Genomic DNA, 64,679 nt, shown 5'->3' on the forward strand with positions numbered 1-64,679 from the left:
TGCCACCTTTATCATATACTTACTTAATTCTGTATTGGCTTAATCATTTCTGGACTCTGATCTATCCATACTTATGTTTGTATTTCACTATTTCTCAATGTTTTAATATAAAATTGTGAGAAACACTCTGTCTCGCCCTATTTACTCATCCTTAGAATATATACTGTTTGGGATGCCTGGGTGGTTCAGTGGTTGAGCATCTGCCTTTGGCTCAGGCTGTGATCCTGGGGTACTGGGGTCGAGTCCCACATCGGGCTTCCTGCATGGAGCCTGCCTCTCCCTCTGCTTGTGTCTCTGCCTCTCAATATGTATCTCTCATGAATAAATAAATGAAATCTTTAAATATATATATGTATACTATTTTAAATGTGTAGAATTACAAAAGGGTTTTGCCCCTGCAAGAAAGAGTGAGTCAATATCAAAAACAAGCTCTAGGTCAGGTAGCATAATTGTTAATAAATTCTCATGAACAACTCTGTGCAGATATTTATCTTTCTACTGCCAGTTTAGCCAGGACCTGGCACATGAAAATATTTGGTAAATGTGTGGTTCCCAAGCCTGATTGAGCTTTAAAGTATGCCAGACACACATTTTGACTCAATTCCAACTGAGTATTAAAAATCAGTCTTCAGGGACGCTTGGGTGGCTCAGTAGTTGAGCGTCTGTCTTTGGCTTAGGGCGTGATCCTGGGAGTCCCAGGATCAAGTCCCACATTGGGCTTCCCACAGGGAGCCTGCTTCTCCCCCTGCCTAATGTCTCTGCCACTTTCTCTCCATGTCTCTCATGAATAAATAAATAAAATCTTTTTAAAAAATCAGTCTTCATTAGAACTTATGATCAAGGCTGGGTTTGACTATATAAATTGATATAATAGCATGCACAAATAAATCTGAACATTTCATTAAAAATTATTACTCCGGGGGTGCCTGGGTGGCTCAGTCAGTTAAGAATCTGCCTTTGGCTCAGGTCATGATCTGAGTCCTGGGATAGAGTCCCACATGGATCTCTGCTCAGCAGGGAGTCTGCTTCTCCCTCTCTCTCTTTCTCAAATAAATAAATAAATAAATAAATAAATAAAGTCTTTAAAAAATAAATAACAAAAAAATTATTACTCCAGTTGAACAAGAAATACATCTATCTTGGAACCTTTTTGCAGATGGATGTTAGGCAAAATACATAATTATTTTATGGTAAGTTTGTATAGTAATTTGAAGAGGAGATATCAATAAAAGCCAATTCCTTAAAAATTATCATTCCAATTTTATTGAAAACTCTAGAGGTTGAATTTTTTTTAAGTGTTTTTTTTTGTTTTTTTTGTTTTTTAATTTTATGATAGTCACACAGAGAGAGAGAGGGGCAGAGACATAGGCAGAGGGAGAAGCAGGCTCCATGCACCGGAGGCCCGACGTGGGATTCGATCCCGGATCTCCAGGATCGCGCCCCGGGCCAAAGGCAGGCACTAAACCGCTGCGCCACCCAGGGATCCCTAGAGGTTGAATTTTTAAGTTAAATATTATAGAGCAGGAGCAATAATTTCTTAGCACTTTTACCTACTCGGTTACTCCTATGTCATTGTTATGCAAATTTGGCCAAGATACTTTTAAACTAGCTTTGCCTAGATAGGACACTTCTGTAATTTTGCCATCACATTTCCACCTTCCCTCCTTTTCCAATGATAATTGACTAGAACAGTGTCTCCAAAGATTCACAAATATGTGGAATCGACAGAGACTTCTTTTTAATTCTTGTTTTGTTATTTGGTTAGTGAGAAAATTGGTTGTTTCTCATTTTTCCTTTTTTTAAAAATTTCTTCGAAGTCTTTACTATGTCTGAATGAAGATAATACAGATATCTGTGTGTGTGGTTTTGAAGTTTTTCTTCTCCATGAAATATGGATATGGTAAATTGACATCTTGCCTTTAATTTTTCATCACACCATGAAAAGAATTCCCAAGTAAGAATTTTTTTCTTGGGATCCCTGGGTGGCGCAGTGGTTTAGCGCCTGCCTTTGGCCCAGGGTGCCATCCTGGAGACCCGGGATTGAGTCCCACGTCGAGCTCCTGGTGCATGGAGCCTGCTTCTCCCTCTGCCTGTGTCTCTGCCTCTCTCTCTCTCTCTCTGTGTGACTATCATAAAAATAAATAAAAATTTAAAAAAAAGAATTTTTTTCTTGAAAGATCGATTGTTTAATTGAAACTAAATAACTAAAAATTAAATCTGCTTCATAAATGTTATTTTCTTTAATGCAATGAATGCGAACATTCCCAGCACTTCTACAAAAAATGCAGTTAGAGGAAATAAAGTCTCTATTTTTCTTCCTTGTATTGTTATTTAAAACTTTATAAACATTTATGGCAGGATAAATGTTCTCAAACTCTTTCTCAATAATCTCAATATTTATTTATTCTTTATAGTTTATGCATTCATTTAGAGAGTGAGAGACGAGGTCAAGAGTGGGCAGAGGGAGAGAGAGAATCTGAAGCAGACTCCATGCCTCCACATGAGATTATGACCTGAGCTGGATGCTTAACCAACTGAGCCACGCAGGCACCTCAATATTTATTTTTATACCAATATAGTTCATTGCGTTTTCACCTTCTGGAAGCCACCTATACTTCTTGATTTATAGTTCCTTCATACCAATATAGTTCATTGCATTTTCAGCTTCTGGAAGCCACCTTCTTCATAGAAGAAGCCATACTTCTTGACTTATAGTTCCTTTATCTGTCCTCAAGGCCAGCAACTTTGCATCTCTCTAATCATTCTTCAGTCGTCATAGATTCCTCCAACTGACTCTTCTTCTGCCTCTTTTCTCCACTTTTAAGGATGCTTACAATCACATTGGGCAAATCTGAATAATCTAGGATACTCTCCCTATTTTAAAATCAGTTGATTTGTCACATTAATTCCATCTTAATTTTTTTGGACTATTTAATGTAGCATACTCACAGGTTCCAAGGATTAACATGTGAATATTTTGCAGGGCCATCGTTCTGCTTCCTACAGCTTATATACACTTATACACATTTTATAAACCAAGATTGAACTGCAGAGAATATAATCTACTCTAGCTAGTTTAAGCAGAAAAGAATCTATTTCAATGGCCTCAGAACTGATGGTTGAATAACTAACTGGATTTCGGCTAAGTTTCCAGGAGTCATTTCCAAAGAACACAGTGCAAAACTAGGTTACCAGAGAGCTGACGATACTGATATAATCAGGTACGGATGGAATCTGGAGGCTGTGGGTAAGGCTGTTGTCTATAAAAGCTACATCACCTCCACTACAATCAGAAAGCTGTCTCTGCTAAATTGGAAATCCAGTATTACACTGCTGGATTGTGCAGCCTCTGCTGTTATTCACACCAACAAAATGCATGCCTCTTGCTGTCTCTCCTCACTTAGTTCAGTTTCAAAATCAAGTGTTATGCTAGTGCATCAGATTAGAGGAACCTAAGTCACATCAGGAACTCTGGTTATAATGGAATCCGGGTGATGTTATTTTTAGTTTTATAGCTACTGCAACACAGGAAAACATAATAGCAAGAGGTTAAGAATGAATATTAAACAAATTAACCAAAATATCTGCTAGAAGCATACATAGTGTATTTCTGAAAGGAAATCTAATAAACCAGTACAGTGGATGCAGTTGGAAAGGGGAATTTGGTCAGAATCTGGGATGGGAGGGACAATTTATTTTTATTGTACATCCTTTGTAACTACTGAAATTAGTACTTTGCACATGTATTGTTTTTTCACAACTAAATAATTTTTAAATAGTATAGGGCAAAACAAAACCAAGTAAACTAAAATAAAAATAAGATCTCCAATGATCCTAATACAGCTAATCCACAGACCAGGGTAACCCCATCAATTAATACTTTCTGAAATTAATGTATTTTTTATTTGGTCTAGCTGAGGAAGAGCATAGTGAGCTGCAGATAATTGATAATTATTGGACTTTATTTTATATTTTATTATTTTGACATCATCTGTGGGTTAAAAAGATCTTTACTGCTACTTATTTTCTTTACCCTGCATTTTGCTTTTCTCTTTTAAAGATTGTATTTATTTATTTGAGAGAGAGCACAAGTGGGAAGAGCAGCAGAGGGAGAGGGAGAAACAGGCTCTCTGCTGAACAGGGGGCCTGATGTGGGGCTCCATCCCAGGACCGTGGGATCATGAGCCACCCAGGTGCCCCTGCATTTTGCTCTTATTGGTTACTTTCTCGTTTCTTAGCATGACTAGTTAACTAATATATACACAAAAGACTGCCTTGTAATTACCAATCACTTGGGTAAGGCTAACCATTTGGCCTGAACTCCATAACAAGGAACCACATTTCCACTGTTGCTACTTGTAAGGACTACAGGCATGATGCCAAAAAGGTAACAGTTCTGTGGGGTGATCTTACAACATTAAAACCTTTATTAAACCATGAAAATACTTTGAGGAGTAAGTAAAACATAATGCTGAGCCTGAGGGACTAGAAAAAGGCTTTATTTAAAGAAATGGGGACAGAAATGGGGAATCCAGAGGAAGTGGTAATTTGGCTGGGGAAGATAATGAGTTGATTTATGCAACATTGGGGTTGGTAGCTGGGGATAGTCTTTCAAATAGCAGAGTCTGAGCAGCCAGTTGAAATGAGGAACTGAAATTTAAGAGAGGGCAAATCTGCCAGACATATGCATTGAATAATCATCAAGCACATGTAAAACCTTTACTATAAAGGTCTTGATGAAATCTGCTTTACCACAGGCTCAAACCATGTTTCTAGTATATGCAGTGATATGAGTCTCACTCTTAGTGATATAAAATGAAACCTATCAGTGGGAATTGAGTAGAAATAGTAACAGGCTTTCTCTCTGGGAAATGTGGCATACAGGTCTAACTATAATCAAGTTGTCGATCCCTCTGGGCAGATGTCACTGAATTGGCCTGTGGACTCCCAGGGGCTAAAGAAGTAAATGGAAAACTGTCTAGTCCACTGTACACCACCCTGCAGCATCCGGGAGAAGCTATGCTGTTTTCCCTTCTCCAGCAATTGAGAGATTTCTGAGAAAATAGGACTTCATTCTTTTTCTTTCCAGCTTTATTGATACAGAAAAAGCTACACATAATAAATGTATACAACTTAGTTTGGACATATGTAAACATTCTTGTTATTGTCCCCACAATCCAGGTAATAGATATTTTCATTATCTCCAAAAGTTTCCTTATATTCTCCCCACCTTTTTAAATGCACAGTACAGGAATTGTGTTGTACAGCAGATCTCTGGAATCTATTTATATTAATACTGACTCAATGGTAGTCATAATCCTTTGGAATTGACATTAATTGATCAGGGAAAGGAGTATGTAATTCTATGCAGAAATACTTAAAAAGGGACACGCTCAGCTGTTGAGCGTCTGCCTTTGACTCTGGGCATGATCATGGAGTCCCACATTAGGCTCCCTACAGGGAGCCTGCTTCTCCCTCTGCCTATCTCTTGCATCTCAACCTGTGTCTCTCATGAATAAATAAATAAAATCGTTTTTTAAAAAGATAAATACTTAAAATAGGTCCTCTATGTCCTACACACACATGCACACAAACACTTAAACTGGCTGTAGAAGAGCTGCCTTCAAAAGTTAATCACTGGGGCACCTGGGTGGCTCAGTGGTTGAGCATCTACTTTCAGCTCAGGTCATGATCCCGGGGTCCTGGGATTGAGTCCTGCATCAGGCTCCCCAGGGAACCTGCTTCTCCTTCTGCCTATGTCTCTGCCTCTCTCTGTGTGTCTCTCATGAATAAATAAATAAAAATCTAAAAAAAAATTAATCACTGACTAGAACCAGAAAGATATTTCTCAGCTGCTCTCAATATCACAAGATTTGACTGCAGAAATCTACACGTACACTCATGATTCCCTGGAGAATTCGCTGAGTGTGAAGGAAGAAACCACTTCAAGCACTGACCTGACCCGTGACCAGAAATCCGACTCCACCGGAGAAGTTGTAGACACTCTCAGATGCAATCTCAGCCAGTGAACAGGAAGAGGAGCAGGGCTGCCTGCCTGAGGCTTAGGTGTCCAGGGCCCCAGATGACTCAGGCTTTTTCTAAGGTGGACAGGAGGAATGCTACTGTGAGACTATGCATAGAGGTGGCTGGTGACTTTCCTGTTCTGCCCAGTATTAAAAGTTTTCTTTGTCAATAATTGTTAAAGTCAGGATGTTGGGAAATGTGGCTGTTGGCACCAGGTATCAAATAGAATAATCCTGTTGCCAATATGTTCACCTCTGCGGTATGATTTCACTTTGCTGAGAGGCTGAAAGCATCTGCTCAAAATTACTTCCTTATCCTGAGGCAAGGCAAACAAAAGGAAAAATAAGCTATTGGGACTTCATCAAAATAAAAAGCTTCTGCACAGTGAGGGAAGGATCAACAAAACTAAAAGGCAACCTATGGAATGGGAGAAGGTATTTGCAAATGACATAGCTCATTAAGGGTTGATATCCAAAATATATGAAAAACTTATAAAACACCCCAAAACCAAGAAATCCAAATAATAAATGGGCAGAAGACACAAATAGACATTTTTCCAAAGAAGACATACAGGTGGCCAGCAGTCATATGAAAAGATGCTCAACATCACTGATCTGAGAAATGCAAATCAAAACTACAATGGAATATCACCTCCCACCTGTCAGAATGGCTAAACTCTACAACGTGAGGAACAACAGTTGTTGGCGAGGATGTGGAGAAAAAGGAACATTTATGCACTGTTGGTGGGAACGCAAACTTGTGCAGCCATTCTCAAAAACAGTGTGGAGATTCCTCAAAAAGTTAAAAATAGAACCCTTATGATCCAGCGATTGCACTAGTAGGTATTCACCCAAAGAATACAAATACTAATTCAAAGGGGTACATGCACCCCAATGTTTATAGCAGCATTATTTACAATAGCCAAGAGCCCAAGAGTCCATCGACTGATGAATGGATAAAGAAGATGTGGTATATGGTACACACACACACAAATACATAAATAGAGATTACTAAAAGATGTGAAGATAGTCTCTTACTTCTGAATCTTCACCTTTCTGAGCTTGCCATCCCCAGTTCTTTTGACCTTTTTCAGCTGATGTTCTCTATGTGTCTTTTTCCTCCTGGTTGGTTGTCTCCATTCCAGGTTTTTCAGCAAACTTTTAAAATGCATCAGATGTCCTGACTAGTACAGAAGGGAGAAAAATCTACCACCTACTAATTCTAGTCACTTTACTTCTATCGATGAAGCAATGAGCGCTCTGTGACTGAATCTTACTGTGGTGTAGTAGGACTTGAGGTTTCAAGTATAATTCATTTTGTCCCTGATAAAAGTTAAATTCAGCTTCTGGCAATCCTTTTCTTGTGGATTATAATTTACTGCCGTTCAGCCCACTCACTCTACCAGTTTTATACCACCTGTTAATATGACAAGTGGGTCTTCACTAATGTAAAAGTCTCTAGCAGAGTCAAAGACAAAGACAGCTCTGCACTACACTATGTTTCCATGCTGACATGGACACCATTGCTGTGCTTAATCATCTGAATATTGGAAGCATTTTGCAGCTAGACAGGATTTACAAATAGCCAAAGCAGGCAGGTGGTTTCAAAGGTAGCATCAAGTTTTCCCAACCTATCAGAGTGCATCTCCAATTCATTCTCAATACCTTGTGTTCTAATAGTGTCTGAGATTTTTCTTCTTATTAAAATGAGCTAGGAGGCATGCCTGGGTAGCTCAGTAGTTGAGCATCTGCCTTTGGCTCAGGTTGTGATCCCGGAGTCCTGGGATCGAGTCCCACATCAGGCTCCACAAAGGGAGCCTGCATCCCCCATTGCCTATGTCTCTGCCTCTCTCTGTATGTCTCTCATGAATAAATAAATAAAAATAAATTTAAAAATAAAAAAATAAAATGAGCTAGTACCTAACAGCACTAAATCCTTCAGTTTAATCTGGATGTAAATTTATCAGCAAATTCTGGGATAGCAGATTTTCACAGGGAGTAGAGTGGAGACAGCAGAAAGGCCCAGGGTATCTGAGAAGTAAGGGAATTTGACATCCCCAGTTCCTTCGACCTTTGGGGTTGAAAACACCCAGTAAATTTCACTCTCTTCAGCTTATTCAAAGTTTTTGGACCTCAAACTCTTTGCACAGTAATATATGATTATCTAACCTTTCATGTGAATATAAAAATCATCTCACCTTTTTCTATGATATAATACAGAACTTTATGGGTAGCAGATCTCAGATGAGTGATAAATGAAGTAACAAAGTAATAAGTGAATCTGGGTCCCATAACCACAGCTCTGTAGACTTTTTAAGAAACAAAACTCAAATACTAAGGAACAGATTTTAAATTTAAAATATTTTATTTTAGATCAGCATAATATTTAATATTATATTAGGAAACTCATTGTATATATTCCTTAATAATAATCATCATATGTGAAGATATCCAATAATTTCCTATTTAACAAATGGGAATTATCTGATTATCTAATAATTATTAGATCATTTTCATTTTATAAAGAATACTTACCAACAAATAAATTTAAAAGACATATTTACTTTGGGGAAACAATTTTAACAATAATATAGGAGATCAGGTTGTTGTAGGCAGTGATGGGATCTACTTTTGCTCCTATTTCTTAAAGTTTATAGGATTTTGGTTAGTGGTATTGAGATGCAGATTCATTACTCTGTCACTCAGTTTATCACAACTGGGACCTGCCACTCATTATGAAGTTTTTGGCGGATATACAACATTACATCATTCTGTTGTTTTTGTATTCTTATATGTAAATTGCACTATTAGGTAATAACTCAGAAACAAAAGAAATACTAATGACAAAGTACACGGTTATCACTGAGGACCATAAGTATGATACTAATTCTCCAAGTCTCAGATTGATCCCTCTCCAGGTTCATCAGATACAATCATCAAATCAAATTTTTAAATAGTATATCCAAATGTATTGATTTTTAAAAAATCAAATTTAAATACCAAACTGTTGCAAGGATTACAGCCACTAGGGCTTTTCAATTATTGGACACAACTACTCATACATATGTGTCATTTGCAGGGAGGTGCTTACAACTTCTGTTACCACATCATTGGTAAGCACAAAAGAAAAGAGAGCAGTTGATTTCCTCTTATATGGAAAGTGCGAAAATTCAAAACACCAATTTACAAAAGCATTTATCAATTTTTGATGCCATAACAGTGAAATTTTCCCCCAAAGTAGGGACGCCTGGGTGGCTCAGCTGAGATTCTGGATTTCTAACAAGTTTCCAGGTGCTGCTGCTGGTCCAGCCACAGGGGACTCCAGGTCCCTCTCCAGAGCTGGCAAGAGAATGCTAAATGATGACGTTAACCTTATTCAATGAGGTAAAGTATACGGGGAAAACCATAAAGCGCAAACACAAGCTATTTATTCTATTAGGTACAATCCATGTGTTCCTTTGTTTCAGTCCCTGGACTGTACATCTCCCTGGTAGGCACGAAACACCATCACCATCACCAGCAACAAAGCCTCACGCTTACTCTAAATCCATCTGTCTGCTATGGAAAGACACACCACCCACGGAACCATTATTTGAGTCTTGTCAAGCTGTGAAAGCTGTGGTTATATATAAACAAAAGGCAGTAAAGAAAGATAGATATACAAATGGCAGGTGATCAGGAAAAGCTGGCAGAAAAGGATCCGAGAATATTTGCTAACTAGAAAAAAATGTCATATATTAACTCCTCTTTTCTTGTGGGTTCAGATGAGGATACTTGTTGAGGAAATGTTCATACATTATCTACATTTGTAAATGAAAAAGCCATATATTTGCATGAAAAAAATGATATGAATAAATGAATGCAATAAACCTTAAACTGTCTTTTACTGTTGGGGGTGGGTATGGGGGTTTGTAAGGGGGAATAATGGCTACAAACCATTATTGAACACCTACTATATAAAAACTGCTTTATGTGGATCATATTGAATTTCCACTCAACTCTTAAAAACAAGTACAATATTGAAATATCCATTTCACTGTTTAAGAATCTGAGACTCTGAGAGGTTATAGAAATTACTAATTTGTATATTAGCAGACCCAGACTCTCAAATCCTTTTATCATAAATGTTTATAACGCCAGTCTCATACATTTAAAACTACATATAGATATCTGTTTTGTTTTGTTTTGAATACTTTATTTATTCATGAGAAACACAGCGGGGGTGGGGGGCAGAGACACAGGCAGAGGGAGAAGCAGGCTCCATGCAGGGAGCTGGATATGGGACTCGATCCCGGAACTCCAGGATCACGCCCTAGGTCGAAAGCCGGCGCAAAACTGCTGAGCCACCCAGGGATTCCCCAGATATCTGTTCTGATATTGGTTTGCTATTTTGACTACCTAGAAAAACTACAACCACTAGCAAGTGGGAAGTGGCTAGGGAAGGCCACATTCATGACAAATGCTTTTCAAATTTTTTTTAAAAAATTAAAAAATAGGGGCACCAGGCTGGCTCAGTCGGTTAAGCATCTGCCTTCAGCTTGGGTCATGATTTTAGGGTCCTGGGATATAGTCCTGCATGGGGCTCCCTGCTCAGCGAGGGGTCAGATTCTCCCTCTCCCTCTGCTGCTCCTCCTGCTTGTGCTTGCACGCTCTCTCTATCAAATAAATAAAATCTTTTAAAAAATTAAAAATATATATATACAAATGGAAAAATTCAAACTGGATATAAAGTTACAAAATGAAAAGAGAAGTCTCATCTGCCTCCTTTCTAGAAATGGAATTGGTGGGTCAAAATTCAGAATCTCTGGGATGGACCCCCAGCATCAGTGTGCTGTAGGAACGCTCGAGGTAACTTTTAAGGCACAAAGAGGGTGAAAACTGACCTAGATCTTAGCTAGATCACCCCTAAAAGTGAATCTTTTATACTGAGCCTGCTGTCACACACACAACACACTTGATTTGAAAGTTCATTTTCTTTCCTTTTTCAAAGTTACCCGGATTCTATAAGCATTTGTTGAAAGTTTCCAATGGCATCATTTTCCACCCACCACCGGGTGATGTATTTGAGATCCCAGAACAAAGCTGGTGAACAGATCAAATCAGTGTCCACCTGTCTGTGCTCCCAACAGAAGCATCATGTGCCTGTGAGTCATGAGACCTGGCTGGTTGCTTCAGACATGTTCATGGGATCAAATCTGCAGCCAGGAAGGAGGCTACAAGTGAAGGGTTTTTTTGGTTGGTTATTGCTATTTATTTTTGTCTGTTGATTTTTGTTGTTTTTTTAATGATCTTGGACCAAAATTTCATTTGATGTACTATTTCCTAGACTCTGTAAGAAAGTTTATGTGCACTTTTAGGGATTTCTAATGGCTTCTTCTTGAGTGCCAAAATGCCATTGACAGTCTTCTAGTCTCATTTAACTGCTTAGAGCTCAGTGATTGGAAATGATAATGGTGGTTTGAGCAGAAAACCATTGCCCTGGGGAAACAAATGGAAATATAAAGTACTTTGTCAAAATCTTCTTGATAGGCTAAAACTGAAGAGAATTTGCTTACCATGTAATTTAATATGGAAACTATTCAATGATATAGTTCTTAGATCAGTAAAGATCAGAAAGAACTTTCTTCCCCCAGAGTTGCAGTTAGTAAAAGTTGGCTAGAAGATTCACCTTGTTATGTCAACACCAAGCATGAAAGAAAAAAAAAAGATTATAAGATTATAGCTAATTGGCTGCCAACTGGCACCGTTTTTAATTCTCACTAGCTACATTCAAGAAACAGGACACATTCTTTTTAATCAGCCTTGTCTTCAAATATCTGTGCAGAAGGAGCACTAGATACACAAAATTAAAGCTGAACTAAGGACAGTGAAGCATGGACATTGCTGCATGAAACTTAAATGCATTTTTCTTTTCATTCTTTGATCAAGTAGTTAATATTTTCTTAAAGAAACTTTTTGTTGTTGTTTCAGACATGAAGAAAGAAGACATAGAGTATATTAAAATGCAAAATCAACCAGCACATCAGTGACTGTTTTTGGCTAATTTCAAAGGTTGGTGTTCTGAATATTTAGTATTTTTGGTCACAACTGCAGAAATTCTAGACTGCAGTCTCTAGACTCTTCACATGCAGTTTCTAGACTACAGTTTCCAGAAAAATATGAATGGCCAAGTAAATTGACACTAGCAAAATGATAATTTTCCCATGTCACATTCCTGACTAGAATAAGGGGTTAGACATATATTTAGATGTAATGCCAATTGTAAAGATGATAAGCAACTTAAACCCTGAACAATTCAAATTTTGAAATCATTAAAAGAAAAACAACAACAGAAAAGAACTAACCATGAGAATATAAGCTATCAAAACAAAAACAGAAGCAGGATTTTGGCTATGCCTAATTTATTAAAAAACAAAAGTTCTTAGATTTTTCTAGCACAGAATCATACCGGTCTGTCAACTTTTGTTTTGCTTAAATACTCGATAGTGTGGCCCTACAGCAAACTTGGAAACCTTTAGAAGACAAGGGTGTGATACTCCATCCATGCCAACTATAAAAACCCAGATGGGTTTTGTTGATTTGAGCCACAGCATCCAGAGGGTGATGCTGTGAGAAAGTGACCGCACTATGTAAAAGAGGACAATTTTGCAATTTAGAACTGAACTCTAATTACTCCTCCCACTCCTGGGAGAAAAGGATACCTTCTATGGGTTTCTTGCATAATGGTATTGAAGAATTCAAGGTTTTGTGTGATATGTATCTAATTCTATCACTGATTGTCATGTTTAGAGAATAATCCCATGTACAGCCCACCAACTTCATAGCACTCTGTGTTTTCTTGTTACACATATTGATTTGACTTTTTGAAAATTTGATATTATACTGACCTGAGAGGTAATTTTTTTTACATAAAATTATTCATCAACTTGCAGTGCACAAATACATCAAAAAATTGTGTCAGAAATCATTCATTCACGGATCCCTGGGTGGCACAGCGGTTTGGCGCCTGCCTTTGGCCCAGGGCGCGATCCTGGAGACCCGGGATCGAATCCCACATCGGGCTCCCGGTGCATAGAGCCTGCTTCTCCCTCTGCCTGTGTCTCTGCCTCTCTCTCTCTCTCTGTATCTGTCATAAATAAATAAAATATTAAAAAAAAAAAAGAAATCATTCATTCAGGTAAAGGGAATACAAATCCTAAACAAAAACAAAAATTTATTTGTTTGTTTATTTATTTTATTTATTTATTTTTTTATGATAGTCACAGAGAGAGAGAGAGAGAGGCAGAGACACAGGCAGAGGGAGAAGCAGGCTCCATGCACCGGGAGCCTGATGTGGGATTCGATCCCGGGTCTCCAGGATCGCGCCCTGGGCCAAAGGCAGGCGCCAAACCGCTGCGCCACCCAGGGATCCCGTTTGTTTATTTATTTATTTATTGTGTACTATATGCCACAATTCTAAGCTTTAAGGAGGTTTCTTGCTCTCATTATACTTGTATAATGCTTTTCAAAGATAAAATTTAAATTTGCTTGATAATCCCTATTCATAATTTAGCTTGCCAAGATTCCGAAGAAAGAATTCATTCACAAGATCATGGCCTAGAAGGTATAAACTGAGACTATCTCAGTGTGACACTTTTTTACATTCTGGAACAAAAACATTGATATAAATGAGCTAGAGTGGCTTGAAGCTGTCAAGAAGTTCAAAGCAACCAAATATGGTAAAATTCCCACTTCCTCAGATGGTTAATATGATTTTCCTATATAAGGGCTCACTGTGGTCTACTATCTCATAAAACACTTAAAAATATGAAAGTATATGAAAATGTAATTATGCTTTCCAGATCATGGCAGAGACCATAAATATAGGAGTTCAGGTGTTCAAAACTGGGCAGAGATTCAAGTGGGCTACCCCCAGGTGTAAGAATGTTTGGAGCAGCACAGGAATCTTGAGACCCATAAGCAGGAGGGCAATAAAAGAATGAGAGGGGCTACATGTTGGGTAAGGCACAGTCCCTACCAAAGACACTAACAGTGAGGCCAAAGGGAGGGACTTAAGAGTTGACTTGCTGACCCAAAAAGTTACTTTTCAGATTACTTTTCTCCTTTTCCAATACTTCCAATTCTATCTTTAGCCTTTCTGGATTGATCACATAAGGTGAATATTTTCTTTGTCCTTTTTATGAAACCCTTTACTTATACTCTTCTTAATGTTCGTACCACTTAGGTATGTACCCACTATCTTTAACCTGGCTGTGTTAAGGAGGATAGATTAAATAACTCAAAATAAGAAGCTTCTGATACATCAGACAAGTCACTTAGATTTAAAGAGGCCTCAGGCTCTCTCTGTAAAATGAAGGGGTAGGTAACTTATCAAATACAACAGAGACAAAAAAAAAAAAAATACAACAGAGACTATAGCAGAAAACTTGGTTTTAGCTTGTTTAAACAACTGAGAAGATTTATTGGCTCACATAACTGGAATTTAAGAGATTGAGCAGGCTTTGAGGTTGGCTTAATTAAGTAACTCCAGCAACTGTTTTCACAATTTTCCTGGCTATGCGCATCTCTGAGTATTGGCTCATTTTCAGGGTAGCATCCCTCTTGATGACAAATTTGGCTGGAGAATTTACAAGTTTCACAACCCTACCTCACAACATGGAGACGAAGAGTGTCTTTTCTGGTATTTTCCTTTAAACAAGAAATATTCAGAACCTAGAGGTTTCCAAAAACTTCCCTCCACTGTTGTCTCATATTGAGTCCCATTCCAATTCCAATGCCTAATCCATTGGATTAGTCCCTTAGGACTGCCATAACAAAATGCCACAGACTGGGTGGCTTAAATAACAAAATTTATTTTCTCACAGTTCTGGAGGTTAAAAGTCCAAGATCAAGGTTTCAGCAGGGTTGGTTTCTTCTGTGGCCTCTCTCCATGGCTTGTAGATAACCGTCTTCTCCCTGTGTCTTCTACTTGTCTTTCCTCTGTACATGACTGTGTTCAAATTTTCTCTTATAAGGACATCAGTCATATTGGATGGGGGCCCACCTTAATGACCTGCTTTTAACTTAATTACCTCTTTAAAGGACCTATCTCCAAATACAGTCACATTCTGAAGTACTGGGGATTGGTGTTTCAAAATATAAATTTTGGAGGGACACAATTCAGCCCATAATGCTCACCCTAATAACAAGGACCTAGCCAAACAGGTTGGCTTAGACTGGGATTCTGAACCAATGAGATCATCCTCACTGCTAAGGGAAGCCCATTGCCAAAACACACTGGCGCATAAGGGAGGGTAGAAGACCAGGTGAAAATTGGGCTGACAGAGGGAACCAGCAACCATCAATATTCATTATAGGAAAATCAGGCTAAGTATTGCTAAGATTTCTCCTCACTCTAAAACTCAATAATTCAAAACCCAAGTATTTTTCTGCATAATGTACTAAAGGTTAATTCAATACAAAGCCAGAGGTGGAGCTTTGATGACAGTGAACCAGAAATAGGGGATTAAAAAGTTACATTACCAGAGAAGCCATCAGGGCAGGATGACATTCTCTTAGAGGTGTGGCTCCATTTTTTTTTTTTTAGATAGTGGGAGTGAAAAACAAGACCGTGAGCTCTAGTCGACAGTGGATGAAGGAAATAAAGAATCACTCAGCTGTGTGTGGGGACAGAAAAAAAGTGTCTCAGCATAGCCCACATTTTATTATGTTGAATATGGTAAGAGTTCTGCAGATGTCACAGGATGCTGATAAAGACTGTTGACATGGGTAGCCTGGGTGGCTCAGAGGTTTAGCGCCGCCTTCAGCCCAGGGCCTGATCCTGGAGACCTGGAATCGAGTCCCACGTCGGGCTCCCTGCATGGAGCCTGCTTCTCCCACTGCCTGTGTCTCTCTGCCTCTCTCTCTCTCTGTGTCTCTCAAGAATAAATAAATAAAATCTCTAAAAAAAAAAAAAAAAGAAAAGACTGTTGACAGAAAACCTCTTCAGCTTTTGACTTGACCTTTTATTATGTTAGGTTAAGCCAGGGGAAATTGATACTTAATAGATTAAAGATGATTAACATATTGGCAATTTCAAGGTTCAACCTAATAAAGGCCTTTCCCAATAGGCCTTAAAGATATGTGGTCTAAAGCATAGCAGCAAATATAAAGGATTTATGAAAGAAATGTATCTTAGAACATAAGTTCACTTTCAGCCTGATGGCCTCCACAAACTCCATTTATGATACAATATAAAATAATGATAATCTTGACTTAGAGACAGAAAGCTAAATTATACTTTGCACTGTCTATTTTCTGTATCTGGGGAATATATAAATCTGAAAGTATTCAAACAAAGAAAAACTGTGGCATTTAAAAAATCTCAGATAACTTTTCCTACTTACACTAAGTAACTGAATCACCAGCTATAGATGGGGAAAATTAAATTTCTGAGTTTTATAAAAATAGCAAAATGATTTCACTCCTTACCCTTACCACTCACCTTCCCTATCTTCTAACTTAATTGGCACTGAAACCCCTGAATTTATCTAATGGTTCATTTGCTTTGTTTGGATCTCACGTTAGATTTTTTTTTTAATATTTTAAGGTATGTATCAAATGTCCCAGATAGGCTTTAATGGAAAAGAAAAATTGGCCATAGACAAATGAATCCCCAAAACTTTTGGTTTAGACTTCAGTTTCGTTTTCTTTGCCCCCCAAGTATGGGCAGAGTTTTAAACATTTTTTTAATCATAATTTTTTTCTTTATTCTACTAAAGTTATTTCACATTTGTAGAAATTTTATGTTGAAGAAGTTTCTCTTTATTATTCAATATCCCTCCCTTTAAAAGTGTATTTGATATATGTAGGATTTACACTGATAAGGAAAATTGGAAGGCTCCCAAGAATATTTCCTATAAATTTCTTTTTTTTTAAAGATTTTATTTATTTATTCATAAGAGACACACAGAGAGAGGCAGAGACACAGGCCGCCCAGAAATATAATTTTATTTGCACACTATCTGAGAAATGAAAATCTCTTAGATTTTTATAATACAACAAGAATATTACTTGCTAATAAAACTTTTGGGGCAGTGCTGCTGGTGGAACAATGTGTGTAATTAAAACACGAAATAAGGGCAGCCCTGGTGGCTCAGCGGTTTAGCGCCACCTTTGGCTCAGGGTGTGATCCTGGAGACCAGGGATTGAGTCCCATGTCAGGCTCCCTGCATAGAGCCTGCTTCTCCCTCTGCCTGTGTCTCTGCCTCTCTCTCTCTTTTTCTCTTTCTGTCTCTCTCATGAATAAATAAAATCTTTACAAAAAAATAAAACACAAAATAATTCTGGGGCACCTGGGTAGCTCACTGGTTGAGCATCTGCCTTTGGCTGGAGTCATGATCCCCCGGCCCTGGGATTGGGTCCTGTATTGTGCACCCTGCTCTGTAGGGAGTTTGCTTCTCCCTCTGCTCCTCGCCCTGCTTATGCTCTCTCCCCCCTCCTCTCAAATAAATAAATAAAATCTTAAAAAAAAAAAGGAATTCCATCTTTTCATTTTTCTTAAAGTGATCTCTAAAAAATATATTCCTATTCTTTTTTTTTGACGTGTAATTACTTATGTGGCTACGTCTGGCAGAGGCAAAGTACAAAACCCATTTTTTTTCCCTTCACAAGGACACAAGTGCTGCCCTGCATTACAGATCGCTGTGGGAGGTGTTTATTTTGCAATTAAATAAGAGTAAGGAGAATGTTCTGAAGTTATTGCTTAGTGTCCCTTTCCCTCTCCTCCCCCAACACCTTTTGTAAAGATTATTAAAACCAAGGCTGAAAGTGGTTTTGGTAAAGTAAAATTCTGGTCTAAAATAAATTAGTTGACATGTACAAAGATAAGTGTAACCATTTGCATTTTACTTCTCCTACCATACCTTAGGCCACCATCACCTGCTTTAGGTTCTACAGAGAATTATGTGGCAGGAGTTGCTTCATTTGATTCTGTGTTCAACGCTGTTTGGGGCACCTCTAATATATAAGGCACAGTGCCAAGAATTTGGATCAAGGTGACCTTACAACTTAGAGGAAATAAAAATATGTGCCTATATAACTAAATAACTATAATGCAAGAAGGAAAGCAAAAAGTACCATGAAAAATACAGTCAGGGTTAGGCTCCAGGGGAAGAAATGTTGCAGCTAAAGAAATGTCGCATTTGGACTGCTTTGAAAGACAAGGGGATTTGGAAGTGCTGAGAAGTGACAGGGAGGACTCCCAGGCAGAAAGAACAGCATGCATGTGGCAAAATGAAATGCATGTCTAGGAAACACCACACAGTTAAGGTGTGGCTCTAGTATAGAATATGAGAGGATTAACGAGGAATAAACTGGAGAAATGGGTTGACCTAGATATGAGAGGGTCAGAAATGCCAGGCTAATGAGTTTGATGATGTTCTGTGCCTACAGACCCAGGACCGAGGGAGCTGGATCAATGGAGAGCTACAATTGATTTTGTTTTAAGTAGGGCAGTGACAATGGCCAAGTGATTATTCGTGTAAACAAATTGCTGGAGGCAGAAAACAAGGTGGGAGAAGGTTAGAAGGCTTTTCTATATCCAGGTGCAAGCTAATGAAAGCCTGAGTTGTAGGGACACCTAGGGAGCTCAGGGCATGATCCCAAGGTCCTGGGATCAAGTCCCTCATCAGGCTCCCAGCAGGAAACCTGCCTATATCTCTGTGTCTCTCATGAATAAATAAATAAAATCTTAAAAAAAAAAAAAAAAAGAAGTCTGAGTTATAGTATCGGCTAGCCTCTTATTCCCTTTCAAGCTCCCTACACAGATACCACGCAACTGCAGGCCTATCAAATGGAGTCTTGACCTACCTTTCCTTGTCTTTTCTCAATCTCCTTTGGTTTGTTCTCTTTCCACTGATCAAGATTCTTGGCTCCCTGACTTCTTCCTTCAGCTCTGAGCCCCACTCATTTGACCTTTATCCTTACCTTTCTAGCATTTGGACACTAGTTTTTTCCTGTGTAATCTGGTCAGATTCATTTTCCATCCTTGGATTATTATTTCTCTTAGATGGGTTCATGATGCCTCAGCCCAAGCCTTAGCCTGGTAGAGCACAGTCTCACGTGACTCAGTCAGGATTTGCAGTTGCAAAGAAACTACTCTCACTAGTGTAGACAGAAAAAAAATTAAATTTATTTTTAAAAATATTTTTCAAGATTTTATTTTTAAGTAATCGCTACGCTCAGTGTGGGGCCTGAACTCACAACCCTGAGATCAAGAGCCTGAAGAGTAATTTAAATTTAATAAAGTATATTTGGTACCTCATGGAATCTCCAAGAGGTCTGGAAAGTCAGGTCTAGAGGCTCTGCAGCCAAGATCTACACCCATATCATATAATGAGGCTGCTAGGGGAAAATTGCTGCTGGGCACAGATACCACAGCTCAGGCTAGTCACTCTGGGGACCCAACACATAAAAGAAACGCCCAAAGTTCACCAAGCAGATTCTGGAAGAGCAATGACTCTGTTTTCATCCCTGTGAAATGGTAGATTGCAAAGGCTCCTGCTTCCTGCATTTGTTGGATTCTGGGGCAAAATCTTTATGATGATAGCTGATTGGTGAAGCCTACCTACATGGAGAGATGGCATGAACATGGTGCTAACAGAGCCGGAGCTTTAGGAGCTTTCACTAGCACAGAGCCCTTCCAAGTCCCTGGGAGAGTCCTAGACAGGTCATAGGTTTGGGACAATTTGTGAAGAAAGATACCATAACTCCAACTCTGTCTTCCCCAATACACTTAGTAAATGTGCACAATATGATCAACCAGTGTTGTGAAGCTTTAAATAAACTTCCTCAATTATCAATAAAAATTGTTTTTGACCAACTTTATTAAAGGAAAGATTAAAGTATCTATTTTTTAAAAAGATCTTATTTTATTTTATTTGTATTTATTTGAGAGACAGAGACAGAGCCTGGGCAATGGGGAGGAGGCAGAGGGAGAGGGAGAAACAGGCTCCCCACTGAGCAGGGAGCCCAATGTGGGGCTTGATCCCAGGACCCTGACATCATGACCTGAGCTGAAGCAGATGCTTAACCGACTGAGCCACCCTAAAAAGATTTTATTTTTAAGTTATCTCCACACCCAACATGGAGCTCAAACTTGCAACCTTATGATCAAGACTCACATGCTCTACCGACTAAACCAGCCAGGCGCCCCTCTTTTATTCATTTGTAGAAAAAAATATTAAAAATCATTGTTATGTGGAGAGGCAATCAAAAAGTATTATTTTTCCAGATTTGTTATGGTTGTGGTACTGGCCAGCTTTTGAAAATTTGTAATTTATGGGACGCCTGGGTGGCTCAGTGGTTGACCATCTGCCTTTGGCTCAGGGTGTGACCCTGGAGTCCCGGGATCGAGTCCCACGTCAGGCTCCCTGCATGGAGCCTGCTCTCTCTGCCTATGTCTCTGCCTCTCTCTCTCTCTGTCTCTTGTGAATAAATAAACAAAATCTTTAAAAAAATAAAATTTGTAATTTGTTTTCATTTCTTTTCTAATTTGAAATGAGCACCTAATTTTTGTAATTTATTTATTTATGATAGTCACAGAGAGAGAGAGAGAGGCAGAGACACAGGCAGAGGGAAAAGCAGGCTCCATGCACCGGGAGCCCGACGTGGGATTCGATCCCGGGTCTCCAGGATCGCACCCTGGGCCAAAGGCAGGCGCCAAACTGCTGCACCACCCAGGGATCCCGAGCACCTAATTTTTAGACCTAACTTTATTTTTTTATTTTTATTTTTTTTTAAGATTTTATTTATCGGGAATCCCTGGGTGGCTCAGTGGTTTGGTGCTTGCCTTTGGCCCAGGGCGTGATCCTGGGGTCCCGGGATCAAGTCCCACATCGGGCTCCCTGTATGGAGCCTGCTTCTCTCTCTGCCTCTCTCTCTCTCTCCCTGTGTCTCTCATGAATAAATAAATAAATAAATAATCTTTTAAAAAAAAAGATTTTATGTATTTATTCATAGAGACACACAAAGAGAGAGAGAGAGAGAGAGGCAGAGACACACAGGCAGAGGGAGAAGCAGCCTCCATGCAGGGAACCTGACATGGGACTCCATCCCGGATCTCCAGGATCACACTCCGGGCTGCAGGCAGCGCTAAACCACTGCGCCACTGGGGCTGCCCTAGACCCAACTTTAAATTCATGATTCAGGTTGCTGTTTCTTAAAGGAGGCCCCATAAATTGTGTTAGCTCCAAACCCCACAAAACCAGGATCTGGCCCTGGCTGAATTCCTGATTCCTAACTAAACAGAGTAAGAGAGCTAAGGGTAGGAAGGGTGTTTAAACATGCCTGGTGGCCCCAAACACAATGAATGTCTATTCCATTGTGCTTGAGCATAAGTCTGGCATATGGAAATGACACCCCTCCTGAGGAAATAACACTTGGATAGGTTTTGGAAAAGGAGAGGTGGGAACAAACACCAGAAACATTGCATAGGCACAGTGAGAAATTGGATTGTGCACAAGAAGAGATAACCCTTAGGATCAGCATAGATGATTATCAGGTTGGTGATGTTAATATGCCAGATAGGGATCTCAGAGTTGATAGAACTTCAGGGAGGGATTGGGAAGGCAGAGGGTTTGCTTTTGAACGTCCAAGGATTCAAATTGTGAAAGCCTCTTCAAGGACTAAAGTTAGCAGATCTACTAGTATTTAATTCACCATCTCATAGTGCTAAAAAAAGGTAGTAAAAGTTGCAGTTATAAAGTGTAATTTAGGAGCACCTGGGTGGCTCAGTGGATGAGCGTCTGCCTTTGGCTCAGGTTGTAATCCTGGGATCCTGGGATATAGTCCTGCATCAGGCTTCCTGCAAGGAGCCTGCTTCTTTCTCCCTCTGCTTGTGTCTCTGCCCCTCTCTCTCTGTATCTTTCATGAATAAATAAATAAAATCTTTAAAAAAAAAAAAAACAACAAAGTGTAATTTAGCAGCCAAGGGTGGAAAATAAAATAAAAGATTAGTTAATTTTTATTTTTAAGAGTTTTTTTTATTTTTAAGTAATCTCTATACCCAACTTGGGGCTCGAACTCACACCCCCAAGATGAAATGTTGCATGCCCCACCGACTGAGCCAGCCAGGAGCTTCAGTAACAGATTAATTTAGAAAAGCAAGTATTAACAAATGGAGCCGAAGGGAGGGTGTGCCTAAGACATATTAGACAAAATGGCATCATGCTTATGATCCCGCTTTGACTTTGACCAAATTTCAGCCCTTTGAGTCTAAAAAATAGCAAAATTAGGAAAGATTACCAAAACAAACATGGTTGGTTTACAGGAATAGTTATAATAACAGCAGCTATTTATAGAGGGCTAAGTGTTATAGCCCTCTAAGTGTTATACTAAATAATTTACCTGTATTACTTTCATTACTCCTTATAACAACTCAGTATGATGATGTCATATTCTTATTTTACATAGGATAAACTGCGTCTGAGGGTAGTTGCATTACCCGCCAATTTACAAACAGTGATCTGGACTCTAAAACCCATACCAGGCCATATAACCAGAGCATTATACTGCTTTTCAACATTCAGCGATCCTGCCTTTATTATTTTTCTGGAGCACACCTACGCAGAGAGAGCATTATGCAATTATAGATGCTTTGTTCCCGCACAATCACGGCAAGCTAAAATGCTCTTTGATAGTCTCACACCCTTACTAAGAACAGTGGCCTACTCAGTTGCACAGAAATAAATGACCAAGACTATCGGATTCCTCAAATGACTGCCTTTGATGACTCTGCTGTTTGGGGTGTAACTCTGCTTGGTGAAGAGAAGCAGCACGACTTTCATGTGAGTTTGTTTGAAAAACAGGAAGAGAGAAATTATGTATCACAGGTTACATTCTGTCTATCTTTCAAGTTTCGGATGGAGAATTTAAGCAAATGGGTGCCTGGGCTGCCTTCCCCGGGGCTTGCCTGCAGGGGTGGATTTGCATAAGGCAATTAAACAGTCCAGTATTCCCAGCCGAGTGAGGGAGAGAAGAGAAATAAGATAAGGAAAGCCTGCAGATGAAGTGCTTCCAGTCTCCCCTTGACACAGTGCAAGCAACCGGACATTTCTATTGAAAGCAACCACACCTGTCCTGAAACCAATCTTGCAGTGTACATGAACTAATTAGAATTTATTTATTTATTTATTTATTTATTTATTTATTTATTATTTTATTTTACTTATTAATGATAGGCACACAGTGAGAGAGAGAGAGAGGCAGAGACACAGGCAGAGGGAGAAGCAGGCTCCATGCACCGGGAGCCCGACGTGGGATTCGATCCCGGGTCTCCAGGATCGCTCCCTGGGCCAAAGGCAGGCGCTAAACCGCTGTGCCACCCAAGGATCCCAGTAATTAGAATTTAAATACAATTTTTTAAAAAGTAACCATACCTGAATGTTTAGCCCCTTGTATTTCCTCCATCTTTATCACAATTACTTTTCTTCTTTATTTACTTATTGTCCGTCTTTGCCCTAGAGCATGCATTTTTCACAAGGATAAAATCACCCCAAAGGTAAAAATTGGATCTTGGAGGGGAAAAATAAAATAAAATAAAAATAAAATCTTTCTATGTATAAAGCACAGATGGTAGGCACAATATAAAGCAGATACATAGTATCTCTGTGCTGTAAAATTTCATGATGGAGCAGTTAGGGAAAAAAAAAAAAAACTTCAAATGTTTCCTTGGAGGGGCATTAATGAGAAAATGTAGAAGACTATTCTAGGGGGTAAGTTTCAGAAGGGCGGGGTGTGCAGATACTTTGTCTATCATAGTCCCAGTGCCTGGCAATGCTCTGCCCAGAGTAAGGGTGTAATAAGTATCTTGCAGAATCAACTCTTTGTCTTTCTCACAACATATCACGTCTCACATATGTTGTCATTATTCTAAAGTGGAAAAGAGAGGGGTGCCCGGGTGTCTCAGTCGGTTAAGCATCCGACTCTTGATTTTGGTTCAGGTCATAAAATCAGGGGCCTTGGGTTCTGTGTTCAGTGGGGGATCTGCTTGAGATGCTCTCTCTCGTACTCCCCCTCCGTTCCTCTCTCTATTCCTTGTACTCTGGTGTGTGTTCTCTCTGAATAAAAAACTAAAACCTTTATTTTTTTTAAAGATTTTATTTATTTATTCATGAGACAGAGAGAGAGAGAGAGAGAGAGAGAGGCAGAGACACAGGCAGAGAAAGAAGCAGGCTCCATGCAGGGAGCCCAATGTAGGACCCGATCCGGGGTCCCCAGGATCATGCCCTGAGCCGAAGGCAGACAGACATTCAACCCCCGAGACACCCAGGCATCCCAAAACTAAAATTTTTAAAGTGGAAAGGAGAGTTGGGAAAGGAAATTATATAAAGGAAATCTTGTTTTTTTTTTTTTTTTTTTCCAGAAAGGAGTCTAGGTGGGTGGGGCAAGAGGTCACACAGAAAGTTTCAACTTGAAAGTAAAGTCGTTTTTTCAGAAAGCTACTCTATCACAATCAGCCAGTGTTTACTTTTAGATATCTCCATACTAAATACTTCATTTAAAAATAGGCACCCAGCATTTAAGTCAGAACTTTCTCATTATTCTTATGTTCTGCCCAATGTTCTTGCTAGGTATTGTTATTTCTTCCACGAGGCCAGACTTTGGTCTCATGAGCTCAAAGCCATGACTGCCAAGAAGTACTTGTGAGTGGGTGTAAAGTATTGGAGAACAGAGGCCTCAAGGCTTTCAGCCACTTCATAGTACCATTCCTGGTCAGATAGACCCCATGCTCTGCTTCCTAATCTAACATGGGGTTCCTTTTAGGTCAGGATTGGGACAGCTGAAGATAGTTGAGACAGTGGGCATTTCTTGTGGTCTCTTCTTGTTTCCCCAGCTGACGATGTCTTCCTAAAGCTTTCTCATGAAGGAAAAGGGTTCTGCAGAAACAGAAAAAATGCCACCGTCATGATCTGAGGCTGACAGATTTCTCTACAACCCTATGCTTCACATGCCCATGGCCATGTGGGAAAGCTTTGAATATGAGGATCTTCAAGACATTCTGTTTGTCAGTGTTGCTTCTATATACCTCAGTCTCCTGTTCTCTATACCTCAGATGGCTTGAAATTTCCACCTGTGGGGCTTAGGTAGACAGAAATATGCTTAATAGCATATCATCCCTACTGGAATCTACATACTGATAGAAAGTTTCTGAGTAAAGCAACAGTGATAGTAAAGGAATAGGAAATAATTCTCTTTAGAAAAGATAAATTATCTGTTTATGCTGAAAGAAACAGCTGGAGAGTGATTTAACAAGTGTCTATAAAAGAGGTATGAAAATATGTCCTCTTACCTTTCCATTCATTCTTAAATATCTAAATGGTCACAGAAATGAGTACACAAGATTAAATGGTTTTGGAGCATAGAAAACTGTGCTCCATCATACAAATGCAGAGATTTTGACTGCAGGAACTTTGTAGAATTCAGAACATGGAAGGAGTGTTAGCCTTTGAGAAGATCCACACTTCTGAGACTTTTGGAGAAGGAAAAGATGATGGATCAGGGAAATAGGAAGGTGGAAAGTTAGCTAAAGTTTCCATGATAGGTGTCTCTTGATCTATGTTCCCAGAAGGAACATTCTCAAAATCTGACCTCCATAGAGCTCATATTCAAAATTATTTTTGAGGTGCAAGTAAAAGCTCCCTTGGAGTTACTATTCCATTCTGTCACCTGTCATGCATTTTGTGAAATCAGTGAAGCTCTATAAGAGTGACAGTCAGAGTTGACAGGTAGCTGCTTCTGGTCAACGAAGATCTTAGCCAGACTAGTGCTACCTTGGCCATCCTCCCAGAGGAGGGTAACAAGGGTCATCTAGTTTAGTGAAGGCAGTAAGGAGGAACTGAGGACTTTGAACTGGGAATGAATCTGAAACAGCCCATTTGCAAAGTAATGTCTGGGAGTTTGTGTGCACTGAAAAAGTGTTCCTGATTTTCAGTAATCGAAAGATGAGGGAGGGGTGCCAGGGTGACTCAGATGGTTAAACATCTGTCTTTGGCTCAGGTCATGATCCCAGAATCCTGGGATTGAGCCCCATGTTGGGCTCCCTGCTCAATGGGGAGCCTGTTTCTTCCTCTCCCTCTCCTCCTCCCCCTGCTGTGCTCTGTCTCTTTCTCTCAAATAAATGAATACAATTTAAAAAAAAAAAAAAAGGATGAAGTACATTTCTACAGTTTTTTTTAATCTAGAGAATTCAAATGATCAAAGTATTATTTTGTTGTTTTAGAGTGAAAAGGCGTGCCTTGGTGGCTCAGTTGGTTAAACATCTATCTGGCTCTTGATTTAGGCTTAGGTCGTGATCTCAGGGTGTCAGATTAAACCCCACATGGGCTCAGCACACAGTGGGGAGTCTGCTTCTCTCTCTCCCTCTGCCCCTCCCCCCATCTGATGCACGCACTCTCTAAAATAAATGAATAAATCTTAAAAAAAGACAAAGAGTGAAATTATAGAAGTATGGCAGAGGCTCTCCTGACATACCTTCATTTAAACAAATGTCCAAATTAGCCAATCTTCTCCATTCTCTCTGTACCATTCTGGCAGACACCCATGGCCAGTTCACTACTTTCTAGGTCTCTTCTATTCCCATCAGTTGAATTGTTTGTGCAACAAGTACTTGCTCTTACAATTATATATTTCCTCATTTTAAATTATGATATATTAAGATGTCCTTTTTGGTGCACAGTTGTTTGAACGTTGACGTGTTGTGATATATGTATGACATATTGTACAGATTAGTATAACCACCGTCACAATCAAGATATGGAAGAGTTCCATCAGTATCCCAAAGTTTCTTAGGCTATAGTCACATTATCTCTCTATTCCTACAATGGCAATCACTGATCTGTTCTTCAACCCTATAGTTCTGTCCTCTTGAGAATGATAGAAATGCATTTATAAAGTACATAAGCTTTTGAGACTAGTTTCTTTCATTCAGCATAATGCTTTTGAGATTCATCCAAATTGCTGCATATTTCAGTCATTTATTTCTTTATATTGCTGGGTAGTGTTTTATTGGATGAATGCAACACTGCTTGTTTATTCACTCTTTGAAGGACATTTGGGTTGTTTCAATTTGTGGCTATTGTGAATAGAACTACTAAAAACATTCATGTACACATCTGTGTGTGAACATAGCTTCCATTTTTCTAGGGTGACTACAACAGAAGTGGATTGATGGGTCATATGGTAGGGGTGTGTTTAACTTTATAAGTAACTGCCAAATGGCTTTCCAGAATGGCTGTCCCATTTTGTTTTCCCCTCAGCTGTGTGAGAGAATTCCAACTGCAATGCATCCTTATTAGCACTTGGTACTGTCAGTATTTTTTAAAGTCACTTTTGGGATCCCTGGGTGGCGCAGCGGTTTAGCGCCTGCCTTTGACCCAGGGCGCGATCCTGGAGACCCGGGATCGAATCCCACGTCAGGCTCCCAGTGCATGGAGCCTGCTTCTCCCTCTGCCTGTGTCTCTGCCTCTCTCTCTCTCTCTCTGTGTGACTATCATAAATAAATTTAAAAAAAAATAAAAAATAAATAAATAAAATCACTTTCATAGATTTGAGGTGGTATTCCATTATGGTTTTAATTTTCATGTCACTAATGGTTGAAGAGATTGAGTATCTTTTCATGTATTCTTTTGCCACCTATGTATCTTTTTAAGTGTTAACCACTATTTCTTCAAACATATTTTTATTACTTTTAAAAAGTTCTACTCTCAATGTGGGGGTTGAATTCATGACCCCAAGGTCAAAAGTCACATATATATATATATATATGATTTTATTTATTTATTTGACAGAGAGAGAGTGTGCAAGAGAGTGCACAAACAGAGGGAGTGGCAGAGGGAGAGCAAGAAGCAGGCTCCCCACCAAGCAGGCTCCCCACCAAGTAGACTCCCCACCAAGCAGGGAGCCAGAAACGAGACTCCACCCCAGGACCCTGGGATCACAACTTGAGCCAAAGGCAGACATTTAACTTACTGAGCCATCCAGGTGCCCTTCAAACATATTTTTAACACCACGCTCTTACTTGTTTCTTTTTGGGACTTCGAGTGGCTATAAGGAAGGATGCGATGGAGAAATTTCAATGTGATTCTGAACTTTGGGGTTAAGTGATTGAAGAGTGCCAGTAACAAAAATAAGGAAGCCAGATAAGGGAAGCATTTGTGGGGGCAAAGAAGTAGTTATAGAATGGAAGAGTAAGTTAAAGATGTAAACTTTGCACCTGTTGACTTTGATGGGATGATTATCTACCCAAAAGTAAATATCAAGCATAGGAGAATGATTTTCTTTCCAATCTCTTTCTCCTTTTATAGAGTCTGCCATCCACTGAGAACAAGAGAATAGAAAGTGGCTTTTTCTCAATGTAGCTTCAGGCTGGAAAGGCATTAGACATATTTTTAGCGTAACAATAAATCAATTTTAGCAAAAAAAAAATGCCAGGAGGAGGTAAATCTTTGCAGGGACAGATTTGAGTTTTTGGGGTTTTGTTTTTGTTTTTTTTAGATTTTATTTATTATTCATGAAAAATGGAGAGAGAGTCTGAGACATAGGCAGAGGGAGAAAGCAGGCTCCATACAGGGAGCCTGATGTGGGACTCGATTCTGGGACTTCAGGATCACGCTCTGGGCTGAAGGCAGACGCTTAACTGCTGAGCCACCCAGGCATCGCAGATTTGAGTATTTTTAGATGTTCTGTCTGAAGCCAGGTGGCATGGAGGGTTGTGCTTTTCAATTCTTCGACTGGGAGCAGCCCTCACTCCCAAACTGGTCTACTCAACCCATCCAAATGTAGTTGCAGATGTTTAAAAATAACTACAATTCATACAGAGGAATGGGAAAGGGGAAGTAGGACCTTGGAGCTGGACTCTGTGGCAGGGGTACACTCAACATCCATCCCAGCCTTCCTCTACCTACCCTTTCTCCAACCAAAGATCTTCCCTTCCTGCACATCCTTCTAGTTGAGGTTGGCCATGTGACTCAGTTCAGCAGACAAGTTATAGATAAAGAAAATCTTAGCTTCCTGTCTTTATACCTAGAATGAATGTAGTGTTTCTAACTGTAGGAGTAAGTACTGAGGAACGGGGAAGCGGAAGAATGAAGGATGCTTACTTTTTTAGAGCAAGCCTTGGATTCTCATCGTTTTAGCTAAACAACTCCCTATATGAATAAACCACTGTGGGTTTTGGTTTTTATGTTTGAGCACATCCCCTAATTTACATAGGAGCGAGAAGGTTAAAAATAATGGTGATACTGTGTGAAAGGACAGAAATGGCACGAGGGAGACAGAAAGAACAGAAGTGTAGGGAATACTGTCTCCATTGAAACAGGGGATTGTGTTGAGGTGGGCCTGAGATTCTGGGATTCAAGTCTCATATTTATGGACAGGACAGGGGAGAATGGTTAGAAAAATAAGCTAAAGAAGCCAATCTCAAGTCTCTAGGGTTGGAATAGAAAGCCTGAACCTGATGTGCTAAATACCCATTCTCTGGGATTGTGTGAGGTGGCCTGACCAGCTAACAGTTACATTGATTTACAGTGGACTGAAATTAAGGGAGACTTCCTTCTGTGATAAAGTGGTATGGTGCTTAGGTTACACCAATGTTTGGTCAGAGATGGCAGAAAGAGTTAAAAAGGGAGGCTATTTTTTTTGGAATTCATCATCATAGTAATGATATTTATAGCTAGTTACATGACATGAAATCCAGTAAATGTTACATAGTAGGTACTTAGTATTTACTGTATGACCAAATGAATGAGAGTTAATAAGATATCAAACACTGAAAGGTAACTTTAGTATCCCTTCCAAATCGAATCACTTATAATTCTTCACGTACTCCCGCCTATCTCAGAGTCATACCATATACCATTCCTCCGCCCCAGAATGCTCATCCTTCTCCCACCTACATATGTCCCTCCCTCACTGTAAAACTCACACTGCTCAAAAAGATTTTTTTTCCTTCATTCAACTAGTCTCAGTTACTCCAATAACTACGTCTGGTCACACAGTATTAATTTTGTATAATGTGACTACCTATACTGCATAGTTGTGAATTTCTACAGTTTAGATAAAGCAAAAATATCTACCTCTGTTTTTTCTATGAGATTGAAAGCTGCTAAGAAGGGATATGTATCTTTTATGTCCATTCTATTTTCTTATACTCTTATCTTTGAAAGCTGTAACTATTTTTCGCTCAGTAAACATTACAAACGGACTCATGCTGGGACACAATTCTTGCATTACAGTAACAAGAAATGTAAATAACAAGTCAGATCTAGTTCTCTAGTCACTAAACAAAGGAAGGAGAATGATCATCTGAGCAGTGTATGTCCAACATTATATAAAAATATAATATTTAAAATTGAACTTGGAAACTTATTGCAAATTTAGACTTCATTCTAACTTTCTCAGAAACTCAAAGAAAGACACTTAAGTTCTGGGTCTGGGTTCTTGTCTTATCTCATAAGAAATGAACTGTTCCGTGGATTATTTGATATATATAAAGCCATTTCTAACTATCCTGAATGAGGAGTTTGGGGTAGGGAAAATAGGAAGCTTTTCTGAAAGGGACAAATCTCATTAGAAGCAAATATGCAAAATAAATCTCTAAAGATACATCCCATTTCTGTGGTTGTGTGGTCTGAAAATATTACAGAAAGTAAAAATCAGCATTCATGGAGCTCAGATGATCTTAATGTCATTTAACCTAGTTTCTTTATGTGACAGATAAGGGAACTTAAACCTTGACAAGTTTTGCTTCCCTTTCCATGATAAGATTAGATGAGGTTTGGGGAAGGTCATATTCAATTCTCAAAATGAGTTCATCAGTAGTTCTGGGAACTTCTCTTTAATATTGTCTTTGGGCACATGCTAGAGAAAATGTTATTGGCGAAACCAAGTCAGATATAGTGAGGTTTTCTAGCAAGGAGAACTTTGTATGGAACACAGGTGGACAGACTTACATCAGACTCTAACCTGTCTTGTAGTAAGTTCTGGTGAAGTTTAATAGCAATAATAATAAGGATGTTTGCCAAGATGCAGTTGCATAGACCTGAAAACAAACCAATAAACAAACAAAAACAAAGTCCATGTGTAAGACCTGGCTATCAAATGCAAGAAAATGATATGTTATGCACAGAAGATGATGTTGAATTCTGGGGGGAAAAATCAGCAATGCCCTAAGGGCGCCTGGGTGGCATAATTAGTTGAGTCCAGTTCTTAGTTTTGGCTCAGGTCATGATCTCATAGTCATAGGATTGAGCCCTACTTGGTGCTCGTAGCTCAGTATGGAGTCTGCCAGGGATTCCTTCTCCCTCTCCTTCTGCCCCACCCCCTGCTTGTGTGTATGCTCTCTCTCTCAAATAATTAAGTAAATAAATCTTAAAAAAAAAAAAAATCAGGGATGCCTGGGTGGATCAGCAGTTGAGCATCTGCCTTTGGCTCAGGGCGTGATCCCAGATCTGGGGATCGAATCCCACATCAGGCTCCCTGTGAGGAGCCTGCTTCTCCCTCTATCTGTATCTCTGTCTCTCTCTCTCTGAGTCTCTCATGAATAAATAAGTAAAATCTTTAAAAAAATAAAAATGAAAATAAAAATTAAAAAAAATCAGCAGTGGAGAATAGTAAATGCCTCTTGAATGGAGTGTTTGGTTTTATTTTACTTTGGGTAATGGATTACCTTGATCAGTGAGTGTAGGTTAAGAAGCAAACTGAAGGAAGAAAATATACTCTAGTCCTTGTTCGACTATTGATTATCTATATAATTTCATTGATTTGTTCAACACCTTCTCCCCACACTTTTTTCCCCCTCTTTGAATACCTTTTAGGGCTGAGTTTGGATGCCAAAGTAAGGGTAATAACCAATAAGAGTGGTTGCTAAGTAGGAGAACTTGGGTGGCTCAGTTGGTTAAGCATTCTGACTCTTGATTTTGGCTCAGGTCATGAGCTCAGGGTGGTATTGAACTCTGTGTTTAAAATTCCTCCCTCTGCCTGCCCCTCCCCTTTACTGAGCATGTGCCCTCTCTCTCTCTCTCTCTTTCAAAATAAAAAAAAATAAACAAATAAAAAAAAAGGAGTGGTGGAGTGGTTGCTAAATATATATGCTAAATATATATATCTGTACACACACACTTAAACTATATATAAATATTTATCAGGCAATAAACTCAATGGAGAAAATAATTTTAAAATAATGATAAATACAAATACTTTACTTTCAATATAATTTTTACTATTTGTTATTTTACCTACTTATATTAAATTATAATGCATTTTTTTTTTTTTTTACTTGAGCCCAAGTTAAATTATGCCACAGGGAGACAATCCAGAAATAAAATGGTAGAGGCATGACATCACAAAGGTAAAATGGCAACGGTAATTCAGAGTAGGTTCATGCACATAAATAAAGGAGGATTAGCTATCAGTCCCAACTGCCAGTATTTCAGCCCATTACTAAAAAATATACCTTACGTTTTACAATATAGCTGGATAGGTTGAAGACGACTCTAAGAGTTTAGCTATAGCTTTTGTATGATGGAATAAGTGGGCTGCCCAAGGATAGGCCTTTCTTTTTTAAGATTCTATTTATTTATTCACGAGAAACACAGAGAGAGAGAGAGAGAGAGAGAGGCAGAGACACCGGCAGGGGGAGGAGCAGGCTCCATGCAGGGAACCGGAGGACGTGGGACTCGATTCCGGGTCTCTAGGATCCTGCCCTGGACTGAAGGTGGCACTAAACTGCTGAGTCACCGGGGCTGCTCCAGGATAAGCCTTTCTTTAAACTTCCTGATGGTTCAGAGTTTTTAGCAAATATGCCTGAGTCTTCCCGCAGAGAAAAGTTTATTTTCAGGAAGGAAAACCAAAGGGCCAATGCAGTGCAATACAAGCTTTGTTCAAGATAACTTTCAACAGTCAAGATAGATTGGGTGGGTGTGAACATATTAACACTGTGTATTCCATTCCAGAGAGATGACTCAAAATTCAGAAGGCTGGTGCTTTAGCCACCCACAACTATTTTCTGGACAATTATAAATATTTTAATCCTGATGCCATGATTAATTGAGCATCTGATACAACATCTGGAAGCCATACTGCATCCTAAGTGCCCACCAGCTTCGGTGCCTGTGGAGGGGACGGTAGGGTGTGCCAAGAATCTCACCTGCTTGCTCTTGAACAGGACAGAGAATTAACATCAAAATACAGAGGAGAAAGATGAAGGCTGGAGGCTGGGGGGGTGGAGGGGTTGCTGTTTGTTTTCTTAGTATGTTGATAAAATATTTGCCAAGCAGGAGATATTGAACTCTACTGTAAGAAACTTCAAGCCAAACTCGGCTAACAAAACATAAAATTTGGCATCATTGCTAAGCATAAAAATAAGTATTTCATCTAATAAATATATGTTGGCTTACTGCTGCCTTTTAATTTTGTCCTCCTGCCTTTCATCAATTTGTTATTCATTTGGGGCATAGGCTCCCTAAGGGAACCTTATAATCATTCATAAATAATATGATGCTTAATTGTACAATCATGTGGGCTATTTCTTGGGGAAAAAAGAAAGAAAGAAAGCCAAAGTTATCCAGTTCTAGAAAGTCAGAAGAAATGAAGCTTGCTTTTAAATTGCCTCCTTCCTTTTTCACTCTTGCTGTACTTCTGGAAGGGTGAGTCACGGTGATCTAATTGTAAAGTGATTGGGATTTGATATGCTGGTTAATGATCATCCAAGGGGAAGAATGGTTTGCCAGGCTCATCCAGACCCAGAGCCTTTCTGGACAAGAGGCAGTAACTGCCAATCCAAGGAACCTGATTACTGAGGGAAACTCCTCTATCTTTAGTTGGATGCAAGGCATAATAACAGTGTAGGAAGACATTTAAAATGTGGATTGCCCCCTATGCACCTGTCCCTTTGTTTATTTCTTTCTCAGGAAATATTATTGTTTTCAGACGTTACAGTGGAGAAAAAAGCCAATGTGGTTAAAGAGGAAATGTGTGGTTCTGAAATGTTTACTTCTGACCTTCTACTTATTATTGTTACTTTAAAAATTATTATTTCTCTCCTAGTGACTCATTGTAATACTAATTTGTCATTAGGTGCCTTCAAGCTTAAAAAAATACTTTCCAGTATTTTCTATTAAAGCAGAAATACAAGGCTTTCTAAGCTCTTTTTTGTTTCTTCTTCATGATTTTTTAAAACCAAACTAATTTTCTAATTTTAAACCAAATTAATCTTCTAACTCTTCCCTAAAGACCTAAAATATCAAATGTAATTGACAGATTTTTCACAAAACCTAGGAATGACTTGAGGCTTAAAAATAAAATGGTTGGAGGTTTATTTCTTAAGGCCTCAGAACAAGACACGCTCCAACATCATTTTTTTGTTTTTTAATTTTTTCCGCCTAATTTGCTTCCTTTTTTTTTTTAAAGTAAGTTCTATTCTATGCCCAACATGGGGTTTAAACTCATAACCCCAAGATCAAGAGTCCTGTACATTATGGAGTCAGCCAGATGCTCCTTATTTGCTTACATTTTTGAACAGCATTTTGCTCCTTCATATCCTTTATGAAGAATATCCTAATCTCTTAAATATTATAATTTGCCCCTCAAAGTCAGAAAGGAGATCCTGAAGTTAGAACCATTCATTTGTGTACTAGGCAGATCTCATTATTCAGTCCCCATAGATTTTAGAATTATCTCTCTCTACCTGTCTTTGAATTAGCTCTTTTATAATGGCATGGGTAGGGGCACCTGGGTGGCTCAGCTAGTTAAGCATCTGCCTTTGGCACAGGTCAACATCTCAGGGTCCTGGGACCCAGCTCTGCGTGGGACTCTGCTCAGCAGGGAGCCTGCTTCTCCCTCACCCTCTGCCCCTCTCCCCTGCTCAGACTCTCTCTCTCTCTCATAAATAAATAAAATCTTAAAAGAAAAAATAATGGCATGGGTAATTGACCAGAAATCCACCATGTAAATAAGAAAGAATGTAGGAGGACTACTGAAGATAATGGATTATTTCCCCTTGTCTTTAGCAGAACTAGTCATGTTATTTCATAATCAGTGAGGCTTTACTTATTTTAAAAATTAATTTTATTGACCACATTTAAAAAAAAGATTTTGTTTATTTATTCATGAGAGACACACACACACACACACAGAGGCAGAGACGCGGGTAGAGGGAGAAGCAAGCTCCATGCAGGGAGCCGGATGTGGGACTCGATCCCAGGACCCCAGGATCATGCCCTGAGCTGAAGGTAGATGCTCAACCACTGAGCCACCCACGCCTCCCTTGACCACATTATTTATCAAAAGAATGAAGTTGGAAAAAAAAAAAGAATGAAGTTGGATTTTTACTTTACACCAACAAAAATTAACTCAAAATGGATCAAATAACTATAAGACCTACAACTATAAAACTCTTAAAAGAAAACATCAAGGAAAAGCTTCATGGCATGGGATTTGACAGCGATTTCTTGGATATGACACCAGAAGCGCAGGCAACAACATAAAATAGGTAAGTTGGGCTTTATAAAAATTAAAGACTTCTGTGCATCAAAGGGCGTTATCAAGAGTGAAAAGGCAACCCACAGAATGGGAAAGTATTTACAAGCTATATACCTTATAGAGGGGGCTAATAGGTAGAATAAAGAACTCACTCCTACAACTCAACAATAAGACAAATTACCTGATTAAACTGACATTTTCCCAAAGATATACAAATGGCCAATAAGTACCTGAAAAAAAATGCCCCAAATAACTAATCATTAGGGAAATGCAAATCAAAACCATAATGAAATACCACCTCACACCCATTAGAATAGCTATTATGAGCTATTCAATAGAAAATAACAATATAAAGCATTCAATATAAAGCATTCAGTAGAAAATAACAATTCTTGACAAAGGTGGAAACATTGGAGCCTTATGCATAGCTGGTGGGAATGCAAAATGGTGCAATCACTATGGAAAACACTATGGAGATTCTCCAAAGGATTAAATGTACCATTAGCATATGATCCAGCAATTCTGATTCTGGGTATATACCCAAGTAATTGATAGCAAGGACCTGAACAGCTACTTTTTTTGTTTGTTTTTTGGGGTTTTTAAAAAGATTGTATTTATTCATGAGAGACACAGAGAGAGAAGCAGGCTCCCTACAGGGAGCCTGATGTGGGACTCGATCGCAGGACCCCGGGATCACGACCTGAGCCAAGGCCGACACTCAACCTGAGCCACCCGGGTGCCCTGGACAGCTTCTTGTATACTAAAATTCATGACAGCATTATTCATGATAGCCAAAAGGTGGAAACAAATATCAATCCATGGATGAATTGATAAACAAAATATGGTACTACATACAATGAAATATTTTCAATTTTAAAAATGGATACATGCTACAACATATGAACCTTGAAGACTTATGAAAAGTGAAATAGGCCAGATACAAAAGGACACATTGTATGAATCCAGTTGTATAAGTACCTGGAATAGTCAAATTCATGCAGAAGAAAGTTGAACAGTAGTTACTGGGGCTGAGATGGAGGGGTCGTGAAGTGGCTCGGGGGGTGATAACAGGGAGTTATTATTTACTGGGTAGAGAGTTTCAATTTGGGATAATAAAAAAGTTCTGGAGCTAGATTGCAGTGATGGTGGCACAACGATGTGAATGTACCTAATGTCACGAGCTATACACTCAAAAATGATTGAAATGGTAAATTTTGTGTCATAAATATTTACCATAACAAAACCTCCCCCACACACATTTATCTATATATTCTTTTTCTTTTTTCTTTTTTTTTTTTTTTATCTATATATTCTTAATTTGGACTTCCCTAACAGCAGACTCTGGGAAACAAGGATTTGAGAGTGAGTAGTTTATTTGGGATTCCCACTGTCGGCAAGTGGGGAAGGAAGGTGAGAGAAGGCAGGCAAGACGGTTTATGTTATCAAGCCATGTACACTGGAAACGTAATTCAGCTGGAAACGCTGGGATCCAGTAGAACACAAACCTGAGAGCTAAGTCCCCCCGTTCCCACAGCATTCTTAAAGGGCTACTCCGTAGACGGCTGCTCATTCCCTTGAGCCAGTGCAGCAGAGTGGACGCCTGTGACTCCCATAAAATGCTTGGGCAAGGGGTCCTCCTCTGGCAACTGGACATAGTAAAGGCTGAGGCATTAGCAAAATCTGCCTCAATATATTTAATTCAGATTTAAAACAAAATAAACAGACCTGAAACGCCTGGAGGGCTCTGCGGTTGAGGGTCTGCCTTCAGCCTAGGTGGTGATCCCAGGGTCCTGGGATCGAGTCCTGCATCCGGCTCCCCGCAGGGAGCCTGCTTCTCCCTCTGCCTCTGTCTCTGCCTCTCTCCCTGTGTCTCTCATGAATAAATAAACAAAATCTTCAAAACAAAACAAAACCTAATTCAAGTAGATGGTATTAATTAAATAGGAAGAGATTTCTCAATTAGGCAGACCCTCAGTACTATAGGATGGGGCTTACAGGCCATGCAGCAGATATGAAGCACCACATCACCCCCATCCTGTGACTGTCAGACTTTGAACCGTCTCCCCCGTAGAATCTTGTAGCTTTAGCCCAAGTTTTTCACTCCCGAGTCTGCACCTCATCCCCTGCTCCCCTAAGGAAAAGCACCTGGTGGCCTGCCTTTCAGAAGAAGGAAAACTTGGGCCAAAATTCTGTTTTCTTCTGAATGTAATTAAAGCTCATTTAGGGGGAGGTTTTTTGTTGTTGTTGTTTCTTCTTCTTTAATCTTGAAACCTCTACATGTGTCTACAGCTTTTCCTGTAAGTATTAAATACAAGTATTAAAAGTATTAAATACAAGAAGGAGGCGAGGTCGAACGGGAGGCAAAGATGGAGAAACCTCTGGGAGGATAAGGCCTGGGGAGGGTGCCCGAGAACAAGGCTCAACCCGGGCTGTAAAGTGTGGAGAAAGATCACAGCTGAAGTCATTGACATTTCAGTGTGAGACTATTTACTGTAGCATTGTTTGAAACTTTGCAACTTTCCTTATGCTTTGTGTTTTTTACCCCTTTCCTGTTTCCTGTTACGATCAACAACCAAACCTAACCTAACCCAACAAAAAGCCCTTGGAGAACCTTGCAAAAAGGTTATGCGATCTTAAGGCAGTCGTGGGGTCACCTCCATTTTTTCGATGCAGAGGGTGCTGGGAGGACTAAAATCCTGTTGGAAACACCACTGACAATGGAAGCTGATGGTTCCACCCTGATGAGATGGGAAGGGAAAAAGGAGCTCAGCACACCTTTTATCCTTGGCGCACACTACAAGTTGCCACTCTGGCTCAGAGTTGAAGGAATCCCCGTGACCTGCTGGAGTGGGGAGAAGAGAAGATAGTTTCTTGGCAAGTCTCTTTGACACTTAGTTGTATCAAAACCTTCCCCAGGGAAACACTGAAAAATGTGATGGTTAGTTTCTTAAGTGCTGACAGCAAAATTACAGTCTAAATAGGTTTTGTCTTGAAGACGAAATGACTTAACCATTTCTCACTTTGGGGACCAAACCCATTTTCATGTCAGGAAATTCCTCAACTGGAAGATTTAGTGGGAGGAAAAGTTCATGTTAACCACGGAAGAGATTTTGCTTTTCATTTACCTGTCTGGCTTGTATTCTTAGATTTATACAAGCTCATTGTCCGAGCTTGTAAGCTATAACAAGACCTGGAGAAACTTTAAATGCATGTTACTGAGTGAAAAAGGACAATCCGAAAGGCTACATGCTGCATGATTCCAACTATCTAACATTTTGGAAAAGGCAAAATTATGGAGATGGTAAAAATATCAGGGATTGCCAAAGTTAGGGAAGGGAGGGATGAATAGAGCATGGGATTTTTAGGGCAATGAAACTATTCAGCATGACACCCTAATGGCACATGCATGTCATTATACATTTGTCCAAACCCATAGAATGTACAACACCAAGAGTGAACCCTAATGTAAAAGGATGACTTTGGGTAATAATGATGTGTTAAGACAGTTTCACTAATTATAACAAAAGCAATGCTCTGGTGGGTGATGTTAATAGTGGGCAAGGTAAGTGTGTTTGGGGGCACAGGGTGTATGGGAAATCTATGTACCTTCTGCTCAACATTGCTTTGAACCTAAAAACTGCCCTAAAATAAAGTGTGTGTGTGTTTGTTTTTTTTTTTTAAAGTGTGCTGTATATTCAACTATTGTGTACTTCCATCCCTACAGCCTCTTTCCTGGGTCTCAGAAGACTGTCTTAGGTGGATGTCGCCACCTCGTGACCAGTGTGGGGAACTGTCCCACGCAAGTCGGCCTGCTTTCTTCTTCAGAGACATGGTGAACTTGTAATGTACCAGGTTTTCTTTTTGACAGTCACGGTTCCAGCTCAGCAAATCCCACTAAAGATAATTACACACACACACACACAGACCAGACTCCTCTTACAACCTTCCCTCCCCACTATTGCTTATTGTTTCTTTCTGCTCTCCTGCAAGGCAATTTTGTAATTTCCCTCTCTGTCCTTCTTTTTCTTAATTCGTGACTCCCTCACTCACATTAATGGAAAGCATATGTTTCACAAATAATGAGGCATGTTGAAATCAATGTTATACATCTTAAAACTTTTGCATTCCCCAGAATCCTCAGAAAGTTTACAGGGTTGGGAGTTCTCCTTGTCTCTCAATTAGATCCACTTTTTCTCAATCACTGGTATTTAAGGCAATGTCTAAAAAAAATTATTTATTTGAGCTCATGCATAAGTGCATGAGGAGGGGTAGAGGGGGAGTGAGAGGGAGAAAAGCAGACTCTCCGATGGGCAGAACTCGATCTCAAGACCCTGAGGTCATGATCCTGGCCAAAATCAAGAGTTGGCCACCCAACCCACTGAGCCACTCAGGCATGAGGCAACATTTAAAAATTACTTAAAATATTACTTAACACATGGGTGCTTTTATTTGTCAAAGGAAAACTGGTTGGATAAATTAAGAACTAATAAACATAATTTCCTGTAGGGGGTGGGAGAGACCAGGGTTGAAGGCAGGAATATAAGACACTTCTCTGAATGCAGTTTTTAATTGTTTAAGAAAGCAACTTATTTGAAGTATAATATACCAACATAAAATTCACTCATTATAAGTGTGCAATTTAATGACTTTTAGTAGATTTATGAAGTTATGCAAACATCACAATAGTCTAATTTTTTTGGAGTAATCTCTATGCCAAACATGGGGCTCGAACTCATGACCCCGAGATCAACTCACATGCTCTACTGACTGAACCAGCCAGGCGTCTCAACAACAATCTAATTTTAGAACATTTCCAGCAGCTTCCAAAGAAATTTTGCCCTTACTTTAAGTAATTTCTCATTTTCAATCCTAGCTCCAAAGTCTCACAAAGCCCATCATTAGCCCAGTCATTTTACCTAGGACCCTACCCAGGATGACCTTACGGCACAGCTCTGGGAATAACATTCACCTGTAACCCATGTGGATGGTGCTTTGTGGAATTGAGCTGTACCCCAGGGCTGCAGCTTAATCTCTGTTTCATGAAATACAGGTTGTAAAATTAGTCAATAGCAGAATATCATGACATATTTATAGTTTCTTTTCTTTCTTTTTTTTAAGTAGGCTGCATGCCCAGTGTGGGGCTTGAACTCATGATCCTGAAATCAAGCATCACATGCTCTACCGACCCATCCAGCCAGGCGTCCCAGAATGATCATGACATTTGTAGAGCAGAGACTCATTATAGCAAAAAGTTTCTACTGCTCAAAGCTGTATTCATGTGATAAAGCAACACTATCTGCAACAGGAGCTGAAGATTATTAATCTCCATTGTTAGTGAAAAAAAACAATTAAAATATGATTTGTTGTAGTTTTTAAAATAGACTTTAGGAACGCTTGGGTGACTCAGTGGTTGAGCACCTCCCTTAGGCCCAGGGCATGATCCTGGAGTCCTGGAATCGAGTCCCACATCAGGCTCCCTGCATGGAGCCTGCTTCTCCCTCTGCCTGTGTCTCTGCCTCTCTGTGTGTCTCTCATGAATAAATAAATAAAATCTAAAAAAAAGTAAAATAGACTTTATTTTTTTATAAGATTTTATTTTAAGAGAGAGAGAGATTGAGCATGAGCAGGGGGAGGGGTAGAAGCAGACTCCCTGCTGAGCAGGGAGCCAGATGAGGGGCTCAATCCCAGGACCCTGGGATCATGACCTGAACCAAAGGCAGATGCTCAACTGACTGAGCCACCCAGGTGTCTCCAATAGGCTTTATTTTTTATTTATTTATTTTTATTTATTTATTTTTTTAGGCTTTAGTTTTTAGAGCAATTTCAGGTTCACAGCAAAATTGAGTATAGTGATTTCTCATACATGTATAGCCTCCTTTGTAATCAGCGTTCCCCTATTTATAGTTTTTTTAAAAAAGATTTTATTTATTTATTCATGGGAGACATAGAGAGAGAGAGGCAGAGACACAGGCAGAGGGAGAAGCAGGCTCCATGCAAGGAGCCCAACGTGGGACTCGATCCCAGGACCTCAGGATCACACCCTGAGCCGAAGGCAGATGCTCAACCGCTGAGCCATCCAGGCATCCCCCCCTATTTGTAGTTTTAAGTATTTGTCCTTAGTATCTGCTTCTAGCAGGAGTAAGTTATCAGGTCATTCATTCATTCATCTAGCAAATAGCTGCTAAGTATTTACTATATGTCAGGCACTACTTCAGATGATAAGAATAAACAGTGAACAAAAGCTCACAGAGCTTCTATCTGGAGAGCTCAAACATTTATCAAATACTCCCTCACAAATATAATTGTAGAATGAGCTAGGAGACAGGGGCTCACAGTTTATAGAAAGATATAATCAGAGAGGTTGTACATGAAGCTGTGCCCAGATGACATGTCACCTACTTCTAGTTTTTTCCACATCGTTACCCAAGCTTTTCATGCATAAAGCTCCTTTCCTCTTTTAGCAGTCCTGACTCTTGCCTTCCCAGAAATCCAGGCAAAACAGATGAGACAGGTAGTCTCCAGCCCCTCCCCCAATCCTATCACCTGCTACAATCTGAGTACAACTCTATGAAGTGAGAACACTTAGAATGCTGGACTTTACACCATCTTCTTCTGAGCAATCTTGATAAAACGCCATAATTTTGGACCAAGCAGGAATTCTTCTCATCAGTGACTGGAAAAGTGAAATTAATTCAATAAATATAAATTATACATCATAGTTGAAAGAACTATATCACCCTGATTGAGTACAGAACAATACAAGCGTATGAATATCTTAAGGTTTACCAGATACTAACAATGTAATACTAGCAAGAAAAATGTCAGGGCAAGAATTTTAAACTTGATGTATTTAGTGATTAAAGTGTTTCCTTGAATTTCTAGGAAGGCCAAAATTACTCATTAAATGTTAGAGAGATATAATCAAAGAGCTTTTAAAAAAGTCTTCACCAGGGGCACCTGGATGGCTCAGTCAGCGTCTGCCTTTGGCTCAGGTTATGATCTCACAGTCCTGGGATCAAGCTCCACATTGGGCTCCCTGCCAGTGAGGAACCTGCTTCTCCCTCTCCCCTTGATCATGCATGTGCATTCTCTTTCTCTCGCTCTCTCTCTCTCTACCCCCCTCAAATAAATAAATAAAATCTTAAAAAAGTCATCAGATTAAAAAATTTAACCAATAAAATGTGAGTAGCTCAGAGCAGATTTTAGTCTGTAGAAGGCCTCTGCTAATTTATATACTTATATATTTCTGCTCTCTACTTGAACAAACAAACAAAAACCAACAGAAAATTACAGCCTTATAAACAAGAAATAAGAAGGAATGAATTTTGGGCAGGCAAAACAATTTATTATCTTCCACAACAATTGTATGATTCAAGATCAGAAAACTATAAGAGTCACATTGAAATGTTAGAAATAAAAAATATGATGTCAGAGATAAGGAATTCCTTTGACAGGCATATCAGTGGACATGGCCAAGTTAAAGAAATAATCAGCAAATTTGAAAATAGCTCAATAGAAATGACCCAAATGGAAATACAAAGAGAAAAAAAAAAAGAAAAAGAAAAAAGAAAAGAAAGAAAGCTGGAAAGAGGTCTCAAGACATTTGGGTCAATATTAAATGGTCTAAAATGTATAATTAGAATCCCAGAAGGAGAAAGAGGAGAGGAGATGAAAGAGGAGTTGAGAGAGAGGGAGAAAGGCAGAAGAAATATTTAAGAAGATAATGCCAAAATCTTTAGCATAAGAACAATAAAAGAAGGTGCCTGGGTGGCTCAGTGGTTGAGGTCTGCCTTTGGCTCAGGTCGTGATCCCAGGGTCCTGGGATCGAGTTCCGCATTGCTATAGGGAGCCTGCTTCTCCCTCTGCCTGCATCTTTCATGAATAAATAAATAAAATCTTAAAAATCTTAAAAAAAAAGAACAATAGGGATCCCTGGGTGGCGCAGCGGTTTGGTGCCTGCCTTTGGCCCAGGGCGCGATCCTGGAGACCCGGGATGGAATCCCACATTGGGCTCCCAGTGCATGCAGCCTGCTTCTCCCTCTGCCTATGTCTCTGCCTCTGTCTCTCTGTGTGACTCTCATGAATAGATAAATAAAATCTTTTTTTTTTAAAAAAAAAGAACAATAAAAGATGTCAAAATACATATCCAAGAAGCTCAGATAGCTCCAAACTGAATAAATGTAAAGTAAAAAAAATAAAACGAAACAGATAGGGGCACCTGGCTGGCTTAGTCCTAGACTACGCCACTCTTGACCTTGGGGTCGTGAGTTCAAGCTTCACTTTGGGGATAGAGTTTACTTAATAAAACAAAAACAGATAAAAAGTGAAAAATGAAAAAAAACAACAAATCCCACATCTAGAAAAAACATAATTAAATTACTGGAAACCAAAGATAATGAGAAAATCTTGAAGACTGTGAGGAGATTCATCCCGGCCAGAGGAACAATGTTAAAACTTAACAAGTGTCATCTCATCAGAAACTAAGCAGACTGGAAGGTAATGAGAAAACATCTTTAGTATACTGAGAAAAACTGCTGACTTGAAATCACATACTTGGTAAAAACAGCTTTCAAAAAAGCAAAATAACATATTTTCAGACAAACAAAAGCTGAGGAAACTCACTGGCAGCTGACTGGCCCTCTGGAAATGTTAAAGGAGGTCCTCTGGCAGAAGGACGATACTGTCAGATGGAAGCCTGAATTCACACAGAGGAATAACACCAGAAAAAAATTGAAAAGAAAAGCCTTTCCCCCCCTTAGTTTTTAATGACTTTTTAAAGTGATTGTTGAAAATGAAAATGCCAACGATGTGCAATGGAGTTTAGGATATATGGAGAAGTAGAATGTGTGGGAACAATAGCACAGAAGATAGGAAAAAGGAATTGGAAAGTATGTTTCGTAAAGTTCTCACACTATACATGAAGGGGTACTATGTTATTTGAAGATAGATAGACCTGCAATGCCAAATGATGTATGCAACAACAGTTTTTTTGTTTCTTTTTTAATTTTTAGATTTTATCTATTTATTCATGAGAGATTCAGAGAGGCAGAGACACAGGCAGAGGGAGAAGCAGGCTCCCTGTGGGGAGCCCGATGTGGGTGGGACTCGATCCCAGGACCCCAGGATCACGCCCTGAGCGGAAGGCAGATGCTCAACCACTGACCCACCCAGGCGCCCCAACCACTAATGCAGTTTTATAAACAATGTAACCAGGGCTGCCTGGGTGGCTCAGATGGTTGAGCGTCTGCCTTCAGTCCAGGTCATGATGTCAGGGTCCTGGGATCCAGCCCCATGCAGGGCTCCCTGCTTCTGCCTCTCCATCTGCCCCTTCCCCTCTGCTTGTGCTCTTTTTCTCGCTCAAGTAAATAAATAAATCTTAAAAAAGAGAAAAAGGTTGTAACTTTATTAAGCAATAGTGGAGATAAGTCACCATAAAACTAGATGGTGGTGCTAATTCAGAATCCACCAAGCAGACATCTGGACCGTGTCTCCAAGGACTGTCTCCCTCCTTAAACTTCTGCCACAGGGTTGCAGATTCACTCTATCTTCCTTCCGTAGGAGTACACCTGAGTAAGACTTGCCTATGGAGAAATCAGACCTCTTGATGTTTCTTTTGTTTGACCTCATCCCACACCTCCGTGAAAAACACATCTTCAGAGTTGCAACTCCCTTTGCAATTAAGACAAACTTCTGTGTTACTGTGCATCGTAGCTTAGAGTCTCCATCCCATCATCCAGACCTAGACTCTTGCTTGTGTATACTGGAAGAATACAGAACCTCTTTCCTCCAATTACAGAGGCATTGAAGAAACAGGAAAACATTGGAAGCATTCCATCATTCTAACCATAAAAGTTTCAAAAATTAACATCTAGGGGCACCCGGCTGACTCAGTCGGAAGATCATACAGCTCTTGATCTTAGAGTCATGAGTTTGAGGCCCATGTTGTGTAGAGGTTACTTAAAATACATAAATAAATAAATAGACTTAAAAAGATTAACATCTAGAACCTGCATTTTTAACGAGCTCTAAAGATGATTCTGATGAGCCCTGAATCTGAGACATACTGGTGTATGAGATCCATAGGCTTCAGAAGGTGATGGGAAGAGAGGCCCACCCATGAGGTAGAGTGTGGAGAGGCAGTTTTCTCTAGGAACTGGGATTTTTAAACAAGGTCTCCAAGTGACTCTGATGTATGGGTTCTGTGGACAACATGAAGGGAAATCTTGCCTCTAGGATGATAGTAACTAAGCATGAAGTCTTTGAAACCAGACTCTAAATACTACTATTTAGTACCTATGCAAGTTGGTTGGCATTTCTGTATGTCAGTTTACTTATCTGGAAAATGGAGTTAATAATGGTGTCTACTTTATAAATCTGTGAAGATTGAATGAGTTGATAAATGTAAAGTGCTTGAAATATAACATATATTCAATATTCAATAAAAAATAGAGCTTCTTTTCAGCTAGATCACACCTCCACAAAGAAAATTAAAAGTGATGGATTTTTATTTACAAAATCATTAGACCAATGTATAATGTCCAGATTCCTGTTAAAGTTCAAAGAGTTCAAGGCTATGAGAGGTTTTTAAGCAGGATGTATGATTCCATTTTTGGTACCTTATTATTTGCCACTAATCCACATGTCTATTTTTACCAAGATGTCTAATCTTAGGGATTCATTATATCCTCAGAACTGGAGTGCCTGCAAAAAGCTAGCTCTTTATAATGTGAATTTGTAGCAGATGCATGATTAAGAAAATAACTAAGTCTTTTAAGATAACAATTTTTGGATGGTTCTGCATCCCCCAAAGTCTCTTATCTGATCCAAGCTCCAAAGTAAATCAAAATATTTGTTCTAAAGTTGACAAGAGCTTGGAAATTCTCAACAGATGGGATCTTAACTGGCTCTGGAATACTTCAGATTATGTGAAACAAACAAACTACAAAAATAACTCTAGTCTTCCCAGGATTTTATAAAATTATAAAAGGAATTATTATTTGCTTGGTTATGAATTTCTCCCTAATCCTGCTTACTAAAATGCCTCCAAAACAAGCATGTATGACTGTTAAGACATCATACATATGTTACTCGAAGTGTTAGGCCAAAAGCTCTTGATTTCAGTTTCTTATTAGGGGTCTAACTCTTTTTGGTTGTGGCTCTTTGTAGACATCATTCTTACCAATCCATCAGAGCTGTCATCTTCTTTTCTTCCTTTCCACAGATTCAATTGTGTCTGTGATTTGGGAAGTTGGTAAAAGCAGAAAACTGTGCTGCCTCTGCGCTACCCCTACCCCAGTAACGGCCCAGTGACAAACACAAGGGATCTCTACCCTAGATGGATTTTTTTTTTTTTGATCGTACCTTCTGTCTGTACTGTTCGATGAAATCAATAAAAACATTCTTGCATTAAGATCAGGAACATGCTTTAGCTCCCATATATTTCATAGCAATATTTCCTATTCTCCACATTCATATGACCAAGCAATATTTGCAAATTCTTTTGGTTGAATAATTGATAACGTATGCGAGATATCCTCAAATGACTAGGACTCAGCTTTGTCCTCCACAGAGCGAGCTCCCAGTTGGGATCACAGTGGAAATTGACTTACCACTTGCCATCCTTTAAGACCTAGAGTCGGGTCACCTGGGTGGCTCAGTGGTTGAGCGCCTGCCTTCGGCCTGGGGCGTGATCCTGGAGTCCTGGGATTGAGTCCCACATCAGGCTCCCTGCGTGGAGCCTGCTTCTCCCTCTGCCTGTGTCTCTGCCTCTCTCTCTGTGTCTCTCATGAATAAATAAATAAAATCTTAAAAAAAAAAAAAAAAGACCTAGAGTCAACCTGGTTCTTAGCTCTAGGGATTGAGCAGGTGACATGAATCAGCACGCAAATAATTTGAATGACTTTAAATACTGATATTTCTTAGGGTTCTTTAGCCCTCTTTTCCTCCTCAAGCCATTCTAGTAATTTCAGTTTCCATCACCTGTGTTAATGGCTATCAATTCTATATTTTCAACCCCAAACTCTCCTGAGATTCAGACCATCTGATCTACTCACTGCTGGGCATCTCATCTTGAACTACCCTATGGAATTCATCATCATTTCTTTCACCTCCCAAAGTACTGTTGCTTTAGAAGATGTTGCTTTTCAGAGTGAATGATATACCATCCACCCAGTTTCTCTGAGCAAAAATCAGACTTGGCTTTTCTTTTCCTGATTACTCTCCAACATGCACACATATACATTCATTATCTATCTTTCTCAATATATCCAGAATCCACCTAATTCTTTTCATGGCTGCTGCCACCGTCTTCATAAAAGCCTTCCTATACTTCTGGCCTCTGGTCTTGTACCTTTCCAATTTTCTAACTTCAGCTAGAGAGATCTTTCTAAAATACAATTTGGATTATGTCACTTCCCTGCTTGAACTTCCTCCCAGGATCCTTTGCTTGCCCTGTCAATAAACACCAACTCAGAACTTGCAGTACTCCCTGCTTCAATGCCATCCACTCTCCTTCCCACTTTGTTAACTCCTATTTAGCTGTGAGTCTGATTTTATTATTTCCTTTGGGAAAATTTCCCTGAAGTCCTCAGACTGGGTCAGCTCTTCAGTTCCCATAGCACCTGTGCTTACTCTTTATAGCACTTATTTTATATTAACTTGTCTGACTTCTTCATCACACTGGACATTCCTTGATAGAAAGAACTGTGTGTAGTTCAGCATTGTAATATTTCCTGGCAGGTGTTCTGCAAATATTTATTGTGTGAACTAATAAACGGGTTCACCTTGAGCAAAAGCATCAGCATTACATACATAATTGATATGTATGTGCCCTAAGGCAACAGAATAAATCACAAAGTAGGAAGATTTTACATTTAAGATTCTGTGATCCTTAGAACAGAATTGTGAGCCATTCATGGCAACATATGATTCTTGTTATGTTCAAAAGGAATTGGAGTAAAACATAAAAAGGCAAGGTGATTAATTCATTTATTTACAAAGAAGGCCTACTGGGTGCCAGACCTTGGGAGATGCTTTGGAAATGCTGAGATGATTAATACCTATTGACTGCTCCCAGGAGTTCAAAGTTCAGTGGGTAGTAGACTCACAGAATTGTAACGCTGGGAGAGACACAAAGGAAATTCAATTCAGCTCCCTCATTTTAAGAGAGGAGATGTAGATGATTTCTGCAAATTACTCAAGAACTATATAAAAAGAGAATGTTTTCCCCTTTACACACCTGTACTCTCCCTCACCTTCAATTAATCCACTTCCTTATAAAGGGAATACCATATCAGTGATATGAAATCACAGTCAACATAAGCTTACCTTGGAAGGAAAAAAAATATGTATGGTCTGCCAAAGCTGTCCTGAAGGGGAAATTTCTAATTGAAATACTGGCATAATAAATGCTTTTGGAGAAAAAAAAAATACATGAAAGGGTTAAAAGTGATCATTAATTAAAATCATCAAGCTGTGTTAGAGGAAAATGGAAAGAATTTGATTGCACAATCATTTGATTCAAGCATTTTATTGACCAGAAACTGGTTTTAAAAGAGAGACTGGTGTAATTAAGAAAGAAAGAGTTTTTAATAGACATTTTAAGAGCTTGAGTAAACTGATCATTTGTTTACATTTCAATGTGTGGATGTCAGCCAAAGATAGGCAAACTGGCTTGCCCCAGGTGAGATATGAGGAAGTGGCCTGCCAAGGCTGTTTTTCTTGGCTGAGACAGGCCCTATTCACAGGGTGCGTGCCCCACCATGAAAGACCAAGCAGAAGGCAGCTTAGAATGAGAAGGTTGAAAATATCTACATCTTCAAGTCAGAAAACCAGAAATGCTCACTTATGGAGGATAGCCGATTCCTTAAATACCTGCTTCACTCATATGTCACCTGTTTCCTGGAGCACTGAGTGGGGTTTTGCATATACTGTGTTTATATTTAGAGGGTCACTGACCCTAAGGGACTTCATGTGGGCAAAAGGTTTACTGTAGAGGTTAAATAGACTGCCCATTGACTATAGTTGCTACATTAATATATGATTACACATAGGTACATACATATATACATCATTACATGTGCAGATTGCTCTTACATATACATACATATACATTATTACATACATGTATGACTATTACATGTACCTACTAGGAGCAATTTTATTTTAATTTTTTTTAAAGATTTTATTTATTTATTCCTGAATGACACACAGAGAGAGAGAGAGGCAGAGACACAGGCAGAGGGAGAAGCAGGCTCTATGCAAGGAGCCCGACATGGGACTCGATCCCAGGTCTCCAGGATCATGCCCTGGGCTGAAGGCAGGTGCTAAACCGCTGAGCCACCTGGGCTGCCCTATTTTAATTTTTTTTAAAGATTTTATTTATTTGACAGAAACAGAGAAAGAGAGAGAGCACAAGCAGGAGGAGCATCAGGCAGAGGGGGAGGGAGAAGTAAGCCCCCCACGGAGCAGGGAGTCCTCATGTGGAGCTTGATGTGAGGCTCCATCCCAGGACCCTGGGATCACCACCCGAGCTGAAGGCAGAACTTAACCATCTGAGCCACCTGGGCGCCCCTGGGAGCAATTTGGTTAATAAATCAGGCTACTCCTCTGTCAAACTATAGGCATGATTTTCCCTGTCTTTTTTGTTTTCCAGACCATGGGAGTATGTACCTGTAGAGGGGGGAAGCTTTTTTTTTTTTTTTTTTTTTTTTTTGGCTATTCAGTAGAGTGGCAATGATACTGTTGTGTTCCTTCAACTAGAAAAGTCAAAAATTACATCTCATCTCAGAGATTCAAACCGCTTTTAATTTATATGTTGATCTCATGTGATTGGACTGGAATGCAATGGAATTTAAATTAGGCATGCTCACCATGAGGGAATAAAAACATCCTGCATTTTCTAATTATGTGAGCACTGAGGCTTGGATGATAGATGATGGGGGATCATGGTGCATATATATTTTTGAAGAGAGTTATTGTTGTTTTAAATTTTATTATTATTTTTTAAAGTAATCTCCACATCCAATATGGGACTTGAACTCACGACCCTGAGATCAAGAGTCACGGGCTCCACTGACTGAGCCAGCCAGGCTCCGCCTCAACCCCACTGGTCTGTATTGGAGCTAGAATTAGAAGCCATTCTGACTCCAGAGCTTGGATTATTTCCTGCATCACACTCTCCGTAAACCCCAGCCCCACTGCTCTCGAGTGGCACAGAGTGCCCTACCCGACCTATGGTGTGTTTACTCAGCACATACTCGGTGGAACTGAGGTGAACGCTAGTGAGACCTTATTCTCCATATTCAGAGAGCAAGACTTCAAAGGAAACTGAAAGCCAAGCAGATACAGAGAGAGGTTAACATGAGACCTGCCTGAACCCCGGGGCTTCCTCGACACTCCCCAGTCCAAAGGGGAAAGACCAAAATGACTCCAAATTAATTCTGCATAAGTGGGACAAAGAATTCAAAGCAACTATTGCCAACTCACTTGAGAGATGGCTAGGAATGAATTTGGTTCCAGCTGAGCAGAAATTCAATTTTGGCATCCATTCAGCTCAGAAATAAGGTCAGTTGTTTTAAAATTGTGTCTCAAGGAAAGGCTGAGTGTCACAGGTGATTATCTTCAAACTTCTCCAGCATCCTGAGGGAGCCGACAGGAGTTGTAGAGTGCTTTCCTGAGAGTATTTGCATGAGCTTGATTAGCCATGCTCCCAGCTTGGTGCACCCCAGTGCACCCTACTATCAGGTTTCCTCAGGTCATTTTAAAATCTCATTTTCCTACTGCAACAATTCTTTGTTTGTGTTCCGCTTGCATATCCTTCTTGGAGCAGACAAGCCATCATTCTCTTTGTTCTTAAGGAGACAGCCAGTTATGGATTTTTATACTTAGGATTCTGAAACATGACATTTGAGACAGGCTCACTTTTATCCACAGATCCCTAGAGCAGAATCTAATTACCAACAAGGTATAATGCCCATAGTCTTGCAGAGAACTCTGGAATAAGTGTTCTACACTGACCAGAAACATAAATAATAGATCAGCAACTCATGAACCTACATTTATTGAACCAGAGAGTGTTAGATATGCCACAGGATGGTAACAATGGGCTGAAGATTATCAAAGAATTTTCTTAGTGGCTGGATGGGGCCAATTTTCTATCTGGTTGTGAGAAAGCCATAGGATTACCAGGGCCTGCCCTGCACACATTGCAATAAAGACAAACAGGTCTTATCTACCCTTTGACTGGAGGACAGCAACAAGTTCCTTAAGGGGAGCAGAGTGGAGAGGATTCTGGTTGTAAAGCACGGAGGAGAGGAAACAGGCCAGATGTGAACCCACTACAAAGGAAGTTCTTAGAAGTTCCGGCTACCTGGAATTTTTCATTTAATACCATTTTTGGTGAGTGGATATGAAGGATACAATTGTGTGGCTAACTGTGTAGGAAAGGAAAGTACCTAGTGCCCATGTATAGAGAAATACATTTCTCTAAGTAGGGCATTGGGATTGTGGTGCTGGTCTGCTATGGACTTAAATCTTGTCTTTCCTTCTTAGATGGAAGGCTTGAAGAACAGCTCTGTTGGAAGCCAACATAACAGTGTCCAGCCTGCCCTCCAGCAAGTCTCTACTGAGAGACTGGAGGCCTTTCTCCCTAGTGAGTTTCACATCCCCACAGCTAGAACTACTCAGTATAAGAGCTTTGTCTATTTGTAGCTTTGCTCCGTTTAGAATATTTGGCTGGCTTAATGTCCCAACGTTGTAACCTTCCTGGATCCTGGCAATCCCTGATACGGGATATTCACAGTGCATTTGACCTTGTCCTAAACAAAAGCTGGGTTAACTCTTCTGTCACCTGTGGTGCTTTTGATTGGAAGAACTGGCTTCCAGTCTCCATGACTCTGATGTAACTCACTGAAATGCTAAGTAGTGTCAAAAAGCTGATCATTTTGTTGAGTACAGTTGCCATTCATTCATTCATTCATTCAACCAACCAGTATTTACTGAGTGCCTTACACATTGCTTGGTACTGTCCTAGGTGCTGATGACAAAGCAGTGAGAAAAAAAATTAAAGAACTAAAAACAAACCCACTCCCCCCCAAACCCCAAGAAATCCCTGACCTCATGGAGAAATAAGAGAATTAGATAATACCATTATAGACTGTAGTATGCTAGATGGAGGATGTGAAGCCATAAGGAGAAAAATAAGGCAGTGGGGAGAGATACGAATTGAATGTGTGTGGTGAGGAGAGCTGCAATTTTAGAAAGGTTAGCTGGGGAAAGACTCCTGAGATGGCAACATTAAGAGTCAAGACCAGAAAGAGGCAAGGGAGCAAGTCATGAAAAACCAGGTGGGTGAAGAGCATTCTGGGCCAGTGACAATACGGTGCAAAGATCCTGAATCTAGAAGGTTCCAAGAACACTCAGGAGGCCAGAAAGGATGAGTTGAGTGAGGAAGGGGAAGGTAGGAGGAACTAGGGTCAGAAAGGAAATTGGGCAAGGGGGTGAGAAGGATGGAGGCAGGACAGAGAGGGAGGACTCTTAGGTCATTGAAAGAATGTTGGGAGTTGGTGGCATCAGTTATATAGGAATTTTTCATTTATTTTTTATTTTTTAAGGTTTTATTTATTTATTCAGGAAAGACACACACAGAGAGAGGTACAGACAAAGGTAGAGGGAGAAGCAGGCTCCATGCAGGGAGCCTGACGTGGGACTCAATCCAGGGTCTCCAGGATCACACCCTGGGCTGATGGTGGCGCTAAACCGCTGAGCCACCTGGACTGTCCTGAATTTTTTATTTAATACCATTTTTGGTGAGTGAATATGAAGGATACAATTGTGTGGCTAACTGTGTAGGAAAGGAAAGTACCTAGTGCCCATGTATAGAGAAATACATTTCTCTAAGTAGGGCATTGGGATTGTGGTGTTTGTCTGCAATGGACTCAAATCTTGTCTTTCCTTTAGCCTCTTTTCTTGCCACATCTCACTCCCTTACTTGGTTCAGACTGTCCCAATGATGCCTATTGTGAGGCCTTCTCTCTGACTACTCTATCTGGAATGGTGCCTCTCCCTGTGTTGGTTTTCTCCAAAGCACTAACCGTTGCCACCATTATAGCATAGTTGAGAGTCAATGGGTGGGTTTGTCTTCTGTTTTAACAGCATCATTCCAGCTACTATGTTGAGAATATATTGAAAAGATATGAAAGTAGAAGCAAGGAGATTAGTTCTTGATAGAACATTGTTTTCACTGGTTGCAATATAATAATTCACAGTTCATTTAGAAGATCTTGTATACATGTTAATATCATTATCCATTTAACGATAGGTACCTGGAGTTCATTATGAGCATACACAGCCTCTATTCTTAAACAATCCTGAGAAATATAATGTACTATCTGACAATTGTCCTCTAATTTTTTTGGTGTAAATTATACAGAATAAGATAAAGACACTGAGAAAATACTCCTGTAAACTGAGAAATAGCACTGTGCTAAGAATAGGCAAATTCATTGTATTATCACCTTTGAGGTTCATGAAACAAAGCTGTCATCTTCCACTATGATAAATAGGTATATGTATTAGATACACACACACTTTTGTGTCCAGGATTAGAGAGGACAGAATTGTTAGAGTCAATTCTTCAGTACCACTTACTTAATTTGCCTCTGGAGCATCTGATACCTTTAGGTGTAGGGACCCTCCCCGGCACTTGTCTTCCTTTTGCTAAATAAGAACAAAAAGGACGGCTTGCCTTGTCAGATGCTTCAGCTCTGCAGGATCTGGAATGAAACTGCAACTCTGCAGGGCCACAGAAGTTATGGAGCTTTGCACGGGAAAGAGTCTCATGTCTACCAAACCCATCTCGGGCAAGGTCTGCCCTGCTGTGAGGGTAGAGTCCAGGTCAGGCGATGTAGTGGACGCAGGCATAAAGATTTCAGTCCTTCTCAGTCATTAAATGTGTCCCAGTTATAAAGTACTCATTTTACCTCTCTGATTCTTATTTTCTTCAACTTCCATCAGGAAAAGTCATGATACAGACATTGAGTGCAAAACCAAGTTGCAAAATAATGTTTCACGTATGATCTCATTTCCTTATTTGTTTTTGATAATGTAAAAAACAAACTTTCTATTTGTATTATGAGTTTCACAAACATATACTATATGGATATACGGAGGATGTATTTATATATATGTATATATGTATATATACACACACACACATATATATATGTCTAGATCTACATTAAGATACAGATACACATACATGGAATAAACACAAAGAAAGCTTTTCACAGAATGCTTGGCTCTTTGGTCCCTGAGCCTCTCTTTTCATTACTGGCAATACGCTGGCTGGGCGAGGGCTTGCTCTTCCTCCAGGGATAGGGTGGTGGATCTGCACTCCAACTCAATTTCTCAAAAGACTATCAGTTGGTAGCAAATAATGGTCCTAGAATCTTGTGATGGAACTGGCACCCACACTCACACTTTGGGTCCCCAAGCTCAAGCCTATTTTTCCTTATTTGCAAGCACATCTCAATATTTGCCCCATAAAAAAGGAAGAATTACAAAGAGTGGAATCCCTCTTCTGGAGCACAGCCCCCTGGCGTGCCTAGTTGCACTCAGCCCGACTTTATCTGTCCACGGAAGGGAAGAGGGGACTCTTATAATTGCTTCCTTTCTATCTGATACTTGCACGTGCTCAAGAGCACTTGGATTGATTGGCATTCAATGTGTGAAAGTGGGAGTGGGGTGTGTTGGTTGGGGACGGGGCTTGAAATGGAGGTGATGAAGAGAGAGATTATTAACTTTGCTATACTTTTATAGCATACTTTTATAGGCTTTTATTTGTTAAAATGAGCCTGCATTGTAATTTAAAATTGATCCATAAAAGTAGACACTAAGCATACTTTCCAGATGTAAAGTATGATCAGCATTTCAAGGTATATGCTGACTTGCTGTCCAGTGGCCTGTCATGTCATTAGGAGCACTCGGCCAAGCACTTGTGCCTTGCTTACGCTGGTCACGTTGATAGTTATAAACTTAGGGCTATTTCCCAAGACTCGTTAGCAGATTTGCAAAACAGAGAGACATTTTGATGTTCACACAGATCTCCTAAAGACATTGAGCTTTTAAAGACACTTTTTAAAAAAGGGGTAATTTTAGAAAGAAATTAAAGCTTTTCAGTACCTTAGCCAAGAGTAAATTTGAAGAATTAAAAAGGTAATTGGACTGAAACTGGGTTAATAAAACCAACTTTCAGAGCTAAGGGAATAACAGGGGAAGGAGAGCAATTTGACTGTGGAACATCCCAGACATTGTCTGACACTTCTGACCCTTCAGCTCTGGTTCCTTTGCATTGATTCTTCAGGATTACATCTTTTATAAATAAGGTCTGACCCTGAAACTCTACATTATAGTTGTTGGTCCTCATTTGACCTGTGTTCTTTTAGCAATAAAGTTCCCATGGTCTTAGGTTCTTTGGATACTCATTTTCCTACATTCACATTCCTACCTTACTATTTCTCTCTCAAACTGAAAAACATGGCCGTGGTCCCACTTTTAAATGATAGGTATTATCTATTTATTTTTTATAAAAGGAGCTATTTATTTATTTATCAATAGAAAGAGAAAGAGGGGAAAGCAGACAGGAGCAGAGAGGGAGAGGGACAAACAGACACTGTGCTCAGTGCAGAGCCTGACATGGGGCTTGATGCCAGGAACCCAAGATTATGACCTGAGCCAAAATCAAGAGTCTGATGCTTAACAGACTGAGCCACCCAGGATCCCTTGTATCTATTTAAAAGTGAGATTGTCATTGTGTTTTTCAGTTTCAGACGTTGCTGTCAAAGGCAGTTCGTTTCTTTAATTCTATTGCCCATGTCCCATTTGAGATTTTGTAGAGAGAACTGCACTGATGCCATTGAATCTAAGGATGAGGGCCTGACACCCTCACCTCAGAAATATGTCTGCACCAGGGTGCCTCAGTGGCTCAGTCTGTTGAACGTCTGCCTTAGGCTCAGGTCATATTCCCAAGGGCCCTGGGATCAAGTCCCACATCGGGTTCCCTGCTCCATGGGGAGTCTGCTTCTCCCTTTCCTGCTCCCCTGCTTATGCTCTCTCTCTGAAATAAATAAATAAATAAATAAATAAATAACTTAAAAAAAGAAATATGTCCGCACCAAAAAGTCAAGCATTTTGTATGGTTTTCATTGCTTGAAGAAAGTAAGCCAATAATTCATGTTTTTTCATTTACAAATTCTTCTTAAGACATTTTAAAAAGACCTGGCTTGAGAAATGCATGTGTGTATGCTTGTGTGTGTGTGTGTTAATTCAGATGGCAAGTAAATCACCAACATGGATTGTATAAGCTCTAATTCTCTGTGATAAAAATTTCAGAAATTTAAAACGATGTACTAAATTGTTACTAAGCCTTCTTAAAAACACCCAATCTATTATTTATTTCCTCATCTTCTCTCCCATTATCCGAGAAACACATTGGCAAAAGTAATTTCTTTCATTTTCGTATATCTTTTTGTATTTTTTCCCTCAGGTTACAGTTTTGCTGATGACTTATTTATATTGGCTATTGTAGTTCCCAAACATCACAAGGCTTATGTTTATGCATTTAAATCTTCTGGGACTCCACCAAAGTGATTGCTTTCATCGCGTTCAATATTCATCCTTTCCATATCAACGAGTTTCTAGGAGACTTTCCACAAGGTTCTTGGAGCCAGTGTATTATCCTGCAATTTTATCTTGGAATGATTTAGAACTTGGGAATAGTCATTAGAGAAAAAAAGAAAGAGCTACCCATCTAGGATATGATTAAAATAATTAAAAATTAGGCTGGCTTTAAAAGATAATTTTCATCAAGCACTTTGTAATTTTTTAAAATTTCAGAAAATACAGTTTTTGAGGTTTTGTTATTAGTATGGCAGATACACAGAGGTCAGCTGTGAGACGATGATTGGTTTTTCCAAATCATGTCTCTTAGCTCACATTCTTGGCAGAGTGGTTGAGGTATCTATCTTTGAGGGCTACACCTGCAAATAGTAGATAGGAGGTCCTAAAGCTTTTAAGCTTAAAGCCTTTTGATTTTGGTTTGCTAACCCCTTTCTTCAATGTTTCATTTTAAAAAATGCTTCTCTTAAAATTTACTCTCCCTTATACAAGGATGAGTTAAACCGATTCAAAGTGTACACACAGGATCCTTTCTGCACTTTAAAATTCGGAGGTTGGAGGCGTTTGGGTGGCTCAGTCGGTGAAGCATCTGCTTTTGGCTCAGGTCATGACCTTAGGGTTCCGGGATTAAGCCCCACATCAGGCTCCCTGCTCAGCAGAGAGCCTGCTTCTCCCTCTGCCTCTGCTGTTCCCCCTGCTTGTACTCTCTCTCTGTCAAATAAATAAATAAATAAAATCTTTAAAAAATAAAACTCAGAGATTGTTTGCAACAAAAAATAAGTCAAGTAGAATTTTAATAACCAATGCAAAAACCAACCTATACAGCCTTGGTTTCTCTAAGTAGGAAAAGGTTCCTGAAAACAAAATATCCTGGTTGTATTTTATGTTGAAAGAGAAAAGAGATGGGATGCCTGGGTGGCTCAATCGTTGAGCATCTGTCTTCAGATCATCAGATCATGATCCCAGGGTCCTGGGATTGAGTTCTCATCAGGCTCCCTGCATGGAGCCTGCTTCTGCCTCTATGTCTCTGACTCTCTCTGTGTGTCTCTCATGAATAAATAAATAAAATCTTTAAAAAAGAAAGAGAGAGAAAGGAGAGACCCACAAGACTTGGGGTATTCTAGACAGAGGTGCAAAACCAGTACATGCCAACTGTATGGGGTCTCCAAGTGCCATGATCAGTTAAGTGCCACCAAGAGAACAGGTCCCACCAGGACGGAAGACAGTTGATGCCCGTCACTTGAATGGATCCCCCAAATAATTGGGTTTTAATAATAGGGTCTTGTTTAGATACTGTTGCCATTTATAATTTGTGTCACTGATTTGCATAAGTACATACAGTTCATCTTCATTATTCATGGATTCTGTGTTTGCCAATTTGCTCATTTGCTAAAGTTTATTTGTAACCCCCAAATCAGTATTCGCAGAGCTTGTGTGGTCATTTGCAGACACACAGAGAGGATGAAAACTTTGAGTCACCTGATGCACATGTTCCCAGCTGAGGTTGAATAATGGAGAAGAAAAAGCAATCACCCAGAAAGAAAGACTATTATTGTTATCACTGTCATTAGTTCTTTTACCATTTTCCAGATACATAAGCATTCACAAAATTGGGACACAATGTAAGACAGGTTTGCGTCATTTTTTTAGCTAAACATGTTATTACCATTTTCTATACTTCAAATAGTGTTTGGAAATCTAATTTTAATGGCTGTATTCATTCCTAGCTTCATATGGCAAACCTAGAAGTCTCTGGGGCTAACTTAAGCCTCATATTCAACCTTCAAAGGGTCTGGGGGTCTGCAACTTAGTATTACTTGAAGAGTCTCTTTAGAAAATCTAACATAAGTTTTACAGTTTTCTCTCGAGTTCTCAGGGATTGAGTGTAAGAACATAAACTACAAACATCTTGGAAGCCAACTGAGAGTTCCTGGGAAAAATATATGCTTCCGGAGAAACTCTCACACGTGTGCGCAGAGAAAAACTCTGCATCATTCATAGATGCTCATTTTAGTCCTCCTTAAAACAAAAACAGTAAAAATAGTAAAACAGTAAACAACTGCAACTAACCATAGTGACCACTGATAAGGAGGTGGATAAAAAACAGTGGTGTATTTACATGACGGAACTGTATAGCTCCATTACAAAAATGGGATGGAACTCTTTAGGTCATCATTGGTCGAGCTCAAGAGCAGAGTGCTGAATGAAAATAGTAAGTGGCAGGACAATATCTTCAGTTCATTTATGAGTGCCCGGTTCACAGATGCACGAGTGTAGTAAATAGAGAATGAAGGATGCACAACAAAATCATGACCAAGTACTCTTCCTGCCTCTGAGCTCAGGGTGGTTCCTGCCTGCACAGCAAGAGTGGAAGGAGGTGTAAAAGTCCCCGGACCTTCTGGACTGTAAAACAATAGTTTCCAGACTGAGGCTCTAGCTTCTCTTCAGTATTTGTTTCCCACTGTGAAATTTCCATTCCAGCTTCGACTGCTCAAGACTGGCAGTTAACTACCTCATGGTGCATCTGATCTGCATGGGCAACACAAAAAAAGCCAAGGCACATCATCAGATTTCCTGCTGTCATCACACATCTAGCCAAGGAGAGCTGGGGCTTCTTCATAGATTTTGGTCTATTGTTCCCAGCATCACCTATTTTATATCTTTATTTCATGTATTATAAATTTATTATGTGTATTTATATATATTATTATATATATATTTTAATGTGAAGTTGGGATCTACAGACACACCCTACATTTGTGCAATCCAGTCTTATGAAAAGGAGCCTTATGGTTCTACTTCACACAGAGATATCCAGACACTCCCATCATGGAACCTTTTTACTTTTTACAGTGAGCTGGAGGATCTTTATTTTTATAGCAGATTTATAATAGCTGATACAGGTTTCTTTATAGGGTGAGATCTGCCACTGTTGAGAAAATGCTTGATTAAAGCCACTGAAAGAAGGTGAACCTCCAGGATCTGAAAAAGCACTATTCTGCAGATAACAGGAGGAAAGTAAGCCTATCGCTCCAGGGCAGAAGCGGTAGAGAGAACTGTGGAGGAGGAGTTAAGGAATGGCCTACGCCGTAGTAGAAGTTGGCCAGTTCATGATGAGGCATTGCTTATAGTTTCTGGAGTAACAGAGTGATTTGCTATGAATGACATTTGTGTGGAACCTTTTTTTTCTTTTTTTAAAGTAGGCTCCGTGGAGCCCAATGAGGGGCTTGAACTTATGACTCTGAGATCGAGACCTAAGCTGAGATCAAGAGTCAGACACTTAACCGACTGAGCCACCCAGGTATCCTCATGACCAATAAACCCTTAATGGCATCTAAAAATTTAAGACAAGAGAAGTCATTTGATTCTTTCCAAGGTGCACACTGTCAGGAAACCCATGGAAAGGAAAATAACCTAGTATTTTCCTTTTGTCCCTTTGTGTTCTCATTTTTTATTTTTTGTCCCTTTGTGTTCTCATTTTTTATTTTTGTGTTCTCATTTTTGTCCCTTTGTGTTCTCATTTTTTATTTTTTTTAAAGATTTTATTTATTTATTCATGAGAGACGTAGACAGAGAGGCAGAGACACAGAGGGAGAATCAGGTTCCCTGCAGGGAGCCTGATGTGGGACTCAATCCCAGGGCCCCAGGATCAGACCTGAGCCAAAGGCAGACCCTCAGCCTATGAGCCACCCAGGCACCCCTTGTGCCTCTGTGTTCTGTGCACTACGTGTCTGTTAGCTTTTTAGCTTCTGTCACGTAAAGGAAAATTTAAAAAGGGCTAAAAGAGAGTCACAGAGGAGAGGCAATGTTTTTATCCCAGCAAATCTACTGCCAGGAAGGGAGGGAGAAACTGAGGGCTAGCTCGTTGTGAAGGCTCAGGAGAATCTGTGTTTCTACTCCCCAGAATTCCACAGAGCTGATAATGAACTGAGGAATATTCTGAGAATCAACTCAAATGAGTGAGAACAAAGGGTTAACTATTTTTCTTTGGAACCTAAGGAGGAAAGCTAGCCAAAGCAAAATGATTTAGGATCATAAGAATTTAGTAAGAATGAGTGAAGACAAGACAAAATATTTGTTTCTATTCTTAATCCCTTGTTGACAGACTTAGTATAGTTTAGTAATACTTGATGGAGTTAGCTATTTTTAGATGTAGTTCTGTTTTTATTTTATTTAGGCCCAAATTTCCAACTCGAGCAAACCACGTCCATGGCAAAAAGATTCCTGTTTCTCCAGGAGCTTAACCAAACCCATGACTGTTTTCCTGGTGTTTAGAGACCTTCAGTAAGCAACATAGCATGGGAGGAAGTAACCTTTCTCGCATTAGGTTAACAACCTAAAAATATGGCATAATGGTATGCTATACTCCCACTCTCAGGCATCTTTGCTCTTCCTGTTATTCTAGCAACTTCTTTTTCTTAAATTCAGGTGGATAGAAGTGTGGGAAGTTGGAGTCTAGAATAGCCATAATGACTTTGATTTCTAGCTGTGAGGAAGAACAGGCCCAAGTAGCCATCCCTCCAGCACCATGATATCTATGGGGACAGGAGATACCTACAGAGATCATGGAGGCAGGACCTGGCAAGCAGCCAAGCTGACAGCTGGACACTTCCTGCCAGTGCATTCTAGGGAGCGCTGGCCTCTGGCATCCTCTACAGCGGCCAACAGAAATGAATGGGAAGAACAATTACTTCTCAACTTGGAGTGGGGACAGGCTCACTGTTTAGTCAATGTGGGAGTTTTAAAGACTAAAATATCTTAAATAAAGGCAGGAGAGTGGAGTAGAGAAGGCGTGGATGGGTTTTGGAATCAGCCCTGAGCTAAAGCCTAGGCTTCCCCAATTACAAACAGAGTCATATATAATTTGTCGTAAAATTATGAGACACAACTTTTGAGCCACAAAGTTCTCACTGAGAAAAATCCCTAAAAATTCACTCTTCTGTCAATTTCTAAAATATCATAGCTCTTCCTGTGCCCCCAACCCATTGTTAATATTTTCAACCTTCAAATCATTTTTGTATTTACCATCTACATAAACCGTTTGGCTATTAATATAAATGAGTGAGGATTCTCTAGAGAGACAACCAATCAGATAGATATAGGAAGAGATTTATTATAAGGAAATTGGCCGAGAGGTTCCACAATCTGCAGTCTGCAAGCTGGAGACCCAGGAAAGCCAGTGGTGAAACTCCGTTTGAGTTCCAAGGCCTGAAAAGCAGAGGAGCCAAGGGCAGAAGAAGACTGATGTTGCAGCTCAAGCAATCAGGCAGCAAAAGCCAGATTCTTCCCTCCTCTGCCTTTTTGTTCCGTTTTGGTTCTCAGTAGATTGTGTGACGCCCGCCCACACTAGGGAGGGGACCAACTTATGGAGTCCACCGATTCAGATACTGATTTGATCTGGAGATTCCCTCACAGACATACCCAGAAAGAATTTTTATCCAAATATCTGGTCTCCATGTGATCTAGTCAAATTGACTATAAAATTAACCATCACATAATATACATACTATTGGTATACTTAACTACATTTTGTATTTTTTTCCTTTTTCCATGATGAAAAAATAGGTTCCATGAGAGAAGATAGAAAAGACTATCTGAAAAAAAAAAAAAAAGAAAAGGCTATCTGGGGTGTCTGGGTGTCTTTGTTAGTTAAGCATCTGCCTTCGGCTCAGGGCATGATCTCAGGATCCTGGAATCCAGCCCCACACTGCGCTCCCTGCTTAGTGGGGAGTCGGCTTGTCCCCCCTGCACATGCTCACTCTCTCTCCCTCTCTAGCAAATAAATAAATAAATCTTAGAAAAAAAAGACTGTATCTTATATCTTTTTATGTCTTCTTCAGTAAAGAAGATTCATCCACTGTTGGGACTCTTCTGATTATTTCTGGACATTTAGCATCCCTGAATTTCAACATTAGATATTAGTAGCATCTGTAAATCATGGTGACCACAAAAATGCTGTTATAAATTTCCAAGTTTCCTTGTAAAGATGGTCCAATCTTCATTGAAAATCACTACAGTGTCTAATATATTGTAAATGTGTGTTCAGTAAACCTAAGTTTATTTGTTCAGGATCATGATTGTTTCACTGTTGCAATAGGAAGACCTCGGTCTAAAATCCATTATTCTTGGGATGCCTGGGTAGCTCAGGGGTTGAGCATCTGTCTTTGGCTCAGGTCGTGATCCCAGGGTTCCAGGATCGAGTCCTGCATTGGGTTCCCCGTGAAGAGCCTGCTTCTCCCTCTGCCTGTGTCTCTGCTTCTCTCTACGTCTCTCATGAATAAATAAATAAAAATCTTAAAAACAGATAAAATCCATTACTGTTGCAGCAAAAAAGGAACTTGAGAAATTGGTTCATTTGATATACTTTTAATTCTAGTAATACATACTAATTTTTGTGTATGAAAAGACTTTTATTTCTGTGTTGCAGTTGGCATTCTCTGAAATGCAGATCTGGAGAAGATGCTGTACTGTTTTGTATCTATATGTCTGTGTGCTCTTTTTTTTTCCTCCCCCACTTAGGGAGTGCTTTATGCAGGGACACTCCTGCATAACGAAGGATTGACCCTGGGGAATGTTGTTGAGGGAATGGAAGAAAGGAGGATTAAGCAGAGGGAAAAGTTGTCAGAGTATGATTCAGATTCAAGAAAGGCCAGAGTCAATTCCACAGGAGACTCCAAAATTAAGATGGCTCTTCAGAGTTGTCCCAAGCTGGAGCAAGGGAGCCAGAGTTTATAGCCTATGCCAATCTGTCCTTGGGTGTGGACTGTAGAAATGATATGAGTTGGGTTGAAGCAGCTCTTTTCAGCAGAAGGCTGGTATCAAAGACAGCTGGGAGATGAGGGCTCTTTGTGGGTCTTCATGGTTCTGGAGTCCAGAAGTCCGAAATCAAGGTGTCAGCAGGCTGTCTCCTCTAAAAGCTCTAAGGCTGAATCCTTCTTTGCCACTTCTGGACTTCTGGTGGCTCTGAGGATTTCTTGTCTTGGGGCAACATAACCCCAATCTCTGCCTATTGTTACACGACCTTTCTCTTCTCATTTGTGTCTTCTCTTCTGTCTCTTATAAGGACACTTGTCATTGGATTTAGGGCCCCACTCTTATGACCCAGAATGATTTCAGCTCAAATTCTTTAACTTAATTGCATCTGCAAAGACCCTTTTTCCAAATAAACCCACAATAACACCAGAAAAATACACACTAAACAAATCAGAAGATAACAGAAACAGAGAGAGAGAGAGAGAGAGAGAGAAGGATACCAGAAGTAGAACAGAACACAACAATAAACTAGATCCTGGGTATATTTTGGTCTGTTTGTTCTAGAAGAAACTAGATCTCAAAATAAGAAAGAAAAACTTGTATATATATATATATATATATACAGAAAGAGAATAGAATACAATGAAAGGAAACCAAAAATGAAATACATGTATAAAATAAATGTAAAAATAAAAATTTTAAAATACTTAA

At 39.6% G+C, this 64,679-nt stretch overlaps 1 long non-coding RNA gene across 1 annotated transcript; it reads left to right on the top strand.

Annotated features, from left to right (window-relative positions):
- The first annotated feature begins 3,040 nt into the window (after nt 1-3,040).
- Nucleotides 3,041-33,519, top strand: LOC140636913 (uncharacterized). The gene is made up of 4 exons (XR_012034161.1): nt 3,041-3,221; nt 11,994-12,074; nt 22,476-22,849; nt 33,014-33,519. It is a non-coding gene; the product is annotated as an uncharacterized lncRNA (long non-coding RNA).
- The last annotated feature ends 31,160 nt before the right edge of the window (nt 33,520-64,679 follow it).

Source organism: Canis lupus, chromosome 7, assembly GCF_048164855.1.
Source record: "Canis lupus baileyi chromosome 7, mCanLup2.hap1, whole genome shotgun sequence".
NCBI classification, from domain to species: Eukaryota; Metazoa; Chordata; class Mammalia; order Carnivora; family Canidae; genus Canis; species Canis lupus.